Source organism: Ischnura elegans, chromosome X (genome assembly GCF_921293095.1).
Source record: "Ischnura elegans chromosome X, ioIscEleg1.1, whole genome shotgun sequence".
In the NCBI taxonomy this organism is placed as follows: domain Eukaryota; kingdom Metazoa; phylum Arthropoda; class Insecta; order Odonata; family Coenagrionidae; genus Ischnura; species Ischnura elegans.
In genome coordinates, this window is record NC_060259.1 from 120,991,712 (window position 1) to 121,063,800 (window position 72,089).

Sequence of the window (72,089 nt, forward strand, 5' to 3'; positions counted from 1 at the left end):
TAGCGCATTTCCCAATATTCGTTATCCCCTTCCATTCAGCATTCGCCTCTTCCCTTCTGAAGCTTTCCTCTTCTTCAAAGTAAAATAAGGCCCCAGCTCGCGCAGGGATTGTATTACGAAGACCTTAGCTTCGAAAAAAATATCGAGTTACACGAGAACAATAGAAACGTGTTTCGCGCTCCCCCCTCTTCTCGCCCACTGACCTTTTTCAGCCTATAGAGCGTTCCACATTTAGTTGACAGTACGGGCCTTATGGATAACAGTGTTGCCAAGCTTCCGCTCCGCCGGCAGGCATCCTAACAGCGTATGCAACCACACATAATAGAGCGCCAAAATGGTTTAGTTCAAAAAGGAGTTAGGGATCGCACGAAAGACGACGTAAATTAAGGAATTTTTTACCGTAACTAAAGTACCTTTGCTCCAATATAAAAGGAAAAGTCTTTTGTTATTTCATGTACGTACTTATTCAATGCACAAGCTGAATAATGAATAATCTGTTATGTAAAAAATAACAATAAATTGAAGGATAATTAAAATTATTGCCACTCCTGAATGAGACAAAATTTATATTCCTTCCTTATTATGCAATATTTTTTGGCTCTGGCTAGTATTACATGAAAGGCGATGTTGTATAAGACATCATCAATCTTTAATTTTTCAAAATTTTGGTTTATTGTAAATTAAATATCTCTTTTCAAGCTGACATCTTCAAAGCTAATTTCCTTAATATTCTCTTTCCTCCACCTTGTAGTAGGCAAGGATTCCAATTTCCTTGAGTAATAAGAGGCATTATCTACCACTATAATTGATCCTTCGGGTAAGTTTGCAAGAAGTGAGTGCTCAAACCATCTCTGGTAACACTCGCCACCCGCTTCTTCATACTCATCCATTGAGTTCTTTTTGTACAGAAACACATGCGATGCTCCTTTTATGAACCCATTTTCCGTTCCTGCGTGTATAATTGCAAATCATCCTCCTCGGGAAGTGGGGGCCAAGCCCAGTATTTAGTCCAGCAAGGAAAGCTTGACGCGGATTTTCTAATTGTTTGTTTCGCAAACTAATGTTCACTATTTGTCCAACATTATTCCAACTTTCGCATGTGAATACACTCGTCCTGCGTTCGCGACGATATTTTTATAGCTGCCTTAAATAATAATTAATTGTGCCACCAACGAATAATATCATCCCTTTCGATGAGGATGATTCTTTTCCCCCTGCGTTCGTACACGAAGCCGATGTCCAAAAGAAGACGAGATAGTGTTGTCCTTTTGTAATCTGGGAGAATACTATCCATATATACCGAGTTTAAGATGGATTTTAAAGTCGGAGGAATATTTTCACGAAGGATTCATGTACCTTCCTTCTAATTCCCGATCGGACAAAATCGTCGAAAATCACTGCTCTCGAATTTTTGTAAGGCTGTCTAATTTCTTTAGTTTTTGAAGGAGTTACCAATGGACCACGGGAGCTTTCCTTTCTCACTCTGTAAACAGTAGACTCCGAGCATCCAGTAGCCTTCGAAGTTTCTCGGCAGGCCTCACAAATGCTGAGAGATTTCCTGGAGTACGATAAGACTGAGCACCAACTGTCTTTCGCGGCTTATAAGCTTCTCACCTTTTCTCCTCTTCTTTGTATCTGACATATTGATTGGGTGTGTTACAGCAGAGATAAGTGTAAAACACACTTCACAATTCTTAAATTCAGCAGACCACACAACACTTGTTCACTCCAAAAAATGCAACGACAAACTGAACGCCTTCGTAAATTCTTCCCACGGCCCCTTCGGCTTGGGTCGATTCTGGTGCAGGTTTTATGGTACCCTATGAAAGGAACTCAGAAAAAACCCAAGCCCCCTTTTTTAAAAGGCGTGCACTGGATGTGGTAGTGTATCCCACAGATTATGAGATATTCTCTTTCTTGGTTTCCGCGATGGGACCGAAACACCCAAGGCGAAAGCGTCTTATTTCCAAGTCGCTTGCTTACTTTCGTGTATCAATGTATTCCGATAAAAACACTGCTGTTACGACGTATGAGTATTCTCTGTTTGGGATATCAAACGAATAGATTAATACATTTCATAGTATGCATTGACAAAAAACTCCTTTCCCGCCCGAGAATTTTCCCTCTGCGCGCAAGGAAAAGCAAGAAGCCCGGCCCAGCGGCGCCGTAATATTTTTTCTTAAGATCAAAACCTTGTAACTCGCTTCAGAATTGATTTAAGTTAATTATTTTTTCACCAAAAATAACTTTGTAATTTTCATCACATTTGGTATGCAGCATATAGGGACCTACGACGTAAGAAACGTAAGTTAGTAAGCGACTACTTTTCACCTTGCAAAAATCAAAATTTTCTTGTCCTAAAGGGTGTTACGTCGGCATAACAACATTTTAACTCAATATTTGTACAATTGGTGAAGACCTTCAAAGAGAAAATAGTGTGAAGAATTTTCTGTTGAAGATTCAATTCAATACAGACAACGGTTAGGCAGAAATTGCGAGAAGAAGATAAAGTAAAAAATACACGTTTATGACGGAAATTTAAGGAAATGTTTTTTATAGCTTTAGTCATAATTTTTATCGAAAAACTATTGGCACCAATGTATGCAGCATCTCTTTCTACATAAGAATGCAATTTTTTTATCAGTGCATTACGCAACATTAATTTTCGTGCTGTTATTGACAACACCGCGCTCCTGGCCTTATGGAAATTAACATGGGAAACGATTCCCCATAAGAGCCCATACTGTCAACTAAATGTGGAACGCTCTATAACTCCTTCAAAGTTCCTATTTCCTGGAGGTCAACTGCTGCATGAGTCACGTATTAGCCCAAAAGGTATCTAACAATGATATTCAGTAATTGCTATTATGCTTTTATTAGATTGAAATGTTAGTAATTTGCACGCAATTAAAAAAAAAGAGACCAAACGCGACGTATTTTAAGCAAGGAAATAGATGGAAAAATACGATGGTGATTTTTGGCGAAACGCGATATCGTCGTAGCTGAGCTTCTCGGCAGTTAATTTGGCATTTTGTCCCGGAAACATGATATCAGGTTGTTATCAGTTATAAATTTACGAGCTATACTATAAGTCTCACTTGTCAGAGTTACTGACGAAGGAATATCTTCTCAGGGTTTTTGTTTCTCTCTACTAACAATCCGAATACATCTGCTCATCTGGCGCTACGATAGAAAAGAATGGGTATCTTTAGGGTAAAAAATTTGATGGCGCAGTCATATGGTCACGCTTCGCCCTCTGCAGTATGCTCTGCGTACCCCCGTACGCGATAGCATCAGTTCCGAACTTCACCTCGTACGAGTGGTTCCCTACTTTCCAGGGTGGCTGGACTTCGAACCACCGAGTGTTTTCCATGTGGGTTTAATAAAGTCAGGTTTCATTTTCACTAATTTAATTTTACTCGTCTTCGGACCTCGGCCCCTCCGAAGAAACTATTGAGAACTTAAAGAGATGGACTGAAAATAATTGAACACGAAGAAAAGAATCCGGGCTAGATGCGCGTGAATATTGCAGAGCGCCTTGGGTTGTCCGCTAGCATATGACGGTAGGGGTGGGGGTAGAGTTGGAGAAAACAAGTAGAGATATGAAGGCGAAGATCCAGATGAGCGTGCCACTGACGGTTAAGGCAACATTGTTCACGCTTTACACACAACCTCAATTATATTAAAAATATATTCAATAGACAGGAACAATTCAAGTAATAGACTATTTTTGGCGTTCGTCATCCATCTCACAACCAGTCACTGTGCCGGCGAATGCGGTTGTTTTTGGCACAACATGCACATTGCTTTCGTGAATACGTGTACTGGAAATGGTGTTTGATGGATAAGAATTTTTACATCAGACTGAAATCCATAATAGCAGTGTAAATGCCGAGTGGACAGCAAACATTTTTTTAGTGAGGTGGCGTTTTCCTTCAGAATTTTGAAAGGGATATGGGTCGAATCAACAATATGACCTATATGTCTTGATAAAGTACTACTATTCCTGTTATTATCTAAAAATATTGTTTGAAACCTTTAATGAATATCTTAATTACTCGCCAAAATCCTGCGTTTCCTGGGACATAGGCAACCTAGCAAAAAATAAAGCATTGATCGTTTTTCCGCATTCATTTTATAATCGTATCGCTATTAGGAAGAAAAAAATTTCCCCTAGTGGAGTTCCAAAAAAGGAGGGTAGTCTTAGAATCGTGTTCGTCTTAGAATTGTGCTAATACGGTGTATGAAATTATTTTTCGATTTATTATGTTCTTTAGACAATTTTCTTAAAATATTTCCCGTTAAATAAGAGAGAATCAATTTATTATATTCTATAAACAATTTAAATAAAATATTTTCCGTTAAATAAGAATGATTGGGGTGGGGAAATTCGGTTACTGTACAGTAATAACAACGTGCGCAAAAAACAATCTCTCGGCGAGGAATTAAAAAAGGACCTCGGGTGTCCGGACGGAAGGAGGTCCGAAAGGTATTTGGCGTCCAGGCAGGAGCGCGGTTGGGCTGGTCCTTTAGCCGGCCCTGAATTTTGCAAACGACAGTTCACGTCATAACAGATATCACTTTTCATTGCGGCGTTAACATTCACAGCGTTTGCCGCGTACGTTAATTTTCTGTTGATATACGGCCAGTGATTTTCTTACTGTTGGCTTATTAACGGACCGTGAATTTAGCGAAATTGTGACCGTGAAAACCTAAAAAAACCATGAAAACGTGAAAAATAACCGTGAAAACCTAGAAAAAGCCGTGAATTTCATTATTCAGGTAGAGTGGGAACCCTGATAATCCTTATTTAAGCCAAGCGCTACCTGCTAGCAGCCGGCATCGCAGTAGCGCACATACCCTCGCCCCAAGCTCACCTCACACGGCGACAGCGGGAACCAGAATGACGTCACACAGGGTTTTCCCAGCATTTACACTTAGCCGTCGCATTTTCGCGCGCTTGAAAATTGTCTCTTTCCATTTAGTCGCGAAAAATAGATATCGTCATTTAGAAATCTGAAATCGTGAAATGCGAACTCCAGGAGTAATAATCTTACTATTTATGCAATAAAAAAATAATAGGAAACCACCTTATTGGCTCCAGCATAGAAAATTCACCTGCATCCCTTGCGGAATATTATTCATATGTCTTTTTGCGACGATGGAAATTTAATGCAGTCACTCGCGTGAGCGTTCAAAGATAGGCTTGTGTAGCATCGTTAACTAACTTACCAATAGTAGTGTAAGATGAATGCATCTGTTGAAGTTTATTCGGGATTGCCACCGGATAAGGTTCTCCATCTCTGCCGACGTTTCGATGGCCGAGTCGTCCATCGTCATCGTCATCAAGCCCTGATGACGATGGACGACTCGGCCATCGAAACGTCGGCAGAGATGGAGAACCTTATCCGGTGGCAATCCCGAATAAACTTCAACAGCATCATACGCCGGGAAAACCTCAGATCTTTCTTCATGAATGCATCTATTTGCCACCAAATTACTCTCATGTAAAAGCAAGTGTAAATGGAACAGTGCTACCTTTCCAATGTGAGGGAACGAGAAAATTGACCTACTTTAGAGCGCAAGCAATGCATACTGAATATAAGAACTATGCCTAACCAACAAATGGCATCGGAAGGAGTCAGAATGGATTAAAAAAAACAGTAAATTCAAAGCATTATTTTTATTTTTTCTCGGTTTTTGCGGTTAATACAACTTTTTTGAGTTTTAAAATATTTTCTTGATCAGTTTTGTTATTGTTGTGCCTTCACTTTATTATTTTTTCTTTCATTTTCAAATTTTCTCTGTTTATTGTTTCAACTTTCTTTTTTTTAAGTCATTACCAGCAGAGGATGAGGGCCTACCCACCAAGACAGTAGCTTATCACATTACACAGCATTATAAATGTAAACAGTAGAAATGATAATTTTTTTATGAAAAACTTTATTTGATCATTCTTATCAACTACAATCCGCGTGATGACTTCGCCAATTTTATCCTTCCTTACATCATCCTAAATCTTGAGGACGGGTTGCAGTGTTGACTCAAAAAACATTGTTTTTGGCGTCACCGCACACCTACATACACGTAATTATAATTGCCCACCTGATTTACATGAAGTCTGTACATCTACATGCACACAATACCCTGAAATCCGCCTCAATGGGCGAGTGGCGGGAGGTGTTAGGATATCAGACGGTAAAAAATATGAAGGAAATTCTGTAACGAATTTCCACCTAGCATTTATTGTTTCCAAGTCCTTTATTGTTAGGGGAAAAACGAATTCCCATACCTATCGGCTCGGAAAATTTAATGTATCGCTTCTAATGGAATTGAAAATATAGCGGGGTTCTGATATGACATGAATGAAACTGGTTTCCCATTTGAGGCCTTTGTTTGGTGTTTTTCCATTTAAATCATTTCAAAAGTAACATTTCGCAAATATAAAACTAGTATATGGAAATGGAAGCCATTAAGTATATAAGACTACACTTATTTTTGATGTGGAATCACTTTTCATGGCAACGTGCAGGAGAATAAAATAATGGTTCAAATCATCATTCTCCTTTGATTTCCTCGAGTGAGTCGGCATTGTGATCTCTCTTCTTCAGCGTAAAGTCTACTCCCTTTCACTTATCTAAAAATCTTTTCTTTTTCTTCTTCGTTTACCGAACATTCTTCTCCCTAAAACGTTTTTCGACATCCTTTCACCGCCAAGTATTCGCTTCAGAATTTTTTCTATCCTTATTTGTAAGTTAATAAACTCATAATCTCTTCTTTATACTTAACCTGCTCTACTTTCGTCCTCTTATCTTACACTAGCCACCATAATGTATCAAAAGGTCTATTCATTCGAGGATGAAGAATGCACCTAACACAAAGTGGCTAGCAAACGAGACTCCGCAGGAATAGAATTAAAGTCTGAGAATCGGCAGGCATGGTAGTCGTTAATAGACGATAGACGATACCGTATGAAGTTAACACACGGTGGACAGAATCCCCAGCAATGCGTCTCAACGTAAATATGGCTCCCCCATCCTCACCCTCGTTTACCCTTGTAACACTGTTTTCATCACTCCCTCCCCAATCAACACTCGTTCAATCCATCCAAGCCTACCGACTCCTGCGTATCTCATCTGCTAATTTCCTCTCCTCTCTCCCCATGTCCTGCACTTCTTCGCGCATTTTTCTCTCTCTCCACTTGTCTTTCCCAAATCTTGAGCAAACCCTCATCAATCGCCTTCAGGCAGTTCTCTTCATTAGTGCCCCGAAACTTACCATGTACTAAAAAATCAGGAAGCGTTGTGCGAGCGTAAACATGAATGAAACTACAGTTGTCGAACGAATTCGCAGAAATTGTAAATAAATTAAATTAATTTTGATGCTTTGTTATTAATAAAATTATCTGTAAAATTTTATATGATTTTTCTCCTCTCCCTTCTTATTGCTGTATGCTCCCATTTTTTAATTTTATAGTTATACTTCGATGTTATATTTTTACTTTTAATTGCCTAGAGAATTGTGCCAGAAAAGGTTTTTATTATTTGGTCATAAATTGATTTATCTATGGATTTTTATTTGATCTTTTAGAGAAAAAAAGATTAGCCTATCACGATTACTTTTCCTAAACAAGAAAAATATTAAATTATGGGGATCACAAGATATATGGTGAAATATATTCTTCATTAAGTATAGCATACACATACCATATTTTCGTTCAGATATTGCACAAAAACGTAAATAGGGCTAAGAAAACATAAAAGTAATTCTAATTATTATTAATGTATTCTACCGATTAAGGTAGGTTTGCATGGAGTACTAAAGAAGTGATCTGGGAGCCTTCCTTTCCTTCCATTACCGCCTTCTTCAATTCACTATAAGGCCTACTCCCCTTCAATCTATCCAAAAATCCTACTCTTTTCCTTCCCCTCCCTCGTTTCCCTAACATTCTACCCTCTAACACCATTTTCAACATCCCCTCCCCGCTAAGTACTCGCTCCATCCATACCTTCTGTCTCCTCCGTATCTCATCCAAAAGCTGCCTCTCCTCACCCACCATATCCAGCACTTCGTCGTTCCTTATCCTCTCCGTCCATTTCACCCTCTCCATTCTTCTCCATACCCACATCTCGAATGCCTCCAATCTTCTCTCGTCTTCTTTCCTCAGTGTCCATGTTTCGGCACCATAGAGAGCTACACTCCAAATCAAACTCTTCACTAACCTTTTCTTTAAACTCTTACATAACGATCCTCTAAGAAGCTCCTTCCTGTTCATGAAAGCCTCCTTTGCTAGTGCAATTCGCTTATATATTGAATAAAAATAATGCCTTAAATCCTTCTCATTTGCTCTATGATTAATTGTAGTGAAATAATAGGAATTTCGCGACCAAACATAATTATGTTAACTAGATGGCAATGAGAAGCAATGCAAAAATTTTGTACCTGTAGTCATTATAAAAAATTAAAAATGGAAATATGATTAAGCATTTATAAAATGTAGGATTATAAACAGCAATAAAGAGTAAAATTATCATTACACAAAACTTATATAAGTAAGCAATAAAATATAACGTGCTACGGTATGCTACGGTACTCTATGCCATACTCCTTTGTCAACTGATTTCACCGCTTTGATCAATTTATTTCCTATTGCGTAGAGTGACAACAATTTCTTTCAGAGTCTGTTCTGTGATATCGGTTCATTGTGAACTATCTTAGAGTCATCAAAATGAAGCAGCGCTTCCTACCCTATTCTAAATTATTATGAATTAACAATGGTTTATGATGCTGAAGAATGATCGCTGGCTTTCCCGGAGTGTAGAATCGAGGAAGGTTACTCGGGCATTCTACCGGGTCAGGCTCTCCATCTCAGCCGACGTTGTACGAGTTGTTCATCTTGATCAGGGCATGTCAGGGAATCTTGGGAAATGACTTCCTTGCATACAGATGACGGCGGTGTCACGTAACTCTTGCCCCGTTTGTCGCCGCCGTCATCCGTGTATATAAGGCGGACCATTTCCAAGATTCGACACGCATTGGAGAATCTGACCCGGTGGAATTCCCGAGTAATCATCCACGAATTTATAATGCTATTTGTTGCGTAATTCACGAATAACCTTTGTGTTAATGCATTATTTCTATACAAATCTGAAGAATCTGGTTCACCACTTTAGGGAGAATGAATGACGTAATTCGAAAGAAGGTTATTCAAAGATTGTCGCGGAAATTTGAAAACACACTAAATCTAATTTTTTGTTCAAAAACCTTTGAAAAGCCTGTCTTTTCCTTTTCATTGTCGAGTTATTATGTTGCTATTACGTGACCGAATAATTTCACATTTGACCATGCTTAATTTTCAACGCTATTACTAATTACCTCACCCGAATCGAGAGGAAATTCTTTGAAGAAACTTTTAGAGTAGCACTGCGTAATTGTTTCATTATCGTGGAAAGCCTTTGAAAGCACTTCTATTAGCCACACCAAGGTCTGCTCTGTCAAGTCTGGCGGCTCCGAGCACTAATTTCCCCTGGGCACATCCTCTGTTCCCGTACCTCCGATCATATCCACCACCACTCCATAGGTCACTCAAACAACGACGACTCGAGTGAGCATTCCCTCTTTGATTTTATCTCTTGTTTCTCCCTCTCTCCCCGTCTGCCCGTTCTTTCACATAGCGTCGGATCGTCGTTTCGAATTTCTTCACGAGTGGATTTCTTCCGGACATGAGAAGAGCTGTCTCTCCCTTGGGTTCCACCGCTTCCCCTCCTCCGGTCCATATTCCCACGAGAAGATGTTTTTGAGTCGGACAGTCCTTCCTCTCCTACCCGTCTCTGTCCTTTGACTCCGAAGCGAGTGGTTCTTTCTTATGATATTCGCACAATATGTTTGCTTTCATTTACCTTCAATGTATTTTTCCTTTCTCTTTCAAAGTATTTCTCCGTCTTGATTTGTTTTAAAGAATTCCTCTAGTTTCTTAAAAGAGATTTTATGGGTAATAATTGGTAACGACGTGGATAGAAGAATTAACCCTTTCTAACCCATTGTTGCTTCTGAGAGATATTAAATTTCAATGCTTTTCATTATAAAAATGTGAACATTTTCTACTCAATCACAATTATCCCTTTCGCGCCGAATCCCGCACCTGTGCGGCGAGGATTTTTTTTCCTCAACTACGAATGCCACACCAGTGCGTCCTGAATGTTCTTACCCTAACCAACGAATGCCTGTGCGGCACAGGTCGAAAAAAGTGACCGTGGCGGACACAATAGACCCACGGACGCGGTCGCCCCTCGTGATCCGACTTAGCGCGAGCCCAGTCCCTTCTTCGGCCGCTCAGGTCGACCCTTTCCTATCCTCTCCACGCGGTCAACTACTGTTATTTGCAGTGTGTTTTCCAAAACTATATTTGTTGCTTACTTTTGAAATCGAATGCTAGAAATGAATTCATCATTTTTTGCTGACCACATGGAAATTTCAAATGAAATTCTAACGTTAATATCAACAGAGTTATAGAACAACTAGTAAATATACTAGATCCGTCTATATAAACGTTAGAACTTCGTTTAAAATTTCTGCACGCTCAGAAAAAAACACGAAATTCATTTTTAATAAAAAAAATCGATACGAACAACAAGTATTTGCATATATTCTGCGTTAATATTTTAGCTAGTTGACCGCGGACTCTTCCCAGGAAGGGGCTTTTAATCCCTCTAGGGTCTGGGACAGAGGCCGAGGAAAAGGATCGGCGCCCCACCGAGTTGGGTCCAAAAATGTTTCGGGAGGGACCCACTGCCTTTAGTCGACGCGGAAAGGCTTCGTACAGAGGAGTAAAGAAAACTTTCAAGAGACTCGTATTGAGGAAGAATTTCCCTCAACGAAGGTCCGGCGCGAAAGGGTTATTGTGGCAGTTACATATTTCGCCATTGATTTTTACAGCACAAAGTAACACGCAGTTGAAATCTTTCCTGAATAGAGCTGATAATATGTATATTTTTGATGTTACTTAGAAGCAACGTTGGCTTATAATGGGTGAACAAATAAAATTCATTTTGTCACAATCCTTTTGGGAGTTTGTTGAACTAAAAGTTAGTTTCCTCTGTTTTTTTTTAATTTGTCATTTCAGTTGTGCATCAGGACTATTACAGAGCTAGCATAATACAGCTCGATAAAACTGTTTTTTCGCAAAATAGCTATTTAACTTCTATTTTTTTTAGGATTTTCGGAGCTGGAATTAGAGGCAAATGGAACACTTTTCCATCATTAACATGTGTTATGGATACGAGATCGATAAAGCTAGTAAATGTTCATCAATATTACAACGGATATTTAAGATGCAAAAAATGTTTTCAAAGACGTACAAATAATAAATTTGTACTTAATAAGAACTTTGTGTATAGTACAATAAGAGGTGTTGATAATAAAAGGAGCAAATCATCCGAAAACATGTGTCGATTTTTAGGGCGTTTGCTATATTTTAATAGTGAAGTCCATTCCACCCTCAAACTCTTAGCTGAATCTGTCTGGACTAGGTTGAAGGTAAAAAATTTTCGGAGGATTTTTCAGAGGCCCGTACTCCGAAGAATAAATTAGATTGCACTTCTTCGTCGGTCGAATTGGACTTGGAACCATGCCCCTGTGGCGTCCTTCTTTGAGGGGAAGGTATGCGGGATTCTCTGCGATTTTTCAAAATGAGAAGGGAGAGATAAAGTCACAATTCATATCCGCTTTACGCCTTCTGCCTATGAGACCAATCGAAGGATAACCCACTAACTTTAAATGCAATAAATGGTCGCCATAAGCAATAACGAGTTTTGACTTGACAAGAATACGGAAGGTTTTGCTGTTGTTAACACCTTCTAACTAAGCGTAATATCTGGGAAAAATAAGACTTAAATACTTGTTGTTTAAAAGATAACTATTTCTTATTCCTAATCATAACTAAAGTGGCAGTATTATGAAGAAAATTTCATTTTGCAGCATAAAATGGCAATTAGTTCAGATTGTCTGTATGAAAGAGGAAAATGCACATTTTTTGACGGATCATTTGGTTTGATGTTACTACCTTTAAGAATGACTGGATTATTAATTATCCATCTGAGCTGTAGCTAATGGCTAGAATTGAGAACCCTGATGACGATGAGCGAGTCGTAAATTGAAACGTTGGTAATACAAAACGAATTAAAACGGTCGAAATCTCGAGAAGAATTAACGTAATTGATTCGCCAGAGAAGAATTATTTCATATTTTACTCATCAGTCACTATCACAGTTGTCAATTCAGAAATGTTGCTGATTTTGCAAATTGGAAGGGATATGTGAGGGTAAATGCCATCTAACAATAAGCTGCACGCGTGCGAAGTTGAATTATTAAGGATAGGGGGTCAAGTTTCTTTTTCCTGAGCCATCTCGCTCTCGGAATAATTTATTTGTTGTTGTCCAAATGTTTCGTACGGAATGGGTGCCTCAGCCCATTCGGTCAGTAGCACAAAGCTTTATCCGCAGGGTCATCACGTTATTAGCCGCGGACGCTTTTGCACGCAGATCGAATCAGGCGATGGGTGAAGCCCTGGTACTAATTTCACGCATGGCAGCAAAACCTGTTGGGGCCATTAATTGCGAAAGCCCTTCCCTTTCATCCCTTCCCTTATTACATTGCAACTATGGATGCTGAAATTGGCAGGAACATTTGCTACTTTCCGTTTGTCCCAGAATTGAATTCGTAAATTTTGATAATCGCATTGAGTAAAAAGCAATGACCCTCCAATTGCATGTCAATTTATTCAGAGGATCTCGAATTTGAAGTAGTAAGCTTTTATCAATTACACGTATTCCGATAAGACGCACTGGTATACTTTGTTTCTTATTGTGATGGAATTCCTCTTCGTAACCCAGGTAATTTGAGTAATTTTGCCGGCCTCGATGGCGGCGGGGTGCGGTCTTCGCCTGCCACACTGAAGGTCGCGGGTTCGAGGCCCGCCTGGAGAGGTTACTCCTAACTAGGGCGTGGTTGTTTGTGATTGTCCTATTTTAATTGTTGAAAACCCTCCGATTTTAAGGAAAAACAGTGCTGTTTTCGGGGCGATGGAAGCAAATGAATCTATAAATAAATGCATGTGGAATCACAAAGTTACCGCATCTTCTTTTATTTCGTCAGAGGGGCAAAAATTTTAGTCTTCGACACACTGTGACGGGTCACGTGCATCCGCTGAATAGGTTTTTTTTTACGGCCTTCGATTAATTTTCCGAATACCGTGCTTATATTAGCTATGTATTTTTTCCTATTGTTCTCTTTTAAATGGAAGGTGATAAAATGATATTTTGTAACTTTTAATCAACGTACAACCGTGAAATAAAATGTGATTACTAAGCGTGGAGAACACAGCTATCGCTACTCGAATAAAATCATTTTAATCCTTTCAATGCATTATGTTTCATGAAATATGAATTATTTATGTTTACTAAGCATGTTTTATCATTTTTAAGCTTTCAAAATAAGTGTATTGTTCCTCTAAATAGTGCTAAAATTATGAAAATCCGAAGACGAGATACACTCGTCGTCGCGCGATTTGGCGTCGAAAGTTCATGACGAGCTAGTCTCGCCATTACGGCGCAAGGGGTTAATTAGCTGGGCGACAGGGGAGGTCGCCGCTGTCGCAGACTTGTGCGGGCGATGAGTCGTCCTGCCAAGGGGACGCGTCGGACGAGGGGTCGTTCCAGGCGGAGTGATCATCGTGAGAGGTCGTCTAGCAACTTGGCCGGAAGTATTTGCCTCTCCAAATCGGTGGTATGTAAGTTAGTCGTTCCGTTATTTTCGTTTCTTTTCCTCTCTTTGCACTTCCTGAAGTCATACTGGCTTCACCTCCTTCCTTCACAGCCCTTCTCAATAAATTCCTTCACTACTATATTCCGACTCTCGGTGATGAAAGGGTAACACTTACAACGAATGAATTATCGACACTAGCAACAAGTGTTCTAAGGGAATCCCTCCCCTTTTCTCATTCCCGTGTGTCTCATGTCCGTGCAAGTGGAAGGATTCCTCCCTCACCCCTCCTTTGCACTGGCGCACAATTCTCCTTTTTTATGATTTTTCTCTGCTTCCGTCTACCCGCGGCTGTGGGTAGCCTTCGAAGGCGATACCATCTCAACACACTGTAATGTAACGCTGGCCTCGCCATTTTTTCTCTTACCACCTAATGGTTTAAAATAACAATAAGAGATCCACCATAAAGTGAAATTAGAGAATAAACAATAGACCTAAGGAGTGGAGGCGTTGGCAACAAAGGGAATTGTAGATCAAACTGTCGGAGTGCAAAGAGAGAGCACGCGAGTTTTTTTTTGGTAGAGGGAAGTTCCATTGTGTGGTATCGTGCGAGACATGGCCCACGTAGAAAAGGAGAATTGATAAAGGAGCTGGAATTAAGGAGGGGAACGGGAGATTTTACAACAGGACGGGACCAAGCTGAGGGCTCGCCAAGGACGAACACCACGCAGGCTTATAGGATTTTCCAGACCACAGAGGGACAAACCAACCTGTGTCGTCGAACAACTGTGTTGTTACTATAAACTTTTATTTTCATATACGATGCGAAAAGCCATGAGGCAAGAGGTTTTAATTGGCAAAGAATTAAGTTTTTGACTGGTATCCTTTTGTATCAAGTAATGGGATTTTGTGGAAAGTTTAAGTGGTGAAGTGTGGCAAATAATTAGACGATATAGTTAAAAGAAGGAATAATCATTCATATACCAAATTGCTGTCTAAATTAGTATATACAGTTGGTCATGACCTAAGGGTATATGAATTATTTTGAATATTTTAATTGTCTGTAAATTGGAATATTTCATTTTGTCAAGTAAATTGCAATCTTTTCCGACGAGCAAGCCGGGGCGAAGGAATAAAAATATAAGTTAAGAAAAGATATCGCAATCGTAGTTTCTTCTCAGGTAAAATAATCAATAGTTTTTCGTGTTAATGTTTATCCACGACGTGGGGCATGATAATACGAAGTAGAAAAACACAACATAAAAACTCTTGTTACAGTACGTTAGAAGATAGTTGCCCTCTAATCAGAGAATTCCCCTCACTCACCTCCGACCCATACTTCTCGCGCCCACCCCCTTTCCTAACCCTCTTCCACCCCCTCCTCCTCTCAGACTCCCTTTAATTCTCGAACGAGCCTCGAGATAATCCATTGCATTTCATGATTATTGTAAGAATTTTCATTTCATCTCACGAAGCCTTGGGGTGTTTTAGGATGGGGTCAATTTTCTTTGATATTCTTTTCTTTCATCCCTCAATTTAATAATTCGTAAAAATGGCGAGCCGAGTCTCAAGAACAACCCACTTAAGTGCCTCACTCATAGGGGGTGAGGGCGGGGTGAGTTTCTCCCTCTATGTGCGACTTTATTTTACGTTTTTCGTGAATTACGCAAGCGTTTACGCTAATTCATAGATGGGATCGAAAATAAAATTGAAACATGATTCCTTATTTGTTTAACTGTGCGCCATTTCGTCGGTTAATGTCGAGTTTGTTGGTGATCTCGTTCCTGAGGCGTGATAATATAGTATTGTTCCAATAAAGGTCCGTCGCCATCTTGTGTTTGAATACAAGGAGCTCGTAATGAGGAGCGCGTGTTTGCTATTGAGGCCTATTTTTCGACGGGATATTTGTAATCGCTTCAATTTAGTCCCTTTAAGGGTGCTCGCATAGTGAAGAGGTAAGAGGTGGAGGTGGAGATAGAGGTAGAGGTGGAGATGGAGGTGGAGGTAGAGGTAGTATCGCATAGTAAAGAGGTTTGCGCACGCAGCTTTCCTACAGCCTCGAACACAAGCCAGTCTTCCACTGTGTGGCATCCAGTGTACAAGTTATTTGGTTAGTAGTAACATTTTTTAAATGTTTAGCGATAGCAGTGATGACAGCGACGAAATGTCGTCAGCATGTAAGTGGTGGCTGATTGGTACTTCTAGTAATCGCGAATTCAGTGCTCATCCAATTAATCAAGTGCGACAAGATCTGGGAGAATATCACCATCTGTTTTCCCAAATAAAAGAATACCCTGACAAATTCCAGGAGTACATGAGGATGTCACCTGAAACGTTTTCATACATTTGCGCCAATGTGTCACCAAAGCTGGATAATTGCAGAAAATACTGTAACCTCCATATTAACCCTATCTGCTCTGAAGAACAGATTGTGGTAACAATAAGGTAAGATTAGTAATTAATCATTCAGTATAAAAGTATATTATATATAATAATCAAGTCATGAATTTATTGTTGATTTCAAACAGTTAAATACTTGTTCGGTGCTAAGTAATACAATTTTTAGTTCAAGGTGAAGAAATAACCATTTAATAGTTTACACTAAGGATAGTCGGAAAGTAATAAATGAAATTACATTATACAATTAAGGATAACCTTGTTATTTGAAAATACTTTGTTACATGTTAGTAAATTTCTGGACATTGCGTTGTTCCTCAATATCTGGTGATGTTAGCGGAGTCGGTGTATGAGAGGAAGTGTGGGCAAATGAACTGGTTTCAGTGTGAGGGTAGTACTCATACCGGTGACTCATGGCAGGGTTTGAGGGACGGTTCTTGTACGATGGTTCCTGTTCCGGTGAATAAGCCATGTCGAATAATAATTCTTGAACTTTCATCCTGAACATCATTTTTTTTCTTGGGTCCAACGTTTTTACATGTGGTAGTAGAGAGTTAAAAAAACCCACATCTTCGTCATTCTTGTTAACTTCATCCACTTTGTTCAATTTTAATTTTAGTTTTTCTTTCTCGATGTTTACTAATTCCTGGCCAATTTTTGCCTGATTTGTTAATCGTTTTTTGTACCCTGTTCTGGTGTACTCCTCCGTGGTTCTCTTTGATGTAAGTGTAGGTGTAGGCGACGAATTGTTGCTTCCACTTTGATTAGGTGTGCTCGGAATGTCAATTTGTGTAAGTTCACGATCCCCTTCTTCGTTATCCATCACGGAAAGGCTATCCACCTGCTCCTCAACGAAATCGTCGTTCAGTTGCCCTTCATCAAAGTTAGTGTCGTTGGACAAATCAGTCAGGTTCCCTGTTGACTTCCTCGGAACGAATTGGTCCCGGAGGAAAAGCATAGAATCAAAAAATTTCCACGATGATGTTGAGTCTGGAGCTGCATCTCCAGATCTAGGAGTTTTGCTATATTGCTTCCGGAATTCATCTCGCAGATTTTTCCAGATTAGCTTCACATCTTTATCTGAAATACAAAATAAAAAGCATGGCAAATTGAAGAATTGAATATAGGTGACAACTTGTACACATAAGAAAAACCTGTAAGCTATTCTTCCATAAGGAATACACAGTAACAGAAATTATTAATTAATTTTTAATAAATAAATAAATCTTCTGCTGCCTCATCGTAAGCCGACATAGGGTTTATCATGAAGAAAAGTTTATTAAATTATATTTCTATCTAGTAATGTCTTAAGTTTTATTACCGCATCTTCAATGATTTCGGAGATCTTGAGGTGTTCCGCGACACAATTGACACCCTGTGAAAGTATACACATATTACCAAAACATATCAATAGTTTATTGATTAGTCTATCGACAATAGGATATTTATAATAACGGGTTTATTACGTTTTGATTGTGTTGATGTAAATATACTGTATTGAGTTGTTCTATTGCAGGTACTTGGCAACTGGAAGCAGTTATATGACTCTTGGGTTTTCATTCCGGATGGGGGATAATACAGTGGGAAAAATTGTGAGGAATGTATGCAAACTACTATGGGGCACCTTTCAACCAAAGCATATGCCCATTCCGACAATTTCAGATTTTGAAACTGTGGCTAGGAGGTTTGAAGAAGTTTGGAAATTTCCAAACTGCATTGGTGCCATCGATGGGAAACACTGCAAAATAAAATGTCCAGCGCTTTCTGGGTCCATGTACTTCAATTACAAAAAAACATTTTCGATCGTTCTGCAAGGAGTGGCAGATGACCACTACAAATTTCTATTTGTTGATGTAGGTGGTTATGGCAAGCAAAGTGATGGGGGCACTTTCAAGGCATCGGATTTGGGCAAGTTGTTGGAACGGAAGGAACTAAACGTTCCAGGTGAAAAATGTTTGCCCCGAAGTGATGTTAAGGTGCCCCATGTTTTTATTGCGGATGAGGCGTATCCTTTGCGGGAATATTTGATGAAGCCGTTCTCACAAAAAACAGTAGGTGAAGCTGAGGATGTGTACAACACCCGGCTGTCTAGTGCGAGAAAGACAATTGAATGTGCGTTTGGCATTTTATATGCTAAATGGCGGATTTTAAGTGGGTGTATTGAAACATCCCCGGAGAGTGCAGACCAACAAATAAAGGCTGCGTGCATTCTTCACAATATCATAATTGATAAAGATGGCTGGGGTCCAAGTGTGTCCGACATCCCGCCTGTCCCTGCCGAAGCCAATCTACAACCTTTGGGGAGATCCAGAAATTCCGCTTCAAACCGTGCGAAAGAAGTCAGAAATTGCTTTAAGGCATACTTTGTGAATAATGTATAAAAACTGAAGGAGATTGAAAGTAAAAATTGTTTTTTAACAAAAATAATTATCTTGGACCCTAACTTTTTGTATTGATTTGTTTATATTAACCTATTACAATAATTCTTTTTGTACATTTGTTACAGTACATTCAAGTGTTTGCATGAAAATGAAGTGCCACTGTCTAAATATTTATTATGTTATAGACTCAGGCCTTTTCCTTATACGGTACTTTAAAATAGATAATATAAGGATTATAAAATAGTTACATTACCATATATATTATAGTTTAAAATACCCTCGTCCCAGGAAATTTGCTAATATATTAGGTCTCCAGCTTCGACTGTTGAAAAGTTTAAAGGGCTTATTTTTTAAGACAAATCTCATGTTGTATTGTCTTATTTGTTTATTTTTTGCTTACAAATGACCCCGTACAGTTTCGGACAGCCAGAGCTGGACACCCTGTATAATTTAGTCTAGACATACCTGTACAGTTCAATGCGGCTGCTACAGCCTTCCATTCTTTGTCCAACACGTGACGGTTGTGGTGGTGTTTGTTTCTTTTGTCCCACAGAGCTGGACGACTTTGCACTGCGATAATTATTTCCTCCTTCATTTCACTACTACTGTCGTTCACAGTTATTAAGAAAAACTAACCAACACTATAAAACGTTTTTAAAATACAGAACCGTAGGCATACGTCGTCGCGTACTGTGTCGGAGTAGCGCCCAGTGGAATAGGGTAGCGGTTGGGGAGGGGTAGAGTGGTAGGGGGGGCATGGAACGCACCAATCACGGAGAAGCCTCCCGATGAACCTCGCGGTACACCGCTCGAAAAGACAAAGTCGTTTGTCTTGAAAGCGGTCCCGCGCTACCTCCTGGTGAACCGCGAGGTACACCTCTACCTCGACCTGCTCACTATGCGCGCGCCCATAACACACAATGTATTTGTGTTACCTCGAGGTACCGCGACCTCTACCTCTACCTCTACCCCTTAGGGTGCTCGCATAGTGAAGAGGTAAGAGGTGGAGGTGGGAAAACAGATGGTGATATTCTCCCAGATCTTGTCGCACTTGATTAATTGGATGAGCACTGAATTCGCGATTACTAGAAGTACCAATCAGCCACCACTTACATGCTGACGACATTTCGTCGCTGTCATCACTGCTATCGCTAAACATTGAAAAAATGTTACTACTAACCAAATAACTTGTACACTGGATGCCACACAGTGGAAGACTGGCTTGTGTTCGAGGCTGTAGGAAAGCTGCGTGCGCAAACCTCTTTACTATGCGATACTACCTCTACCTCCACCTCCATCTCCACCTCTACCTCTATCTCCACCTCCACCTCTTACCTCTTCACTATGCGAGCACCCTTATAGTCAGACCCTGTCCCGGACCGAAAATCACTGGATGCAAGGGTCAATACGCTCAGAAAACTGCGAGTGCGACAAGACGAAAAACTGGTGTCAATCGCCTGAGAACATTATGATGGTGAGTACTTCAATTTTGTAATCACCGTGTTCGGCATGCTAGTATGCGTCTGCCCTTAAACTTACTGATCGCTCTTTGAGGATAAATATGAAATGAACTGGTTTCCGACCTTTCAGGATTCAGAATGGGTTTAAAACGAGAAAAAATACGATGAAAAATTGTCTCCCCAATGTGCTTTCACACGGTTGATTGTTGCAATTGCATTTTCAGATGAACTTAGTTTTGACATGGAATGGACGACAGAGCCATCTATTTGTCACACTCTGCTCTACACCCGTTCCACTAATAAAAAAACATTCTCCCACTCCACTGTCCAATGCGTAACATTCGGACCACCAGCCAGTGCACGTGCGATTCCCAGCGAATAAATAGCATATACCGAAGTGAGGTAAAGAACAAACAACACGCTACTCACACCAATTTGGAACTACGAAGAAAACCCACACTTTAAATACAACAGACCCAAAAGAGCCATTACACACCCAAACCGCTGAACAAAATTGAATAATTAACCACCAAACACAAAAAAGCCATAATACAATAACAACCAACACGCCGATTACCAGCTGATGCTGAATATCGAGAAATTAACTATTAGTTGACCAAAAATGCGATGCGATGCGAGGTTTTATCCGACTTTTTGGCTGCAAATGTATTTCGCGCGGGAATCATAAACGTGAAAAAGGGTCGAGAAGGAGCGTTGAAATTGTCTCCCTGACGGGGTGACTTCGGAAAGCGAGTTATCGCGTTCGCCGGCGTGAATAAAAAATGAAACGACGTGCCCGCGATGTCCCTCCCTTCCATTACCCCTCCCTCCCCCCCTCCGCCATCCCCTCTCCTTCTCTGGAGCGTCCGTGTGGAGCACGAGGGTCAGAAAACAACGCAAAAAGCAAATGGACTCCTATGTCAATTTTATTTCACTGTTTTGTATTCCAGAATTAAATTGTTGGTTACGCTCTCCCAAAAAACAAATGTCCATCGATATTTACTCTTCAATCTCTAGTCCAAGCTGAAATTCCGTACTTATTTAATCGACCATGCTGGTACACTCCAGTTCAAGAAAATCCAATATCCTGGAGGTAATATCCCCACGGTCCTGTCGACCTCAACGTCATCATGCGTACACAAAACGCTTCCTGAACTTCTGTACCTATCTAAAACTCTTTCTCCGTCAGACGTTACATTTTAAATTAAAACTAATTAGCATGTAATCAGGAAAAATGAAAATACAGTAAAGCACTATTTTACTCAGACTACTGATTGAATATCATGAAAAAATATTAAATGAGAGCATGTCCAAAAGGTGAAACCATTTAAATATCATCCGGTCTCTAAGATGGGATAAAATTAAATGTCCATCGCGCTTGAGAGGTTGAGATCTGACAGCCTGTCAACGCCTGTCCCGTGGAAAATTCTCAAATGTAATGGCGACGAAGAGTAACACAACTCAGGATCTAATCTTTTGAATTTATCGATTAACCCTTCGCAATATACTCGGTTGCATGGACGGCCAGCTCCAAATCGCCGTACAGATACAGGGCCCGGGCCCTCGCTGGGCCCAAGATTCCACTTGGGACTCTCGCCCACTCGCCCTGATCATACTGCATAGATTGCTTCCGTAAGTCATTGTATAAACCCTAGATTTGCCTTACGCTGAAGAGAAGTGACTAGTGCTGATTAAACGTGAAGAAATGCAAGCAAGCCGTATTTTCATTTAATTTTTAACTTATACTTTCTGTATTCTTGATAATATTTATTTTTCGTACTGCGTACAGTAAACCTTATTTTGCTTCACAGTAGTGAATGAGTAACATTTATTTACTTACTCATAGTGAGTGTGAATTGACAATGGTCAGATGACACAGTAAAGTTACTCAAGTACGCTTAGTTGTTTATATTTTATGAAACGAAGAACGTAGGAAGCAAAATTATGCATCATTATACATAAACATGGGACCAAGCATGAAACAATAGCGTACAAAATGTTTAATACATCCGATATTAATTGATAAATGGTGCTCATAAATGGCCCTGAATGAATTAGTCTTGTTTTTTTAAATGAATGAGTAATGCGAGGTTATGGTTTTGGCAAATCTCCAAGTGAGTGATTCCATTCAATAATTAACCTGTTGAGGAATGGAAATTTAAAAAAAATTAATTCTAGAGCATCTGCGTTTTACTTTGAATGTACGTTCGGTAATTTTTTCCCGATGGAGGGCGGCACTTCCGGTTCTTTTCGAAGCCTCCCCATACTCTATCATTCTTAATTGTTCCTCCATAAGACCCCCCAATTATACTTCTTTTCCACCCGCTCTGTAGACTCTCCAATCCTAAAACTGCCATAATCTCCGTTATGCTTTCGTTCCTCTCTTTGTGTTTATTCAGAACGTAACTCGCCGCTTTCTTTTAACATATTTCTTAGTTATATATGATTTTACACTTTCCCGGCGAACAACTTTTGAAAAATCTTCTCGGGATACCGCGCGGGTAAGATTATTTCTTAGTTGTTTTCCTTCACGGTGAATATTTGTGTGAAAATTGTCCTTTTATCCAATTACTCCATTCCTTTGATGGATATAATGGATGAGAGTACGTTTATTTAGCATGAAATGCGTCCTTTTGTATTGCTATTGCCTGAAAGAGGCCATTTATATCAAAGAAAGTCATATGCATGATTGTTGAGAGAAGTCTACCATTCTGTATGTTAATTAATGTTTCCTTTTTTTATTTCCATATACCCCGAAAATAGCTCGTGGTGGTCTTTACTTAGAGGGTCCCAAAGTTTCAACTCTATGAGTACAAATTCGCATGCCCTGGGTAGAGGCAACTTATCTTAGGCGGGTCACGAATCCGCGACCTTCGGGTTTGCAATCGAGGACCTCATACCGCCGCCACAGGGGCCGGCAAAGTTAAATATTAAGTGCATTTCCCGTGAAGTTGTTATTTTTCCCAACTTCTCACCCATTTGAGTATTCACTCCCATGGAGGCACGGCAAACGTGCCTGTTCATGCGTTTTGTCCTTGAGTAGATTTATGCAGATGAGATTGCGTATTCGACTGGAATGTTAGTGCATGCGAGTGTTACACTCCTAGTGTTGCAAAGAGATTCCTTCCATGCTTCCTAGAATGATTACGGCACCAGTTGATTGAATGCTGCGATGCTCATCAATACAGATGCAGAGGCAATATCCTTCTCTCCTATCCTTTTATGTAAATACCGGACTCAGTTATGGCAAATAGTTTCTCTCTCTGCGCTCCAAGTATCATGCGTAAGTCTTAAAGGTTTTATTTAGGCGACCATAGAAGTGCGCCGGCCATTTTTTTGACATCCCCGCGACGATTGACGAGAGACTGCGTTCTCTTGGTTCTTTTGCTATTCGGTGCTTGGCTGAAATATTTTCATCGAAGTAATAAACCCTCACCTGGGAAGCCCCCTTCTTGTGTGGGCGTTTCCCTGCCGTGGGTTTTTTTTCTAATAAGGACGACAGTCAATATCCTCAGGTTTTTCCCACGTTCACTAACATCTTTTTACACTTGGTCAATAGTAACTTTGTTAACTTATAATTTTATTTGTTGATTGGAAATGGAACTTCTATTTATTTTTATGTTATTTCTCTGCATGTAATTTCATGAGCAACTTGACGATGTATTTAACTGCATATATTTCATGTTTGACGAGGGGTTAGGTGGATGATGGCACTTCCTAGTCCCAATCTCGCCAAAGAAAGACGTATTATTATTATTATTACTAACGATAAAAATAAATATGTAGTAGAATAGCATAGGCCAAGAGGGCTTTCTGCGAAAAGAAGAATCCTCTTACAGCTGACTGTACCCGCATATAAGTAAGGAAACAATTCATCAGGTGCTAGATATGGAGTATGTTTCTCTATGGAAGCGAGGCTTGACAGCAGCAGAGAAGTCAAAGAGTGGAAGCATTCGAAATGTGGTGCTACCGAAGAATGATGAAGATAAAATGGATTGACCGTGTAGGTAACGAAGAAGTGCTAAGAAGAGCGAGAGAAACCTCCTAAAAAACTTAAGCAGAGGACGGGACAGCTTAGTGGGCCACATTTTGAGGCATGATGGTCTGATGAAGACAATCGTTGAAGGACACAGGTGGAAGGGAAGAAGGGCAAGGGACGGCCCCGAATGAGTTACATAGGACAATGAGTTATAAAGAATGTTGAAGAGAAGAAATACGTCGCTATGATACGGCTAGCGGATAGGAGAGAGGAATGGAGAGCTGCGTCAAAGCAATCTTGGGATTGCTGACTAATTATGATGATGAATACACCATTTTGTTATGTTTTAGTTCCTTTAAATTCTCGAATATATATGCGAAGAAACTATTTATTTTTTCTTACACTGAACTTCTCGTCCTGAGCCAAAAATTTTCTTGGTTAATTTCTGAATCATTTTGTTTATCATGTGTTACCACAAGTTAACCAGTGTAGCCGGTGTAGTCACATGTGAAGCCAAACGCTGGTGCTACCGTGTTAGCCATATATAATGTTGCGCTGCGCCATGATCACATAGCAGTCATTATGTCGTTGGTGTGCTCGTCGAGGCACGCTGCAATGATATTAGAGAGTCAAGAGCGTTATCTCGCCGTTATTCTGTGAACAGAAGTGTTCTTGAGTGTCTCTTCGCTTTTTGATGGCGGGAGGAGAAAAATAAATAAATGGCTATGGCTTATGTTCATATCCATGCTGAGAAAATAAGTTAAATTTTTACTTGCCATTGATACGTAATAATTTATATGTTGAAAAATGCGAGCGGTTGCTATACTCTGTGCTTTTTTTATGAAATCAACTTGTCCCGCTCGCGATGCAGAGCCTTCGATTCTTCCAACTTCGCCAAAATCGGATCAGGATCGAGAACGTTACCTATCGATTCTTGATCTCTTCACAGTAGATGTTTACTTGTGTTTGTCTAGCGCAGCGGTTCCCAAACTGGGGGTCGCGGGCCGTTCGGAAAGGGGTCGCGAGATGTGCGAATAATAAAGTGAACTATGTACTTAAACTTAGACAACCATTTTTAGGGGGTCGCGGCTAAAATGTATGGGCTAAAATGGGTCGCAGAAAGAAAAAGTTTGGGAACCGCTGGTCTAGCGTAATAGTTGACTACAGTCAGGCAGTGACATTTTTCTGACGGAAGCAATGAGATCGGTATCACTTGTTGCTTTTGGTTATCATAGTGTGCTTGTAAAAGTTGCATGTTGCAAGTTGCAGTTTTTGCGTGATGAGTTTATTGCTTCAACACGTCCAATATTTTTTTTAACCCACGCGAATTGTGAGTACCTCTAAATTTGTGAGCAACATTACCTCCGTGAGGAACCTCTCTACCGATCTCCGTGCGCAGCCTAACATACTGGTTCTCAAGACGCGCGTGCTCCAAGGCCGTGCCTGGTCGCTCCCTGGCGTGCCTTTTGTTGTAAAATGCGGGGCGCGTGCTCTGAATGTTATGGGAAGCTCTGGTGGTGTTTACGAGCCAGGAATTGTGGGAAGGGAAGATGCTCGATTGCCCGAGAAAGAGTTCAGGGGTCGTGGAGGGAAATTGGAGCGATAAATTGCTTATCCTTTTATAGCAGGCAGGCAATCGAGGCCGGAATTTTAAAAAGATTGCTCCATTTATGAACTTGGGTCATATAATCTTATTTATATAATGTGGCCGTATGAATTCATCCCTCTTTTTACCCATCCCTCCCCTTCAACCGCTAATCTACGTTTACCACAGCCACAGGCCGCTGTTTCGTCAGGAATGTCCAAGTGATAGTGTCCTGACGGAAGCTATGAGATAGTCCCCGCTAGTATTTTTTTTTGTAACCATAGCACTCGAATGAATGTTCAAGTCGTTTTGCTTGATTTTTTTTTCCATTAACTGGTCTAATGATTTGTTCTGGTCGCGAGCCCTTCCTTCTACTAGATGTTGTAGCGAATATTAATATGGCTCACCCATTCCTGGGGCCATTCTTTCGTGGGAGCCATAAAATTATGGCAGTATTCTAGTAGAAGTGGCGGGGATGTTCACGCATGTACGCATATAGCTAGGGGAGAGGAGGGTTTTCAGCAGGGGGGCTCCCGTCTTGTTTCTCCATCCCAAAGATGACTTTAACTCCCAGAGCCCATTTTGCCATTTTAGGATGCCATTATAACAGCGTCATAAATATTAATAAAATCTACTGTAATATTCCTTTTTTCCCTTTCTCACGTACTATTTTCCCCCGCCACACGATATCCTCACCTTCAGCCATTTCTGTTACATTCGCATCTTGCAATATAGGGGGAAAATTGAATCTATCCTTTCATATTAAATTCATTTCAATTTCGTAAATGTCATAATCACAGTCTTCCTTCTCAGTGTGAATATCTAAAGCGAGATACTTCCTCAGCATAGTACGGCTATAATGTCAAAACAGAGTGTGCTTTAGTAGTATACGTGATATTTGAGAAATTAATTTTTGAAATCTGTTTGATTAAGGTGGGCTGGAATAAATATTCTCCCTCTTGTTCTATTATGGAGGTGGGCGCGCCCACGGAATATGGTGCATATTTTTATTTCTGAGCCCTCCATTCTGAGGTTTTGTACTAAATGCCTGTGTCCCTGGATATTCAATTTTCAAAAATAGTGTCAGTATTTCCGATTTCATGATCAATTACCTACCGGACGTCTTAAAAGCTGTGTTCAATCAAAGCAGGGAAAATCTTGTATTTTAGAAATTCACTTCCGTCCAGATAACTTGTTCTAGTGTAATTATGGTGGAGTTCAGTTAAAAATTTTAATTTTTTTTAGAGTTCAGCAACATTTTAAATAATATGAAATAACCTAATCTATTGTCACTCATGGCATCCCGCTGATCAATAACTCACATTAATGGAGCACAATATCACTCGTGAAATTGTTTTACGAGAGATATTTCATTTTAAAAACTTAAGGCGACGGCGGCGGACATCTTGGAAATTGGCCACTCAACAGCTTAGACTCAACTTCTCCGCTGTAGAGAAGTCGGAATGAACTTCAGGGCTCAATTGAGATCTCTTTATACTAAAGTTAGTCAAGTCGATTTTGAGTCAGGATCAAGACTTCTGAAGTTCTAAGACCCATAGACTCTTGGTGTCTACCCTGGTGACGAAGGGAGAAATTTTACAAATATAATTCTTCAGGAAAGCCTACGTATTTTGTAATAAAGTTAATTTCTTATAGTTATAGCGGCATTTTATTTTATAGTCTTTAATAAATGGTACGTTTTGAGAGGTGATTTAGTGAACTTTTTGGATGGTTGATATAAATAAAATCTTCTAATTTCACCAAATGATTTTCATTGAATCACTTGGGTCATTTTATAATTCAAACTCATTTCAAGCAGTAGAATCTATTGTAATTTTGAATATAATACTTTATTTAAATGACCAGCGATGATTTTTCTGAATGTGAACTCAAGAATTTATGATAATTAAAGCCACTAATTTTGTCCCGAATTATGGCCGATAATTTTCAGGTTTGGGTATAGAATGTAATTTCCTGTTTTCTTTATTATAAAATATTTTCTATTTCTTTGCAGGTTCGTAGTAACGCCAACTCGTGGAGTACGAAATGGTGTTGTGGCGTGTCTGTAAGGTTATCTCATTTCTTTTCCTTGTAAAATTATTTTTCGAGAGCTGAGGGGTTATAGGTAATCATGAGGAAATATATATGAAAAATTAACTGCAAAGAATTTTAGACTAGTCTTTGATTTAAGATCTATTTGGATCTTTTTTCGCCCGGTGATACTATTTTTATCCCAGATAATTTTCATGTAATCCTAATATATAAAAATTTCCCTCCATTTTAACTATACAATCGTTAATTCAACCTAAGATTTTAGGTTGAACTAACGATGTCTTGTACCAGATGATGGATCAGTGAGCCGAAACGCGTTAACCGCAGTAAAAAAGTTTCTTAACATCATTCTTCTAAATAGGGTAATACGGAAATAACATTTCTGATATTTAATGAATAAAAACGTCGTTTTTCTCTTCGATTACGTCTATATTTTGTTTAATTTACAATTATTAAACATTATTAAAGATTTGAACGCTTAAGTTTGGGGCTAGACTCCAAATTATAAGTCAAGGAGCAAGCCCCATAAACTAGTCCATGAATGTCACAGTCCACATTCTTCCCTAGTATCGATATTTAAAATATAGTGATTTCTCTGTGGTGAATAATTGAGGTACTTACTCATATAGCCTTTAATTGTAATTTCGCGCAATTGCAATTTCGCAAATTTCGCACAAGATATCTTGAGAGCATTCGTAGTTTTACGGTAATGGGGGAGTAGCAAAGAATGAGATAACACAGAGCCAACTTCATAGTAGAAAGTATGAGGATGCTGAAGCGCACTCCTTGGAAAATAGAGCAGGTCCCTTCATTTTTTCATCTTCCCGTTACCTTTCTTCTCTCGCGCAGAGATGACCTTTGCTCGACTGCATTGTGAAGGCTGTGTACCCGAAGGGACCCCAAACATAAAAACTCCTTGTCGACCGGCCTTCACCCTAATGGAGCTTTTGCTTTAAGCTTACTGTGTATTTTTTATTAGAGCTGGGCGCTGCTGCATCAAAACGGGACTCGTCTCCATAAGGTAGGATTTTTCTGAGCGAGAAACAACGTGCAGTTTTGCCCACAATTATTTTTTCACGTATTTAATAATTTACTGAATTGGAAGGGAAAAGACCTCGGGTAGCCATTTGAAGCGTAAGTTTCCTCATGATCATGTTCAAGAGTGTACTATCTTGAAGCATATCATCGTTGCTCTGCGGCGAAAACAACTTATTATGTACTTCGTTACGGTATCACAAAACGCACGATTTAGGACGCATTCCGAAATTCACTGGCAGTACTGACAGTGCTGCCAAACCGTTCCAAAATCAACTGGCAGTACGGTACAGTAACCGATGACGTCAGTCATTTGATGACGTTCCCTACTGTGAACTCTACTGTGGCTGCTGCAAGCCGAGAGCAGCAGTTGCGGCAGTAAGCAGACGAAAGGCGATGTTCACCTGTATTTGGAACACAGCAACCGCTTTGCTTAATAACATATGGTACGCAAGTAAATGAAGTATGGCGTACATAATTCATAATATATTCACGTAAACTGAGAATAAGAACTCCAATTTTAAATTATAAATATATATTGTTGATATTGATAATGGCAAGTTGTGCGCGAATGAGTGATTTGATTACTTACCTATATGAAATATTTGTTTTGCTAACTTCGTGTGATTTACCGATAGTGTCTCGTAAATTCCAGTGGTACAAGAAATTCCTGAAAACTTCAATGCAAGAAAGTATCATTATTAAAATTACGTTCTCAATGTATGTATCGGTATCGTGTGTTACATAAATGCATGCATAAACTTTGTTGATTTCTTTTATCAATGCAATGCAATATCTACGTATACTTTCTTGTTCCACCGTACCGTTTAATGTGTGAGCGTAATAATAACATAAGTAATGGCAAAAGCAATTTTAATTACACGTTGGAAATTCGTCTCTCTATACTACATTATTCTACCATATTAACTGTACGTATGTTATCGTCTGCTTAAGCTTCAGGATACTGACCTAATTGTTTTGTGCCATTGCTTGAAGTACGAATATGTGAAGTGTATAGCGTGTATTACGTTTAAATTTTCTTCAAACATGAATATAGAGGTACACCTAATTAATTCCTGTATTGGTGCCTTGTAAATTGTTCTTGATTATGTTTACGCACTGTTTGAAGGCATTTGTCAACCTGAGATTGAAGTACTTTTAATTTTGAAAGTTTTACATGTCTATCCTCAATTGCAATGGATGTTTTTAAAAATATTTATTTAGGCTGCAATCGATCAATTTCGAACTTTCATGCTTACTACGTATATATATTCAATTTATTTTGAAAATGGTATTTGCACGATTCATTCCCTACAAACACAGAAAGTATTAAATCTGTATTAAACCCGTATTTTGAAATCCATAAAATCCCAATTATATCTAGAATTAATCTCTTTCAAAGGGGTTGCTATGTCCACTATTTCCCGCGAAATTATCAACAGCAGCTACTGTTGACCGTTCCAAAATCACTAATTTGCTTACAGTGGCAATACTGTTTTCCGTTCCGTTTTGCAGCAGCAGTAGCAGTACTGCCAGTGAATTACGAAACGCGCCCTTAATAAAGTGGTTTTCCGCTATCAATGTCTACCGTTATAATTCCTCTCATTACTTAGAACGTCATACACCACGGAAAGTAAAAGCAATACAAAATTATATTGAAGCGCACATGTAAACAAAGCATTCCGTCGTCTGCAACTTCCAAAACAAATTTGGTCGTTGTCAGAAACGGTCGGAATTATCATTAGAATCGAGATACACTATCGATAGTCGCACCAGTGCGCATCATTTCTGCGCAGAAAATTCGCTGAAATCATTCACCGTGTATAGCGGTACCGGCGTATGAATTTCTTGCGAATGATCATTCGAATGATCATTCACCGTGTAGGGATGATCTTTCGAATCATCATTTGCGTCAGCCCTCGCTTGCTTTTCAAGTTTTTTTTATTCTTTGGAGGAACCTCGGCCGTCCATCATCCCTCCCTGCCTTCTCTCCGCTGATACCGTCTCCCCCTCCCCTCCTCCGCCTTCCCCCCCTCCCCTCTACTCACTCTCCTCCCTCGCTCACTTTCCCTGTTGTGGCGACGCACCGCGACGCACCGCGACCGACCCAAAAGCCCAAATCCATTGCTCCCCACAATCTCAAAGCAAGGAGTCTAGTCGGCTCTTCCCAAAGCCTCCATTTCCGTAGCGAAACCAGATATCCCCGCAGGTGTTCCTGAGTAGTCGAGAACCCAATTCGTTCGTCGGGAAAAAATATCATATTACAATGTCGGAGTATAATTACGCACCTCTCTTGTTTGTTTTTTTCACATAGGGTACCGTGGGAATCAGTGCCAAGTAGTTCTCTCAGGACTGGAAGTTGGGAAGGAAGCGTTGTTGGAGGGGGAAGCTGCGCGCGCACACAAATTTTCTCTATTTTCGTCATATAGATTGTGTTATCCGTTGTGCACCTTAGACAGCCTTTAGGAAGGCTGGGGCAAGAGGTGCCAACTGTGTAATATATTTATGGCCTGGCCGATCTAGTACCTACTCCAAGGATAGATGGCGTTAGTTGTCACCGGGAAATTCAAACCGGGCTTCTTCCCAATTCTGTTTAAGTTTTCGATTTAATTTTTTTGCATGGATATTTCAGCCTATAACAATTCAAATTACCAACAATTATATAAACTGGAGGCAATTTGAATTCTTATAGGCCAAAATATCCATAGCAAAACCACTTCATCGTTATTAAGCAGCTAAAGCAGCTTGTTGAGAATTATTTGTCACTTTACTGAGAACTTGAGAATTTAATGAGCATTCATTCATCAATCATTACAAAAGATGATGATAAATCATATTATCGATAAAAATACCCCTAAAGCAATGGAATAACTCTAAAGGCAATTGTAGGCAAAGTTGAAAATAGCATGCGCTGCTTTAAAAAATTCAAATAATACAATATTGTCAACTCAAAAATTTAATTAACTCAATAATGTGCAGCTACACAGTAACACAATTCATGATAAATAATGAAAAAAGTACAAAAATATGAAAAATATCAATTTTCCTCTAGTCTTGCCAGAAATTATAGCTGTTCTTCACTTTTTCCACAATGATGATCCCTGATTGCTAATTCAACCAAATAACCTGAAAGAAATGAAGGACACGAATGAGACATGGCAATCACCACCATTCTCTCTAAGGTAAAAGTAATATTAAAATCCTAGGAGAAGGGAGAACCAAACTTTTTCTAAAATAACACATTGGTCACCAACTTAGTAATGCCTTTACACTATCATGTTTTTGGTTTAGGAACAATTGGAACAATTTAATTGGGCCTCACTTCATCATTAGGACCTAACATGATGTCTTGGGAGCCCTACTCCCACCTTTTTGGAATGATTTTGTAGGAATACAGAAAAATCAATTTAAGGTTGTCATGAAATTTATAGGTTGTTCCTAATACATTTGTAGTAAAAATTTAAAAAGCAGGTGATTTGTTAAAAATTAAAAAAACATCAGGAGATACTGTAAATATGAATATTTGCTAACACACACTCAGGAGTTAATACAAAGGAGCTGAAGATAACTCATCTGTCACCTTAAAGACTAGGCCGAATGCGACTAACTCTTAGAATGAAAAATTCAATCGCTGTCATTCAAAGGAAAACTGAGTGTATAAATATTTTTGGTTGAGATAAATTATGTCACCATATGCATAACAGATCCCTGATAAAAATAAACTTCTCCATTGTGGTGAGGTGTACCCCCCAATGAGGGTAAGGGAAGGATAGGTGTACCCTTCCTATACCCTTCAGCAAGGGTAGACGAAGGGTATTTTAGAACATTGGTGGGTAGGCCCTCTCCTTCCTGGAGTGTACGGGAAGGGTTGGACCAGCCTCAATAAAGGGTACAGGAAGGGTAGGACTAATATAAAAACTAAATTAAACGAATGGGGATGAGTTGTAACAGTGATTTCTAAAGTTATAAGACAGAAAAAAAATTAGCCTTTACATGGTCTTGAATCCAGAACCTACATATTGGAGGATAATGAACAAGTGCCTTAACAACCTCAGCTATCGAGGTACTTGTCAGATATTGCTTCTCAACGGAACTTATACTACAAAATCTTAAGATGAGATTCGCACCCAGGCCTATGTGGAAGAAAGCTGTGACTTTTTTCTACCTATTTCGTTTCAGAAAATAAGATCGGCATTCAAGTACCGAACATCACTCTAGCGATGTCCCATTGTCAGCCACACAAATATGTTACATCCTAAAAATGTTAATGAAAGAACTTCTAAATGAGCTTTTTTTCACACAATTATAGAAACTATTGTGTACAGTGGCATAGCCAGGAATTTCGTTTGGGGGGAGGGGGGGTCCAAAACCAGGTGGGGAAAGTTTTGAAAAACAGGATACTAAATAAAGGGTTTTCAACTAATTCAAACACTTTTCATAATCGAAAAACTTCGATAGTTAAAGAAGTACATATTTTTTAAATTCATTATTTTTCAATATTTTGTTTTCTTTTATGAAGGAAAATGATTGTTTTTATATTTCGGGCGGCGGAGGGTCCAAATCCCCCGGGACCCCACCCCTCCCCTATGAAAAAATTGTATAAACCTCTTTCAAATTTTTATACATTCTTATACATTGCCATGGTAATGTATAAAATTGTCAAACAGGTTTATACAATTTTTTCATAGGGGCTGACTATGCCACTGAATATGTATATTATTGTTTTCCTTAAGGGAGTTTTAAAGATTAGTTGTGTAGCCCGTCTATCTTTGCTTTCAAAGACTGCTTACGTTCTTGTGCAGAACTCAATACTCTTTAGCAGGTGAAAGTAGCTGAGGAGACACTTTCAGGATATGTTTTCCTCAGTTATAAATGCTAAGTCCCAAGGAAGGGTAAACAAAGGATTTTTCTACCCTTAATGGTGGCTACCTTACCCTTAATGATGGCTAGAGGAAGGTTACACAGATGGTAAGGGAAGGAGTTCCAAGGAAGGGTAGACGAAGGATTTTTCTATCCCTCCCTTACCCTTAATGGTAGGTAGGGCGTGGGTTGTGCAAGGGTAACTACCCACCATGAAGGCTACTACCCTTCCTTTACCCACCATGGTGGAGTTAATTTTTTTCAGGGATATTAGTCATTAGTGTATCATAACCTAAAAGGCGTTAGTGTAAAGGCATTACTCATTTGGTGTCCACTTAATGAAAATGAAACAGGAAGAACTGAATGATAGAATGGTTCATCAAATTGTTGGCACACTCTTTGAGGAAATATCCTTATGAAATACTTCTGACTTCATGAAATTGTAATACTAAACTGAATCAAAAATTTAAACATATGAAACAGTTTGATCAGAAGATCTGAAGGCAGAGTGTCAGAATTAAAAATAACAGAGGACATAACAGAGGTCATACTAAACTGAATCAAAAATTTAAACATATGAAATAGTTTGATCAGAAGATCTGAAGGCAGAGTGTCAGAATTAAAAATAACAGAGGACCAAATGTAGTTGTGAATTGATTTCTCAGCTGCTTACAACAATGAATATGTTACTGTATTCATGAAGTAACAAGTAATGGCAGAATACTTGTATTCATAGAATAGCTGAAGTCATCAATAAGTTTGGTTTAATGCATCAAACTTGTCAAAAATTTATGAAAATTGCATGCAATATTACAAGAGAATGACAAAGAGTTTGAGAATCCACATTCATATAATAGTTGATAATCATTCTGGACAAAATTTTGTATGAAGTGGAATATACATGCAAAAATACATGGTGACTTCATTTCAGGCCTTGGTCAATATACTTCCAAGACTTGATGCTAAAAATCCATCAATGAATTCTCTAACTAATCGATAGATACTTTTTAAAATGTGAGCCTCAACATTCGATCAGAAAAGTGTGGAAGGAATGGAGGGATTTAGAAAATTATTACATTTCCTCTTGACTTACTTACCTTTAGCAAAACAGTAGATTCCTAGACCATAGATACGGCATGCCATCAGAGGTAACTGGAATACATCAACCGGCTTGCTGCAAGTAATACAATGGATATATTTTAATTGGTGGCAATGATGACAATTGTTTCAGATCTAAAAGTTAATGTACATATATGGTTCAGTCCCTTTGTAGTAACATACCTTTGTTTCAACAGCAACAGATTGATCATCCTCATATCTCTTTCATGCCATCTAGAGGTAGCCAGAATGCATCAAAGAGCTTGCTGAAAATGAAAATGATTGATGGCAATAATGAAAATATTTAAATGCCCAGCTATTGAGTAGTCATTTATGAGCAATATAATTTCAATTCATACCATCATATATCTTCATAAATGATGGTATGAATTGAAATTTATATATTTCATTCATACCATCCTAATGTGTCATAAGAACCAATTAACTGCAACTACATTTGTCAAACAGCAACTACTCATTTGTAAAATTTTCAGTGGAAAACACTCTAATCCTATATCTAAGGATTATTTCACATCTGTTCAGTTATTTCTAAGCTAAAATTCTATTTACACTCCCAAAATTTACTATACGAAGAATGACTGATGGAAAATAAGAATCACTTTATAAATGGACACTAATTAAGTAACAACAGAAACCCTCCTCCTTTTCCCGGGCTTGGGACCGGAAACACAGGCCCTGAGATATGAATACCTCCACTGCAAAAATAGGTCAACAATCACCCAGCGAATCAAATCTTCATATAATACAGGAGGTCCACAAATCACATGAACAAGTTCTTATACTACAGCGTATATTAATGGAAATACTTCCATGCATCTCCACCGATGGCTCAACAAGTTATCACTCTGCCTCTCCTCCTTTTATAGATAAAATAATTGTGTTCAGTTGCTACATGCAATTAAAACGGTACGTGGAAATTGCTGATGCAATGATCATGTTAACAAGTTACACTCTGAAACATTTCACCAATCTTGCAGAACGAATGTCGGACACATATGAATGACAATTGGTGAAAAATAACGAGGGTATCTTGAAAACGTTGCATCAACAACGTTCACCACCAGCATTTCCAACAACCCCATCAAGTTAATAGACACATTGGAATGATTATTGAATGAAAATCAAAATTCCTTGAAGAAAGAATTACATTATTAGCTAATATGGCTTGAAAACTTAACAGATTATATCAAATAATTATATATATGACTGAATGAAGAAAACACTCACCTGGAAACAGTTCGCGGAAATCGAAAAAACTTGCAATCTTTCGATTGACAACCCCTAACTGCACATTTATCTTGCATTTTGAGGCGTTAAATGTCACTACACTTCCAGAAAATTGTCAATTAACAAACCTTTTCTGCGTTAAAAGCAAAAAAGAACACGGCCCACAACGAATATGACGACAACAACAACACAGCTGATGGACGGAATGGAACGGTGCGCAATGTCCGTTGAAACGATTCAAAACATAAACACATGTTCGAATGAAAATATTACTTTGCGTTATGTAATAATGTCAAAAATATCAATAAAAATAAAAATACGAATATCTGAAAGCACTTCATCATTAAAATTGAAAAAATATATTTGAGTTATAGCGTACTCCAACTATAGGCGGAGTGGCGGTCGGTGGTACCTCTTCCCCCGGGCCTGATAAACGGCCTTGGCTGGGGCTTCCGGGTAGCTTGGACACTCACGCCATCTGGGAGTATTACTACAAGCGGTAGGGGAGGTGACGGCGAGGGAGGAGGAAGTAGGCGAGGGTTTTCGTGGAACTCATGTGGTCCTACCTGCCCACGCCGGTGACTGCACACATTTCGACTGTTATAGCAGCAAGTCAGACGTCATTGTAATCCGCGTGTGTGTGATTTTGAACATGAGGTACTAATGCTGTGTTTCCGGGTGTGATACCCATATTTCGGATTGGAGGTTGTTTCGCTTTCCGAAAGCTGTGGAAAGGTAAGGAAAATACTTGTTTTATGTGAATATTTACGGAATTTTCATGCCCATTTTTGCAAACGATATCCTCGCATGAACTTAGTGTTTGTTTGTGCTTCCTCAAGCGTTTGTCTTATGATTGATATTTTATTCTGCATATATTATCGTTCTTTCGATACATTGTTATGAATCATTTATCTTCCTATGCGTGTTCAATGTCTCTGTTCTGTGGCTCACAGTAATATACGATCCTTGATCGATAAATAAAAATTATTATTGTTCCCATTACATGCTGATATTTCACCCTTTCATATCACTAATTTGCATTTTCTTACTTTCATCCAGAGATTAGGGAGTTTAGTTTCAATCGCTTATTTTATTCCGTCCTCTTAAAAAAATATGCTTAAATATAAAGTAGCAACCGTTGATGAACGCGAATGTAATGCAGTCGTAGCAACACGTGATATTTTCAGAATGTTTAACCTGCTGAAATGCTGCGTATTGTCCGCGACCCCTCTGAATACTTATTGCTGTTAGTTTCATTCAGGGACGCCGACTTGCAAAAAATATTGGGGGGCCCAAACCGGGGATCTTCCCCGGCAAATATTATAAGTAGTGACTTAAGTTTATTAAGCATTTTAGAAGGGCCATAGGATCAACATTAGAACCCTGACAACTCGAATCTTGATATTTAGACACTCCGGGGAAAATCGACAAGCCTGACACATTTTTTCTTCACAAGCAATACGAATTTTTGAGGGAGTTCGGCCCCCCTCAAGCCCCGTGGAATTGGCGCCACACGTTTCATTCTCCAATCGGTTCAAATTCCATTGAAGTGCACCGAAATTCTGATGCTCGTTATGAAATTGTGAATTTGTGAATATTTTGTGTTAGCAATCAAAGTTATCAGCTTGTGTTCAATTAAAGGATAGTGGTGGTAGCTGCTCATAATGGGTATGTTGTTTAATACCTTTTAAATTCCTTATTGAAAGGTTTTATCATAAATTTTAGAATGCATATCTAGCTTGTGATTTTGAAACTAGCGAAATACGTAGGTCATCTCTCCTAAAAACCTTACTAGTTCAGGGAATGCTGGTTTGGTTAGTGAGTGAGTTTCATCCTCCATGAAGTGTTAATAGTAAACGTGTATGCAGAAGCGGTGCGCAGAAAATAAATGAGAAGAAGAAAAAACTCTTTTATCTTAATAATGTCTCAAAAACTTCAGTGCTTGGCTGAACAAGAACAGTGGTTCCTGTATCGGTTTACTACACAATGAGAGTATATAGATTCAGGTACGTTTGAATATTCGTCCTCTCAGATTTTTAGGGGTCTCTGATTTTCTTTTTGTGTATAGAAGCTTGTTTAGAGTGTTATGATTTTTGTGTGCAATTTAATAATTTTTTATATTGAATGACTTCGTAATTTGTTTAGATAGAATGAAAAAATAATGTTTATGAAAATAGTTGTAAAAACACACGAACGTCCTCAACTAGCATATTCTCCCCTTCCGTCTGTCTAATTTATTTGAGAACGCCCCAAAATAGAATAACAACAACGAACCTCCGGAGGTCTGTGCTCAAGGCCGAGGGTTTGTGAAGTGGCGACCATCTCGCTTTCAGAGTTCATCGCGTTGCAAACTTATTTTGGAAGGGTTTTAGGCATCGAATTTTCGTGGCGAATATCTCGAAAACTAATCGAAGAATAGGGAAACAAAAAATCCAGGTTCACTTTTTTTCGAACTCTATAATTCTAATTGGCAATGAAATGAAATAGCCGATGGAGCCCATATTGAAAGAAGCGCGCTGCGGTGTGAAAAACTAAAATAAAGCATGACACCCCGTTCACATAAGCTCACTCGCGACCTTGGTCCGTACCGCGCGTCGTCCGTCTGAACACGTGCGTTGGTTATCTTAAGTTCTTACCTGCGTTCGCGTTGCTCGCCAAAACTGGAAATGAAGTATGCGGATGAGAACAATGTGATCATTTTGAGACGTTGAGAGCGATTATGAATCGGGAATAAGCTTCAGCGTAGTGAAGATGATTTTCAAAACGGGTGAGTGGAGTTATTGGTAATAGAATAATTTTTCCAGTGGACATTTATATTCAGACGAGTTTTAAAATTTGGGCGCTCGAGGGCAGCACTGAGTCACCGCGGTGGTGTGAATGCTGGTTGGTCGTTACCGACCGAGATCATGCGAACGGGGCAGGGGGTGATTGGGAAACTTCTGCCGTGCACCTTATCTCTTCTCCCGAATTGAGCAAGTAATGACAATATGGCGAGGTGTGGGAGAGAAAAAAAGGAAGCGCTTTAAAAAGCAATTTCATCCTTATCGCTCATGTTTTATTCACCTCTCGCGGCATTTATTAACAAGCGTGTCAGGGAAGAGGGCCGCGTCGTCGTCATCCACGCTCGTCGCTTCGCGCACATAACACCCCCTCCCTTCACCCCCCCTCACCTTACTCGCACAGCTTCCCGTCGTGGAAACTTTTTTCTTCTCCTGATTAATTAACCCAAGAAAACAAATCTCTTTTATGTATAGAGTTGTCAACAGCAAAATTATGCCCTCGTCCATTGTTTATTTTTCTGAGGTTTTAGAAAACGTTCATTTTGTCCGAGATCGAGTTACTTCCTCTTAATTTTTTATGGAGGTAGCGACGCACAAACATCTGATAATTTATAATGAAACACTGACTTGCAATTTTCCACAAAAATAAAATTTAATTTTCGTGGAAAATTGCAAGTCGGTGTTTCATTATGAATCAATTTCACTCCATGTCGCTGGATTCCTCGAATTTTATCTGATAATTTGTATGCATTAAGCATATTTGATGTTCTATTTGTATACTGAGATGTCGCACAGAGGTTTTTAGCTAATTAGTTGATGGTAATGTAATTTTGCTGTAACGTCTTCGGTTCAAACCAAGGAAAGTAATTATAATATCTATAGATATTAACTTTAATGGAAAAAGCCCAAGTGTGAGACAGCGCTGAAGCATCGCGGAGTCATTCGCAAGCGCAGAAACTTCATGGAGCAAAAATCATCTCCTCTGTCCTCATGTCACTACGATGCTCCACAATTTGCTCTGAGTACTCTTCTCCAGGAAAGAAATTTAATCCTGTGAAATGTTTGAAAAAACTTGCAAGTTTAATTAGACGGAACTATAATGTCACGGAGGATAACAGAAGTAGAGTGTGCTGAAGCAAACCAGCATGCGAAAAATCCCAAGGGTTACTAACGGATTTTTAATCCCATTTGAGTTTAGGATAAGATTGGCTAAATTTTGTGCAGAATGAGGTAAACATTGGGGCCAATCCATTAAGTATGAGGAGGAACAAAAAAATGCTACGGATAACAATGGGAAAGAGAAACTTGAATGGCCCAGTCGAAAAGTGGGATATTTATAAATATTGGGAAAATTTAGAAAATAGAATGGCCATTGTAGTGATGGAATTGTTTGGTGCAAATGACAAGTAGTTCTTATCGATCCTCAAGAAACAGAAGTAAGTAAGTTAAGTCCAATTTTACAAAAATGATCGTAATTGGGGGAACCTATGATCATTATAGAACTATTACTTACTATTATTATATTATCATTGTCATTATTATTATTATTATTCATTGATTTCATTCACAGACCCTACGACGCATCATGCAAAATGAGGGCCTCACGTATACCGAGCCTCCGAGTCGGAAGACATTTTCATAAGAATGTTTCTCATCTGTGTAGATGGTTCTCTCTCCTTCAGCCCATGTTTTCCTCCTTACCAGGCAGTATTTAAGTCGCGATTATGTTCAAACAAAAAACTGGAATCTTAGTGTCCTTTCTGTTGATGAGGTCGATGAATATTGTACAACGCTGTTTTAGCCAAACTCAACTTTTACTGTAACACCACCAAAAAAAGGTCTGACTTATTAACCCCTGAATTGATTCCATTCAAAGGGAAATCTCCAGAAGTTCCGGGAGAGTCAAAATTGTATCTCTTTTTCGCTTGAAAATAAAGCGAATCTGTGATAACTAGGAAATGGAACGGTTCCTTGCTGTGGAAAATTTCAATGACGGAGCGACGAGAACTCGTTGAGAGCATGGTCATTGGGATAGTAAAAGTAGTGTAAAGTGTCTTTCTTTCTAGTTTAACTGTGGGCTCATAAAGTAAAAATGCACTTCCTACCTTCAATTGCTAATTCAAGTCGTGGATTTATTCCCTCAGGGAGTCTGAATAATTTCACGGTGACCCGAAACTGCCCCGCAAAAGAGGGAGAGGGAAACACGATGATAATTTGGTGCGTTGCGAATTCCTCTCTCCTCTCCCCTTCGCCTTCTTTCCTTCCTTCCCTCCCTCTATCCCTCTCTCCCTCCTCCCACTCTTTTCTCTCCATCCATTATTGATTGGGCGGATGGCGTCATTGGGCTTCTACACGCAATTGGCGGCGGGACAGGAGGTGGGGAGGGTGGGAGGAGACTCAAAAGGACCCCGTGCTTGCCTGGATGTGTAAATGCACGCATGTATGCATGGATTGATGGTTGGTGGGATAAAGAGGCGAGTGCAGTCAGTCTGTCCCGAGTGATGTGATGCCCCCCCCCCCCTAACGCCACTCCGATGAACTGCTAAGCCAACCCTGTGAGTCCAACGCTATGCCTCCCCTCCCCCTGTCCCCCTCCCCCTTCCTCCCCCCTCTGAACGGTGAGCTCCACCGCACGCGCTACTCTCCGCTGTATCAAGACTGCCGTATCATCGCCCCCCGCCCCCCCCCCCCTCTCGCCTCTCGGATGCTCTCCGCGTCCTCACAATTACTCACTCACTCCCCTTCTCATCGTCAACTGCTCTCCGTCGAGCGCGTCTCAATATGCACGCCTCCCGTGCTCGCCGTCTTCGCTTCAGTGGCTGGCTGAACATCGCGGCAGACAGCCATGATAGAGATAAGTTACAAGGTATCGTGGTGATCCACTCTTCCCCCACACTATAGGTACCTTGATCCAGCATTATGCGTTTAATTCATCTAATTTTCGTTTTCTTTTGAGTGTTATGCTTCGAGAAAGGAAGTGTAGTCATTATCGTCTAAATTTACAAATATGGTATTTCTAAATGTGGCTTTTAGCGTACCCAACCGAGCGTGGATAGAAATTTTACTTTATTTTCTGGAAGTAATATGAAAATATAATAAAATTCTGTAGGTCTTTATGGTGATACGTATATATGTACTGGTTATGTGGGGCTAGATGAAATAAGTATAGATACCGCTGAAGAGTAAAGTGATCTATGCTACCACCCGCCTTTTAGGCTGCTTGCGGGGTAGAATGTACAGTCACTTTCAAAAGTCGGTCCACATACCTGGCGCAGCCGTCTCTGTTATTCTCCGAAGTCGACCTTCGCGTATTGCTTACGCGTTCCTTGTCCCCTTGGGACCGATTTGATTTGATCGGGTTGTGCAAATGGTGCAAGTTCACTACTTTAACCCTCGCCAAGCACGATTTCAAAGGTAGGAAGGTCCCGGTGGACCCTACCCCCTACATACCCTCCCCCCCACAGTCAAACAATTCCACCATCGAAGAAAGTGGAGAAGAATTTAAGGATTTTTCTGGCGATTAACACATCGTGAGAGGAAGTGAGAAGGACATCCGTATCGTTTGGTGAATTTATGCAGCACATATAGTAGAAATAAAATTTTCACAACATTTCGAGCATAATAGTCCAATATATTTTTCTCAACATGGTCTTGATAAAATACGAAAATATGTTACGCCAATTTACTATTGTCGTTTGCGTCACGGCTACTAACATGCTCGCGTTCACCCGTGTCGAAGGCGAAGGATTTTCAGACATTTTTCAATGTTTACTAGTGAAATATCAGTTACTCCCCAAGTTTAAGTTTATTCGGAGTACAAGTGGTGCCTACATTTTAAATACCGTAACTTATTCCCATCCTGTTAATATAAAAGAAGAAGTATTGTAATTTTTTACCTAGAAAAACCACCGGCAAAAGAATTGTTTTATGAAAGAAGATAATTATTGAATTATATTTTTTTCAGATGAGCAATCGGATTGCCTTAAAATCGCTTTGAAGATAAATATAATTTTTCAGTGAAAGAAGTAGCGAGATATTTATGGACATTGAGAAAAATGGCAAGCTTTCTGGCCGCAATGCGTCGCAGGAAATGTTGTCCTTTTCTTTCTGTGGAATACTCGTGCATTAGTATTGTTCGGTGTTTTTTAAGAAAATAGTGCGAGCAATATCAGCGTGGCATTATGATTGTGAGTCAACCATTTACGGTGGTCATGAAAAAACAAAATTTACCTGCCCTTCTGAAATGAAAAAGGGAGTATATTTGATTATTATGAAAGGTATCTTGATAATGCTGGAATACATGAAAGAATTCACGAATCACTCCGCCTGCGCTTGAACTTGAACTTACCACTTAAATTAACAGTAACGCCCATTCGCATTAGAGCCCTTTCATTCTATCCATATCCTTACCTTTATCCTTCTCCTCCCCCCGTTCCTCAAATCTCTCCTCTATGGATAGCACTTCTTCATTTCTTTTCCTCTCCGTGGATCTCACCTTTTCCGTTGTTTTTTATACTCACATCTCGGATGCCTTCATTCTTTCCTTATCCATCTTTCGTCTTCGTCTAAGTTTCCGCACCGTAAATCGCTAAATCACAAGCTTTATATTTGGTAGCTAATACATATTGTTTTTATTAATTACGCAGAAATAGTCATCAGGTACCCGACACGGTATATTTTTATCGGATGAAAACTATGCATGCGTAGTTTTTTGTTTGTAGGATAATGATCAGTATTTGTTCACCCGTAAGACTGCCACAAGGTATTCATTATGTGAATGTAAGTTCTATTATTGTTGCGAAAACACTTATACATGATAATGTAGAGGACATTGACATGCATGATAGCACCAGGCGCCAATTACGACTGATTCTAGCTGAAAAAAGAAACAAAAAGTGGGAAAGACTTAGTTTGACCTCTCAGTGAAAGGGTAAAAGATAAAACATGTACTAAATGTGCCTTAAAATGGTAAGAAAGAGGCAAACAAGTTATGTAATAATTGTTTCCGAAGGTTTTTTATCTATCCAAAATATATTTATGACAACTATTTAGACATTCCAACTTTCGATGAACACGAAGAAATGTGTTAATTACTTACTGATACCTCGAATACACGAAGCATTATTTAAATATTTTCTTAGGGAAATGTTAGTAACGACTGGAATAAATATCATAACGAATTAAACGTAATAATTTGGCGCACATAAGTATTTTTATTTCTCGTATGATGAGACGTGTATAAATCTGTAGGATAATATATATCCCAAGAAAATGTTTAGGAATAATGAATGCGCCTATCAGTGTGTCTAAAATACTAATATGTAGAACAATATGCATTGATCGTGTTTGGTAATAATGTGTTAAAGGTGAAATGTTATTTTGAAAGAATGTTATTTTTGAGGCAACTGTTAGAATACTCTTTCAGACGTAAATTCCGATTTTCGTTTCTTCCTTGCTTCGACTGTGTTCTGGCACCGGGAGTTGGGGAGGGCGGATAGGTAGAATCTAGGAACAAAGAAGAATGTCTCGGTAAGATTTTGCGGATGGTGAGAGTAAGTCAAACTGGCCCATTCAAGGCACTGAAGGCATAAGCAACACCCGAAGTTCGAGCGTCCCGAGGGGTCGTCTATCCGTCTTCCGCCCGCACGGTCACGACAATCGAGGGGCAAGCAGCCCTGTCCCTCCCGGGGGCAGCGGCGACAGCGTCGGCGGAATTCCGGTCGCAGCCACCGATGATGGGCTCTGTGCAGAAGGCGTGTCTCCTAGGAGAAGAGGGTGGAAGGGAAGGGAGGGAATGGGAGATCCGTAGAGGAGGACAGTTTTTAGGCTCAAAAGATAAGGCTGCCGGACTGACCGGTATGTTGAATTTGCCCCACCTGGAGAACTTCCATTATTCATACGAACGAATTATATTGATTGTAAGAGTTTTAGGGTTATTGAAATGCTGTACACTTGGTAAAATAGGACCTGATAACACAGGAATATAGCATTCGGGGGTTACTCAATGTAAAATTGAGTTGTAATGATGCTTCATTTTACTCACTGATGAAACTGCTCAAATCATGGTTCTTATTCGAATCTTTGCGAAGTCTTCATACTGTAAATGTTCTGTACCGCGGGGTGGAATATGGTTTCTGGCCTTTAGCATTACCCTTGTATGAGTTGTACATATGAAGGAAGGGTGGCAGTTGAGATGGCAAGAAGAACGCCTATGGGTATGTGGATGTGGAGTACGGAGAAATCATCGAAAAATGAAGGTGGAAATTCCGTTCGGCAGCTCTCCAATTGAGGATGTTGCGTGGAGGCGGCGGTGAGACTCTTGTCAGATGTGCCCACGATCAATTGTTCTCTCTGTCTTCCTTTATTTTTTTCTCTTCTTATCGCGTCTTATCGATATGCATGTCAAAAATGTTCCTGGACATCAGAAAAAGTTTACATGGCATCTGCTGTCGGTACCTATTCAATTTCTTGGATATAGCAAATGCTTACTACATATTTTTAAACTATCTTAAGCATAACCAAGTATTCTTTTAACCAATGATTAATTTTGGCTGTTTCAAATAATTATATCCAACCAATTTCTGCGCAGAGAGAAGACTCCGAGATTGAACGAAAGCAATTGACTCCGCACTAATTTGGGTCAAAGTTCAGCTGGGCTGTCGTTTGAGCTGCAAACATTGCATTGCAACAGAGTATTCACGGAGAAACTCGTATGCTTTGTTCGAGTCTTCTCCCAATTTAAAGTGCTAAAAGTGCAAGAGTACGATTTTGACGGCGCACCGTGACCGTGCTCCATAAAAATGTTCACTCCCTCACGAGAGAGAAATGAAGCCGTGCATTGTATGCATTCTCCTGCGGGACGCGGCGAACGTGTTTTCAAGGGTGGGCAAGCGTAATGAGTGTGAGGGGCGGGGGTGGAAATCGAGAGGTGGAAACGACGTAGGGTGGAGAGGGAGGGGGAGCCCCGGAAACTCATGCGTGAGGTCGGAAGAGGATTTGGGTCGTTCCTATATATATAGCGAGCGAGCGGTTGTATTATTCGAGCCGCGAGAGATTCCTGGTCCCAAGCCGTCCGTCGTCCCATTGAGCGCGCAAATATGGAGATGAAAAGAGGTGGGTGGGTGTGGAGGGCGGAGCGTGAAGGGGAGCGGGAGCCGCACCCGGCCAGGGAGTGGACGAGGTGCAGAGGGAAGGAGCGTGGTCCGGAGTGGCCGGGACGTGGCTCGAATTCGTTGACCGACTCTCCGCTCTCTTCAATACTTTCATAACTTTCTGGGTTTTCTAAGCCAAAATGAACCCATTCCGGGTGGTCATTCACTCAATGACATGCTTAGTACATCAAAATGAAGGTTGTTTGAATAGGTGAAGGTAGAGTTTGCCTCGGATTTAGCCACTAGGGTGAGTGTGAATAACACAGATTTTGGGTAGGGAAGGATTGCAGAGATCGCATGTATCTAAGCGCATCGGCTAGAAGTTTAAGTATTTAAACCGATATATAAGAGCCAACTGAATAGACCCAGTCATGCAGGCAATCACAATCACACGAGGACACTCGTTCTAATCACGCGCCGTTGTGGGCTAGATACCACCATTTCGGCGGCCACAAAGCGCACATTGTGCTTCCCGGAACTGCAGTGGCAAAGGCAGTGGTGAGCCTCCCTCCCCAACCATTCCTCCGTCTTTCCACTCGGCCCTCCTGCCGGAGCCCTGCCTTTTCATCCCTTTAGACCCTTGGCCCGCCCCCGGGGCATTCAGCGGGGCGAAATCGGGTTCGAAATGCAATTTGAGAGAGCAGCAGCTCAGAGGCGCGCACTTCCGAGGCCTCAGGGGCGCGAACCTGCTCCTCACGCCCCCGTGGGCACTTTGTCTCACTCACTTCTCGCGAGGGAGACGCCGCGACCACAGGCTCGCTCTCTCTCTCGCTTCCACCGCTCGATGCACCGCCATGCACGCGCGCGCCGTCCTTCTCTTTATTTCCTCTTCGACCGCCAAAGCGGCCTCGCACCCCGACTCCCCTTGTGTGCACTGTCGAGTTAAGGCGGTCAAAGAGCGAACAAGGGATTCCTCCATCCGATGGGGTTCCATGATTTCTTTGGTGTGATTCCCGAGGGAAATGAAAATATTTACCTACGTGGTGGGGTCGGATCGTGGAAGAGGGATTAATTTCATTGTTTCAGCGGGCCATTCGGGGAAATGCCACATCTGGAGCCGCGGCAAGAAGATTTCCACGTTTTTTTGGCATCAAAATTCGAATGCTAGCTGCAAATACTGAAATTGGTACAATTTTTCCCATCATTTTAATTCTTTCATTATTCTTGTTTTTCGAAGGATCATATTATCCGTTGACCTATCACTACTAATATGGACCCTTTGGGGCACCTTTACCCAGATGACGTAACCCCACCCCCTAGCCATGGGTGTGACCCAACCCAACCCTCGTGGGACTCTTTGGGGCACCCACCCCCACCCCTACCGCCCCCACCCCTCCATATCACCCCCTCCCGCCCTAAACCATCCCCCTCCCATCTTAAACCATCCCCACCCGCCTTAAACCACCCTCACCCGTTGGTATGTCATCAACCCAACCTCTTGGGACGGTTCAGGGCAGCAGTATGTAGTTTTTAACGCACTGATTACCACGGCTATCAGAACTATCACGGCTATTATCTCGTTGCGGCCGGACCTATGTGCTTTTCGTGGAAAATTTCCTTTTCTTAAAATAGAAGAGGAGGAGGAGTTGTTATTTTTATAAAAGATTCATTAGGTTTTTCTCAAATGAATCATAACTTAGTATTTTTGAGTTTGTAATGGGTGTATTACATGTGTCTAACATTGATATGTAGTATTCCATGGAGTACGCAAGAAGTGATCTGGGAGCCTCCCTTACCTTCCAGCACTGCCTTCTTTAACTCACAGTAAGGCCTACTCTCTTTCAATATATCTAAAAATCCTATTCTTTTCCTTCCCCTCCCTCGTTTACCTAACATTCTACCCTCTAACACCATTTTCAACATCCCCTCCCCGCTAAGCACTAACTCCATCCATACCATCTGTCTCCTGCGTATCTCATCTAAAAGCTGCCTCTCCTCGCCAACCATATCCAGCACTTCGTCGTTCCTTTTCCTCTCCGTCCATTTCACCCTCTCCATTCTTCTCCATACCCACATCTCGAATGCCTCCAATCTTCTCTCGTCTTCTTTCCTCAGTGTCCACGTTTCCGCACCGTAGAGAGCTACACTCCAGATCAAACTCTTCAGTAACCTTTTCTTTAAACTCTTACATAACGATCCTCTTAGAAGCTCCTTCCTGCTCATGAACGCCTCCTTCGCTAATGCTATTCTCTTCCTGATGTCCTTACTACTGTATCCGTTTTCCTCTAACGTACTGCCTAAATAGTTGAATTGCTCAACCTGCTCAAGTTTTTCACCCCCCACCTTCATATTAAGTCTCACATTCCTCGCTCGTGGTGCTTTACAAAACCGCATAACCTTAGTTTTCTTGTGATTAATCCTCATCCCATAATCCTCGCAACGCTCGTATAACGCATCTACTAGAGCCTGAAGCCCCCTTGCTGACTGGCTAATCAGCGCCTGATCATCCGCGAATCTCACTGATTGGAACATCATTCCTCCCACTTTTATCCCAGCTTCTAACTCATCCCACGCTTCCCTTACCATCTCTTCAGCGTACACGTTAAAGAGCAGCGGCGATAGAGGACAGCCTTGCCTCACACCTCGGCCAATGTCATGGGCATTTACCAACCTCCGAATTTAAAGGCAACAGACTTTATACATGAATTAGAAGAAGCCCTTAATTTCTCTTTTATGACCGCTCATAACAAAGTTGTTATATTAGGTGACATAAATATTGATTATGAAGGGAAAAGTAATATCGTCTCTGAACATAAAGATACTCTGAGTTATCTGGGTTTCATTAATGTGATTTAAGGAAAAATCAGAGAAGAGCTTGAGGGAGAATTACTAACAAAATCTTCAATAGACCATATACTTTTCAGAGGTAACACAAAGTTAGTGAATGGTTTCATTGTCCAATCAAGGTTGGCTGACCATTATGTCACAGGTGTGTCTATAAACCTTAAACATGACAATTATCCTGACCCCCTCTTAAATCTTCAGTTTGGGTATCCCCATAGAACAATTATTGATGGTAATATAAAAAATTCTTTGTTATTATAGAAAAATATTGACACTATTCTAGCTGAGAGGGAGCCTATTAAGCAAGCAGCTTGTTTTGATAAATGGTTATTTTAATAATTCTTATTTATAGGCTACTTCTGTTTCAGCTAAACCGAATGTTAGATTTAAAAAATTGTGGATGTCAAACAGGCTTTATAATATGATTAGAGTTAGAGGTAAATTATATGACGCTTTCAAAAGCTGCCCTCAAATATTTCGCATAGGAAAAAAGTATACCCAATATAGAAATCTCACTTATAATGAAATTAGAAAAGCCAAGTCATCATACTACTTTAAGAAATTCAGAGACATCATAAATAACCCCAAAAAGTTATGGGAGGAAATATAATATTTAACAGGAGGAAAACAGCCGGTCAAAAATCCTTGATAAAACATTTTATTAACACGCATACTTCTGAATATACACTTGAAAATTCTTTTTTGGAACACTTTACTTTAAAAATTGATAAAATGAGATATAATGATAATGATACATTTCCATTATATGTTATGGGGGCATAAAATCGTTTGGTCAACCCAATGGATGAATCAAAAGCCATGAAATTTCGTTCATCAAAACTATAAAGCCCCAAAAATAATGAGTTACAGGTGAAATTTCTGTTTCATGATTATTTTGAAAGTACCGCTTATTTTATTTTACGAAAGTACCATTTATTTTACGAATCTGTAAATGCAAACCATTAAAAACGTATTTTATTTCAATTTTCAAATCTGTTGTGCTGAATTTTGTGTAACCCATAAAATATTTCATGATTCTTCGATTTCACCGAAGCAGCATATTTTCTTGACCAAACACATTGCCAGTTTCTTCCATTTTTTTGCGGTAGATATTTTCAGTAGGTTCTTTGAGTTGGTATGTGAGAGGAGTTTTAACTTTTACTGTGGAATTTTAGGGTTTAAGGATTTAGAACACCATAAAAGAGGTTAAGGGGATGACAAAAACTTTGGGATATATATGTTTCAAAATCAAATTTTGGTATATGAAATCATGTGTAATTTCACCCTATGGTATCGACACTCACGAATAATCGATGTTTACACATTAAAGAACGAAATATATTATGACTGAGGAATGTATTAATCTATGTATCATAAAGAAATAAAAAAATTCACTCGTTATTGATGAGTTTTGGGGCTCTCATTTTACAGTTGTGGTGTACTAGAATTCGTGGCTTCTGATTTATCTATTTTCATTGTATGTTACGTGAGCACAAAATAGTTTTAAGTTCTGTATCATAATTATTTTTTTAAGTACCGCTCTTCGGCGTATATCATTGCCTATTTTTTACGAATATGTCAAGATAAACCATTGAAAATATAATTTCTTTCAAATTTCATATCCATTGTGGTCGATTGTGTATAACCCGTAAAAAAAGTTCACGTTTAGTCGATTTCACTGAAGCAGCCATTTTCGTTTGACCTGCTCTCTTTCGGTCGGTCGCTTCCCTTTTGCGAACTGCCGAACTCTGCAGCCGCTACTTCTAATGGAGTGTGCTAGTGCATGCAGGGGGCGGGGGGAGGAATGGAAGGGGGTCTACGCTAGAGGGTCTACGTTAGTCGGGCTGGGGTATGTGTGGGTCGGATTGTCGAGCATATTTCAGTCCTATCCAAAATAAGATCCAAGGGGAGCGATAAAGATTTTCCACGGCCAGATAAAGCTACCACGTTCGCGTTTTGGAACGATTGGCGCCAGGTTGATGACGTTTCCTCTGCCCCCACCCCTTCCCAAACCAACCCTATCGCCTCTTTCCTGTCCCCCAATTTCGCCACTCTCGATCTAGCCGGGCAGAGGATAAGAAAGAGCGATCATTGGCCTCTGCGCTTGTGGACAAGACTGGGAACCCCGTAGTCACGTGACATAACCCCACCATGACTGAGGAGACGGTGGGTTCATTGTCTCCGTCTGTGGCTTATGATAATTTTTGTGAGCGAGTTTGGCGATGTGGAGTGAAAATTTTTTTTCCAGAAAATTTGTCTGAAGTAGAGGTTCGTATTTTATTTCATGTGTACATAAACAGACAATCATTATGAATCAATTTTCTCAATAGGAGTGTGCTAAAGCAAAACTGTCGCAGTAGCTTGTGATTTCAGAAAAGGATATCCGTCAGCAAAAGAGGTGTTTACTGGCAGGAAGGAGTTGATGAGATAATATTTTTGTTTGTGTAGCGAAAATACTGACTCGGATTCTGAAGCTAAGCCGAAAACCTGAGCAATAAGGGTTGGACATAGAAATAGGTTGGTGGCCTTTGCAATATGAGTGTACAGGAGAATGGTGACGCTGAGATGAATGAACAGTGACGTCATGGAAAAATTAGCAGTGCCGGAACGCACTTCTCTTAATTTTTTTTGAGAGAAATTTTACTCTTGTGTGTTCTTTTATTACAAGTAATTATTTACATTTTATTACAAACATTTTCGTTTTGGCTGCAAATGTGAACATGAGAAATTATAGGGTAAAGAAATTAATGATAAAGTGTTCATCATCCGCTTTAGTCAACAATCCTGAGATTGGTTTAACGCAGCTCTCCATTTATTTGACTAATATGTCTTTTGTTAAGCTGTGCCGGAACGGCGCATAGTGGTCTGAAATCGGAAAAAGCCGGACTTGAGTCCAAAATGGCTTGTTGTGAGACAGAGACTTAAAACGTAGCATAAATACTCATAAATGATGGCTAACTATGGATTTGTATGCTATTTTACATACATTTAATCCGTTGCTGAGATGCAGCAGCTCAAACATGACCAATTTTTGAAAAACGCGCGAGGTCTCATTTGTCTCCGAAAATCTTTGAACATAAGCAGGTGGTGTTGCAGTTGTAAGATTTTTATGGCATAAAAAACACAATATTCCTTTGACCAGATGCTTTGCCAGACGCCGCGGCGGTCCGGCTCCATGACACCCCTGGCAGTGAATGATACGGAAAATGAATTAGCACAGCAATAGAGGATAAGCAAGTTCATGATAGTAGAAGGAGTATGGATAGAATGGGTGGTGGGGGAATGATAATACTTTATATAATGTATTATGAACATGTCCATCGATAGATCGATCAACAACAATCAATAGCCCTTTGCAATCTTCCCCTGGTCTCCGCCAGATCCCATCCATTTTAAAATCTCTAGTGGTAATGTATAGGCTGTCCACCGATTGAAGTGTTTTTTGTTTGCACTTTAGCTGTCCGTAGTTTTTAACGACGTAAAATTTAACCCTCCAGCAGGCGCGCCATATTCTCTGACACTAGCGGGCACGCGTGGCACTCAGTGCAACACTTGGTTTTCCGCTGATATTAATAAGAAAAACTCGAATTAAGAAGCGTACATTCATGACCGTGTTGGAATAATAGGTGCGTAATACATTTTATCGGACGTGAGGTATAAGCGGAGATCTTTCATTTATTTAATGCCTTTGTTTTGGGTAAAAGAGGTTTGATATCTGCAAAGAAAATAATTTTTTCATCACTCAATCGTCATTAATAATGGGTATTTTCAGGAGCACGATGTTGGCAAGATGTATGTGCATGAAGTTGGATTTATTGGCAAGATGTATGTGGGTTGATTTCAGGAGCTTTCTCCAGGCTCCGTGTGACTTGTTTGGCGATAAAAAATGGAAATCAAAGGGTAGGGTGAACTGTCCGTGGGGAAAGGGACAGAAGAGGAAAAAAGTACCATCGGAGAGGAACGAGAAAAGAGGACAGCTGTGGCAGGAAAAGTTATAGAGGGCAAAGGGGATTAAAGGGGGGGAAAAAAGGGGTTGGGTGATGAAAAAATTATTTTCTTTGCAGATATCAATCCTCTTTTCCCCAAAACAAAGGCATTAAATAAATGAAAGATCTCCGCTTATACCTCACGTCCGATAAAATGTATTACGCACCTACAGTTAAAGAGGGCTTTCCCACTTCGAAAGTGTATACGCTACTGACGATTCTCAATTTCATTTAGACATCCCATGCACTGAGGAATCGATGGAAGAAATATCTATCCAACGTGATGGGATAACTAAACAACTGCAATCGATTTAGAATAGTAAATCCCCGGGTCCGGAGGGAATACCCGCGCGTGACCTCAAGGAGTTAGCTCCACAGATCGCACCTTACTTAGAGGTCATATTCAAGAAGTCACTATCCGAAGGGAAGTTACCGCTAGACTGGAAAATTGCAAGCGTTACACCCATATTCAAAAAGGGAAACAGACATGACCCAGGCAACTACCGTCCGATTTCATTAACTTCGATTATTGGCAAGATACTTGAGCATATCATCGTTAGCAATATCATGACTTTCTTGGACAGACGTAACTTCCTCCATGACTGTCAGCACGGATTCCGAAAAGGTAGATCATGCGAAACTCAGCTCGCGCTCTTTCTTCACGACGTTTTAAAATCTGGTGAATCAAAAAGACAAGTTGACGCACTATTTCCAGATTTTAAGAAAGCGTTCGACACACTACCTCACAAAAAACTTTTATACAAATTACAGTCATGCGGATTAAACGAGACAGTTGTAAACTGGATCCGCGACTTTCTCAGAGATCGTAAACAAAAAGTAGTTCTCGACGGTATTAGCTCTGATGTTGTAAAAGTTACATCAGGTGTTCCACAAGGAAGCGTAATCGGCCCCCTGTTGTTCATTATATACATTAATGATCTCTGCTCCCGCAATAGCAGTAAAATACGTTTATTTGCTGACGACGGTGTCATCTATCGCGAAATTAGTGATCATTCTGACTATGAAATTCTATCATCTGACTTAAACAACGTTCATTTGTGGAGCCAAGAGTGGGGACTCAAACTTTATCTGAGCAAATGCATGGCGGTACATTTCTTGCGGAATTCGTCCATCTCTAACCACGTTTATGCAGTGGATGGCATTAATGTAAAGGCAACAGACGAAGTGAAGTACCTGGGAGTAACGATAACCTCGAACCTCACGTGGGGAACACATATAAAGAATATTTGCGGTATAGCCCTGAAGAAATTAGGGTTCGTCAAGCGTATTGTGGGAAGATTTTCGGATGAGAAAGTTAAAGAAAGGTGCTATTTCACTCTCGTCCGACCGCACCTTGAATACGCAGCGAGCGTATGGGATCCCGTGCAGAAAGACTTAATCCGCGAACTAAATAAAATACAAAGGAAGGCTGCGTGTTTCGTCAAAAACTGCTACGGGCGTACAGACAGTGTTACCCAGATGTTAAGCGAATTAGGTTGGGAGCCATTGGAGACTCGGAGGCTGCGCGCTAGGCTTAGATTGCTTGAACAATTGAGAATGGATATCTTTGAAAGCGACACAGCGAACATAATATTAGAGCCACACTATATTTCCAGGTCCGATAGAAGCGATAAATTAAGAGAGATTTTTTGCCGAACGGATAGATATGCGAATTCGTTTTTCCCCCGGACCATAAAGGACTTTAATAAACGCTTGTTCCAACCTCGTTAGAGCACTTCGTTTATTTATTTTCTTTAAGCTGTAAACGGCTGGTGTCCTAACTCCCCCTGCCACACGCCTTTTAGGCGGTTTGCGGGGTATTATGTAGATGTAGATGAAGGGGAACATACGAAGGCAGCTAGAACTTCAGTAGAGATATCCTTTCTACGTTGGTTCTTGGAAATCTGTTACACGTTTGTTGATGACAATGTTACGTTGTTGCTCGCGTAGTGTAAAAATAAATCTATTCAAGTTTTAATGATTTATTCTTTTATCGTAGTATGATACGGTCTATTCAGTAAAATAAGCGCGAAATCTTGTAAAGTTTTGTATTCATGATGAGGCATGAACAACCGTATTTAGTTCCTGATACACATATAATTACCACCAGGAATTGAGAAAATATACTAAATGGGTCATAGCTTTGGAGATTAATGATAGGAACATTTACTCCTTTAAACCGTGAGGAAAGGGAGATGGAAGGCTAGTTGTTTCTTTTAGCGTATTTTAAAAATTTGTGTAAATTTAGCTCGATCACATTATGCCCACTGCAGGACTGGGGGTCAGTGATTTGATCATGTTCTAAGTAACGCCCATATACCAGCCTGTCAATTGTGAAAGGCTTAAATGTACAGGCTGGAATTTTAGGCCCTGCATTGCATGCCCTTGTACAGGTGGTCCTGACTATTTATCAGTCAACATTTTAACGAACTTCCAAATGTAATGAATTAGGAATCATTTATAATTCTTTATGTTTCATTAATTTCTGGATTTCTTATAATAATTATTTTATTACAATGAGTGTCTACATGCATGCATGAATTCTTCGGTTTTGGGAGGATTGTTTTGGAGATAATAGGTCTCCTCTTCTTTTCTTGAGGCGTCTAACCATTTTAAGACCAAATGCACACTCTGAATTTTTTAATTATTCTATAATTTATAGACTTTCATTCAGTTCTTACCGCGGTTTCAATATGTTGGTGGAAGTTCTTAATACGCGTCTGATATTGAATAAGCATCTGCCGAATACTCATCGTATTATCCAATTCAATTAGAATTTTTTTTCCATTAAGCGACGCCTGAGGGATTGTCTTTCATCAAATTTTCTCTTTCTTAAATTTTGCATTCATGGCATTTGAAGCTTTCATATCTGGATTTGTTGATTTATTATGGATTCGTTTGAGGGATGAAAATGCCAAATTGGGCTGTGAATCCAATTGACGATCCTCATCGATATCGGTTCCTAATGCAATAGGTCATCTCTGCCTTCTCAGCATTCAAGGGAAGGGGGGACCCTTGTTCCATGCAGGATCGGGTGTTTGGAAGAGAGAGAAGGAAAACATATCAATGACAGGGTTCGCGTAGAGAGGGGGAGAGAGCGGCCCATGTCGGCTCGCAGGAAGAGGAGAGATGCATAAGGAAGGAATGAGGGAAGGTTCGGGCGAATGAAGGACGTTGGGTTTTTATCCGAACGTTCGGGATTTCTTTGCCGTTCGGTCGTTTTTTACGCGTCCTTTTCTTATCCCCTCCCTCCTTCCAACGGAACAATAACGGCCCGCTTCGGCGTCCCTTGTCCGACACCACGATTGAAATGCGCCTCTGAAATATGTACGTACCTACCTACCCTCTTCTTGCGTGTGTGTGCCCCCTGCGCGAAAAAAAACAAACGACGGTAGCACGGCCGCAGCAGCAGTGGTGGTGGGGATGGGGTTTTGGTCTTCTTTTCCATTTTTCGTTCCTTTGTTTTTATTTTCGCCTTTCGCCGCTCTCATTTGCTTCGGCCAATTTTTTTTCCTTTCCTTGTCCCAACTTTTCCGTTTATCCCGCGAGGTTGGCTTGATCAAAGTTCCTATATCTGCCGTGGCATTACGGAAGGCGCTCCATGGATCGAAAGAAATAGCATCTGTGCAACACCGTGTTGCTCGTTTTCTTTCCTCAATTCATCCACGAGGACTTTTGAGATTGATTCCTTTGAAGGTCCATACTGCAGTGTAGATCACGAGAGAGGACTTAGCTAATCATCTGCTGCGACAGAGCGTAGTGTACGGGCTCAAAAGGGTTTTAATGAGCACTTTTAGGAGAAAAAATATGCTGCAGTAGATATTCTGATGTTGGGGCATGTAATATTATTCCGATTGGTAATCTTCAGGTTATACGTTACGGTTTGAAATAATGTTTTGGAAACCTTTTATTCTCACGTGCCGAATAATAAAATCGGCGCTGCTACGTCAGGCTGTACCACCCGTATTTTCTGGTCTTTATGATATTACATTATGAAAACTTAGTTAATTTGTACTTTTCATTAATATCTATTGTTACATCTTATGTCTGTTTGTGGTTTGATGACTTATAATTGATTATTTTGATATAAAACGTTTGCACTCAAAATTATTTATAGCAATAAGCATAAGGTGGAATTTATATAAGCAATATTCCTCATGCAATCATGAATGCATTCTTGCTAAATAATTCTTCAACGTATGCATTATTCATTCATAACTACTCAAAGTTTTCATTTGCTAATATTGAGTAACACTTTTGTAAATGCTGCATTAGATTGGAATGAATAGTATTTGGAAGTGGTATATTTCAATTTTATGTAGCAATAATTATACGTTTATTCTTTTTCCAGGTAAGTGAGCCATTGCCAGTGTGAGCCTTCCTCCGTGGTTGAGAATTCTCTCAGCTATGAAGTGCGTAAAATCTGTGAGTAAAAACTGACATTCAGCAATAGAGATTCAATAGTTAAAATCATAGAGTAAGTATATATAGAGAGCTCACCACACGTACAAAAATCGTATACGTTTTTGGTGTAGTTCTAGAGCGATTAACCAGATGTCACTAGAAGAGTTTTGGCAATTTTTTAAATTTGCTCGTTCCTTAAGTCTAAAAATATATTCTGAAGCAGAAAGGGTTGCTACATTATGTGGAGACATTAATTATTCGATTTTGTTTATAACAATTGTTATAAAAAATATTTTATCGAATTTCGGCTAGTTACTTGACTTTTCCGAGTTTATATTCCTAATCCATTTTCCGGCAGACTGTTCTTAGTATAAAGTTGAAACTTGCAGGAAATGTTTATAGTACATTTTTTTCCATACTGGTAAACTTTAATTTGTTCATAACTCAGTTTCAACGTTGTTATGTGTGTTTATATATCTTTCGGACGAAAAATATGGAATTTTGCAGGGTAAAAATCAATCGCCTGCTAACTTTCGTATCTTACGATATAGGTCCATATATGCTGCGTATGAAATTTTAACAAAACTATAAATTTATTTTTGGTGAAAGAATTGTAACTTTATCTCGATTACAAGGGGAGTTATGAATTTTTAATGAACGCACCTCGTCAGGCTTTCCTTTCTGGCCGGGGTCCACGCTGAAAGCTTCCGCCTCCCAAGGATATCGTTTTGCCATCAGATAGGTTGGCGAGGTGAGCTGTTGTTTTGACGAGGAAGAGATTTTCGTGAGGGAAGATTTTTTCCCTTCAAGAGACTTATAAATCTTATTGATGTTCATCGCTTCATTGAACAACCAACATATAGAATGAAATACATTTCGAGTGGTGTGCTTCAGAACTTCAGTTATGAAATACCTCACTTTGGTGAAGTGTAAATGTTATTTACAACACCAAGTGCCGGAATATTACAATAAAATAGGAATGCGAGATAGGATCCCTACACTGAAAAACAATGCACTGTTTGCCTTTCGCTAACGGTCATAGCCTCTTCACCACAGTTGGTAGCTAAAGCTTAAAAGTATTTGGTAATGAATTCTTAAGCGCGCAGCTTCAAACGAACACAAAGAGGTATGGATCAGCAGTACCATTTTTGGGAATAGGGGTGGTCGGTGACCTTGATTTGTTTGCTCGATAGCGGGATGAGTAATGGCCCATTCTGTTACCACGTCGAAAATGGAAAGGTTTCTTTCGGCTCTACCATTTTTCTACTTCGGGTCTTACGTATGAGGCAGAGGATCATCTAATGCATGTTTTTGTCTTTCCTTGAGACCTTATTCTGATCATAGTTGTGATAATCGTCGTCTCGTCAATAACAAGACGCATTGTCGTTTGAGGAAAGTTTTATTTTAAGCGTTAGCATTTAGTTGAGGTTCTTAAAAGTAAAACAAATAGCGGCTGCAATTGAGCCCGGGTTCACTCATTGCTTAAATTCTTGCCTCATTATATGAATGAATCCCTTCTCCCAGGGGCCGAAAAACTAAATATCCAAAGATACATTTTACGCGGTGAGCATTTATACAGGAATATCGAATGGAGTATTTTTGGCATATTCCGATTGTAAGTTGTTGCGGCACTAGAAAAATATGGCGATTCAAAATTATACGCCCTCCCCTTTTTCGGAATTAAACCTCTTATTATGCAGTTTTGTGAATCGAAACTGCAAGCAAAATTTGCTTCGTAGGCCTCATGGGGAATCCTAATCCGTAGGCTAAAATATGTTATCGCGTTAGAATCTTGAGTTGTCCATTCATTAATTGTTATAAAACATTTGATTCTATGTATATTAGATATTGATTGCTTTTCGTACACAATTTAACAAACCAAAACCTATTTTTTTGTCTTTGATGACGAGTTATTCATTTAAATACAGATTTTCAACACTAATACAGGATTTATTATAATCTTGCAACATAAAGTAGGTTCGAAGATTTTCGCGGCGTTGATCAGATTATCTCTGCATTCTCTTCGGGTTTCCACCGCGTCCGTTGGCTTTTGTCGAAACTGTTCTCGCCAAAAGACAACGGACGCGGTGGAAACCCGAAGAGAAGGCAGAGATCATGCAACATAAAGTTTTAAGTCCAAACTTCGAACTGTAACAGACCTATTGACGAGCCTTTCCGGAGATACTTCCTCTGAGTGGCTTAAAATGTCACCTAGCAATGATTTTCCCGAGGTGTAATCCTCATTTTCCTCCATTGTTGGGGACTCATGTCCTGACGAGTAAAAACTAGTGATGTGTTTTTAAAAGGTTAAAAGACTTCCATCTGATGTAAAAAAAATTTCGACGGAGTCGACGTGAAAGTAGCCCTCCGGCGCGAGAATGTAGGAAAACAAAATTGTGCGATATATATAATTATATTACTTTTGCTAATCCAAGTAAATCTCACCGTATGAAAATTAATCACAAACAAGTTGATTTTGATCAATCAATTAGAAGATAAACGAAGGAGATTTGATTATTTCCAAAGCAGAAAAAAAGAACAGTGTGCTAATCCGTAATAAGATCTCATGCATCGCAAAATGTTACATTCAATTTAATGTTACATAGATAGGTCAATCTACCTTTAAATGCAGTCAATTTCAATTGTGAACTTTCCACAATGAAATCAATTGCAATTTCAAATGGCTACAGCTTAAATACTTAAACTAAAATCCTTCAGAGAAAGATGAAAACGCGAGCTATTTCTCAGCTTAGCTCCCTTCCGCCATCACAGAGAATTCTAAAAATTGGTGCCGGTCATTTTTTGTGGGAGACCTTTCCAACAGGCTTGCAAACAAATTCCCCAAAAATAAATTCTATGTTTCTTTCTACAACCCTTGCACTCTCGGTGAAGTTCTGTGTCGTGACAAAGACAAAATAGAACCCATCCATCAATCCGGCATTTACAAAGTTAATTGTGAATCATGCAACTTGAGTTTCATTGGTCAAACAGGCAGAAGTTTTATTATCAGAATGAAAGAACATAGAAAGTGCAGGAAATTGGGATGAAACATCACTTCTCGCCAAACATTTGGTACAGACTTTTCATTCTTGTCATTTTCAACCATAATTTTCTTCACCCCTTCAGTAATGGCACAAGGCTTGATGTTTTAGAGAAATTTGAAATAGTACAAATTTATACAAATATTCTTATTAGATGTTCCCGTCGACATACCCCGTTAAGATTGTCTTAGGCACAGCTCTGCGGTGTCATAAAACGTCCGTTTTCGCAGTAAAACCCTGGGGGTGAGGGATCGGAGAGTACAGAAGGTATAACAGTCTCAGCTGGTATCTTTCTGGTGGGTCTTTTGTATGATTCCCGGGAAAACAAGTCACTTTTTCGAAGTTTGAACGCTTTTAAAAGAAGCATAGTCTTCGATCGTATCCAGTGAAAACGAAATGAACTGCAATGAAACGTGCACTCACCTCGGCTAAAATACTTCCACTGTCTTCACCACAGACCATTTGAGAATCGGTGTCTTGAATAAAAACATAAAAACGGTGAATGCTGTGCGTTAAAACCCATACAGTTTCAATAACATTACCACGTCGCGGCTAATCCAACTCCCGACGTGCGCAGATTAAAGAAAGAACACCATGCCAATAGATTATGTGGTTTTTTATTCCGCAAGAATCCACCTAAACTTCACCCTCTACATACTTTGGAAGATTTTCAGAGAAAATTGAAGACGGGCGTTTTCATGGAACGTTGCTCACGTTTAAGCCTGTGTATCTCAGAATCGGGTAGGATCTTTGTCAAATGAATTGCATATCCTTAAATTTCAATCAGTTTTGAGTATACCTGCGAAGTTTTAAGTTTATAACTCAAAAAAAGTCATTTTGTAATTTTGTCCGGCTTTTTCCGATTTCCGCCCACTGTGCGATATCCCACGGTCAAATTTGCATCAAAATTTAATGCAACTAACGCGCACCCTGTCCCACCATCAAAATTTCATCCAACTGGCTTTTGGTACTATCATTTGTACAAAACACCGTTTTGTCCAAATGGATAGGGCAGGTTCTAAATTTTCATCCAATAGGATGAAACCAACAATTCACAGGGCCCTTGACAAAAAGCATCGCCTAGCGCTGAAACAGAGGCCACATAGGTTAAGCCGGTGTCCCACGGTCAAACGGTGCAAATATTTTGATGCAACTGGACGGGGGTGTCCCACGATGCATATCATTTGGACGAAAAGGAAAAAGACGATATTTATGTAAACAAATTTGGAAGCTTATAGAAGTTAAGGATTCTGTCTTTTTTAGCAAGCGAAATTGTCTGAACAGGCCTCTTGAATATTGAAGAGGCGAAAAAAAGAAAACAGAAGAAATGCTGAGCTTGGCCTTGGCTGGAAAAGGGGGTATGAATGGTTGGAATAAGCATGCTAAACATGATGGAGAAGGAGTTGGTCGCCGATGTTCCCGTATATTATCGATAATAATTGACGATAAGTGAGGATATTTGCATGTCCTTTATCAGCAAGTTTGGGGGCATAATGAAACGGCAGGATACAAACGTGACGCAGTTTATTCCCGTGGTGAATATATTATTAATAATTAGATGGATATTGTGGTTGAGAAGATGTTATGATTAGTGCCGTAAACGTGCATTTAAATCACATTTTTCCTCTCCTAATCTAGCAGTTGCTAAAATAAGGCCCTTATCCTAAAATAATAGTGATAGAAACGGGCAGCTGTAGTGTTTCACAGGTATAATCGTCATTTCATATTGGTCATTTCTCCAGCTGCTCGCTCGCTCGGATTGCATGCCCGCCACAAAGATAACCTGTAGAATTCGGTCTCGATACCTTAAGTAAATCTTTTATTATTTCCAAAACTCCCCTCCTAGTATTGCGATTCTAAAGATAGCTTCCTTCTTATTAAAGATCAACTCATTATTACGGATTTCCTGGCTGAGAGTTTCCATCGCCTATCGAGACCAATTTTTGCTCATTTTTACTTTTAGGACCACACCAGTCGATGAAATAGACGATCACGAACGTATATATACATTTGAAATAATGTTTTGTGAACTCACTTCGCGGTATGGTGACATTATAAATTCAAAACTAAGCCATTTAGTATTCAATACAGTATTAATGAAAAAACTCAACCGGTTTCGATATTTTCAGGTATTTATCTAGAGGTTTACGATAACGCTAATGACCTGAAAAGAAGGAAACCGGTTGGGTTTTTAATGCATACTGTGTGGAATACAACAAAGTTTGCAAATGAGCATTTTAATTAATAAAATATATATTATGGACACAAAAATAAACTTTGTTGTATTCCACACAGTATGCATTAAAAATCCAACCGGTTTCCTCCTTTTCAGGTCTTTAGCGTTAATTGTATTGTATTCGATCGCTTCTCAGAACGACTTCAATTGCGTTTTGGTGATATATTGAAGTAAATACGATAGGCTACATGCACTGCTAATGGGAAAATCTACTACCGGCTTCCCTTTCTTTCAATCCGAAGTGGCAAGAGACCCGTCACCCGAACACATGCCGGACCTTAGGGACGTGGGAAGTGGTTCTTAGTCGGGACCTTATGTTATCTTAACTTGGAGCACCACCCAACTTGAGTTAATTTCCTAGAGGTGGTCTGACTTGCAATTGAAGCTACACTTGTTAATAGATGAGGTCTTCACCCTCCACCCGCCTCCTTTTGGACGGGTTGTATTGTAGGTCCGCCGCTATTTCATGGCATTGCATTTTCGCACAAAATCTAAACATTTCACATTCTCTTTACGGGTCCAACCCTACCCCTACAAGTTATCTGGGGGAATAGCCACATTTTCATGGCTCTTCTTTTTAACCCCGTCCAAATAGCGGTCAAAACATTTTGTTACCCTTCAGTTTCTCCTTTTCTGTCGATGTGAACACATACCCATTACTAATGGAGAAGTCCTATTTTGGCCACAGTTTTTGTGTTTAACAGTGATCTCACACAGAAGTTATAGTGTTGTGATAACTAAAGAAATGTGATTCAGTGATTTATTAGTTCCTGACAACCACATACGAGTAGGCATACTATGTTTCATTTATTTCCGTTTCTAGTTTCCGTTTTTTTTTAAAATTGGTCTGAGACGAGGCACAGCACTATTTTTCATATTTTCCCTTCTATTTTATATTTAAACTTTGTAGGAAGAAGACTGTTGTGTAGCTTTTAACAAATCTGTTTAATTATTGTTGACTGTCAAAAATTTCATGGACGCGGCGAGAACTGCACGGAAAAATGCTGGAGAAAAAAGAGAAAACCATAGTTGCTCGAAAAAGGAATTTGAATGCATATCTAGGGGGTTGTTTCAGATTACACGGAGATGAAAGGCAAAACTTGAGCTTATTAATTTTTTGAACATGAAATTGCTTTATTCCGACGAGAGAAGATGGTGAGCTAGTTCACGATCAATCTCTTTTGTTTTTTAGAGGAATGGCAAATGGTTGGACAAAATTGTTGATTTCCCTGATGTATTTCGCAACCTTCCAAGCACCTCGGGTTCGTATTTTCCTAGTATTTTAATGGTGACATGGGGTCCCCTGGGATATTGTTCTAGTAGTCTTATTTTTTAACAGGTACTTCCGATATACAAGGGGGTAGGCCAAGTAACCAATTCACTGATGTTACTACGCGCTCCAAAATTAGGAAAACGAAGCTGCTTGAAGTCAATTAATTTGCAGGAGTAGAAGAAGAGTTAATCTTTCAATTCTCAACTAGTTTGAGATCTCTGTCTTGCGGATTTTTGATTGATCCGGTAAAATTTAAGAAGTTCTGCTTAGATACAGCGGATAATTTTGTGAGACATTATGGATGGTTTTACATGCCACCCTTGGAGCACGAAGTATTTCTACATGGTGCAGATGTTATCGAGTTGGCTCTTCTTCACGGAAAGAAATTTATTTGTTCTTCGTACAAATGCGTGATTGCTGCCTCAATATTTGTTGTGGAGACAAATCCATCATTAAATATAGAAGAAACTTTAGTTTCACAGAAAAAACTCGTCTGCAACGGTTGCAAATGCTATTTGTAACCTTGAATTTGTAACTCTTAGAAATGCATTTGTAAGGCAAGCAAATAGATTTGCGGTAATCGACAAGGGGAAGTGCATTTCTACCCTTTTCCATAAATGTAGCCTTTTTTCATTACTGCGAATTTATCTCTCAGTGAGATGCGTATTTTTATGTGTAAGTGGTCCGTCTGCAAAATCATCGTAGTCATCTATTAGCAAACCATGATGCCTTGCGCCCGCGATTCCGGTGATTAACGGAAGTGCTCTGGAGTGCTCTTTCCCATTGCAGAAGCCTTCGCCTCACGTGTTCGCCGAGTAGAGCTGCAAGAATCTTCAAAAATCATTGCCTACGGTAAGTATTTGTTCTATATTTTTATATTTCCTTAAATATTATCTTCCGTTTGGTGAGCCAGTAAAAAAAGAAGGAAGCACCTAAATCAGTTTTCGTAGATTCACCATAGATTTCAACTTCCACCATAAATGCTTTTGGCTATACTTTTCATTACTTCGAAATATCGTGGTGTATTTAAGATTAGAACATTTTTTTGCATTTTATTTTCATCTGCAGTACACCGTAGGATAGAACAATAAGAATACTTTATTTAATAACAATTTTTGGATCGCTAAAGCCAACGTGTTCGTACAAAAGTGTTTAGTGTGACGATATACAATTAATAGCATCATTGAAATTGTGTTTATTTCAAGCATCCGGAGTTTTAATTATGAGTCTTGAGGAGAAGCTAAGGAGATGGGGGCTTAGCGAGGAAGCCGTAAAGACTTTTCAAGGTAACAAAGTAATTAAATTTGTTGTATTATTAGGTTTCCTCAGTGCGTGCTTTAATATTAGTATTCAATTGTACTTTTCGAGGCTTGTTTGGAATTGTAATATTGGCAGTAAACGTCATTCTCTTAATCAGAAGTTATCTTCAGCCTTGTTTTAGTTCACTTAAAAACTCATGAAAAAATACCAGTGTGTGAAGATGAGTGCGGGCCGCCATTTATATCGTGTAATAGCTAATGGAATTTTGTCATGGGTTTATTTAGAGCAGTGCATTACCGAGGACTTACTCGAGTTCATAGACGAACGGACTTTGGAGCTCTTGATGCCTTTAGTTGGGGATAGGTTCAGGTTCCGAATGAAAATGAGGAGCGAGGGAAAGAAAGAAACGGTTTGTATTTTGGTACTCTTCAAACTTGGAATTTGATTCTGTTTTATAGTAAATCAGCCTAAATTTGCCAATTTCAACGCTTATATGCTTGCTTTCAGGAGAGTACTGCGCTAATATCAGAGATAATCGACCCTTTTCCTGAGAGTACCCCACAGATATCAGACCCTATAAGTACAAACATTGTAGAAGGCACCTCAAACGATGTGTCAAACCAAATTCCTGACAACGGCCAAATTTCATGTAGTGGTAAAGTTATCAAATGAATAATTTTTTTTTAGCTTGTAGTGAATTTCAATATTCCTTTAATGACTATGACTTTCAGTTAAATTATTTTAACGCATTTTGCCAGTGATTGCAACCAATACGCTAAAATTATATATCTACAAACATCATTGTAATATTATTATTCAGTAAATGGCAACTTCTGTACATGAATGCTCATCTGCTAAGTATAGATATCAAATTCCATCTTATAAACATTTGCAAAATAGATCCCATTGTGTTTCAGATGTCCTGTAGATATGATTTAATCCATTTGTGTCGCCCATTTGAATGTTTACAATTACATTTTGAAGTTCATGGTATGTTTCAAAACCGTTTTGTCATGAATTGCTAGAAATGACTTCGAATTTTTCTCTACAGAACCTAGGGCAGAGATTATTGTGATTGGCAGAGATTTTTCTAAACCTGTTGAGGTGTCTGTGCACAACAAATTATATTTTGAGGAAGAATTGGTGAGTTTCACAAACCATTGTGCAGTGGCTAGATTTTTGATAGTTATTACATTATTTAATGCAAATCGTATTTACTATAATTGGCAAGGTAATAGTTTTATTTGGTTATACAAGTTTGTATCACTTTCCATAGGACCTTGAAAAAGTTCTGCTTTCTACCAGTGAGGGCAAAATTGTCCTAGGGACATACAAGAGTCTGGGACACCTAGACAAAAGGGCAAGAGATCTGTTGGCTGGGCGTATCATTGCTCATGAGCTCAGAGATGATCTTGATAGAAGGTACTCCCCAATTTAGGTTTTATTTTTATGCACCCTAAACCCTTCACAGGTTTTTAAAGTCTTCAATGTTAATGGTGTGTACGGTTTGAAGCTGATTAACTTCTATGAATAGTATTGCCTTAAAATCATGCCAATTCTTGACTGTTAGTAAGTTGGGGATTTGCGCTTGTGTGTTATTAGTGTACCTTTGCTTACTTTACAGACTCTCGGCTGATAGACTGACCTATTTGGCAAATAGGATAGGGGAACTGTTCCCCACTGAAAGCAAGGTGAGTACAAGCTGGTGATCTGCAGAGCTAACTGGACAAGACATGTAACCTAATTAATTAATTTGAAGTTATTGCAGTCAAGCCTCTTCAATATGGATGGCAAGGATTTCAGAGTTACAAGTCTACTTGGTTACATTCCTTAAATGTTGTGCTTTACTTTAAAAAGAGAGTTAATGTCTATCTTGTGATTTTGCACTCAAACCATTCAACAGATTAATTATTTTAAATGTTTCATTTCCTTGTAGCTTTATGAAACTAAACAATATATATGTACATTTTCATTAGTTTTTTGTAAACATATATGTACATATATAGAAAATTATGGTGGTTATACAATCAATTACAGTCAACCCCTATAACTGATAAGCCATTATAAAGTGAAAATATATAAGTCTATGTTGTTACCCCATTGAATTCTTCAGATTGTCTATCTCCCCTCCCCTCTTGGTATTCAATATTTGTCTCATGACTCTCCTCCATTTCCTACCAAATATTTTCACTCTCAAGAATATAATTATTTTATATTAATATAATTATTATTATAACTTTGCCATCTTCAGCCCTTGCTTATGCAAAGATTTTCTTTAATATTTCCCATTTTCCTTCTATTAGTGCTCTTTAACATCTCCATTCTCTTTGTAAGGGGTAATTTCCTTGAAGCTGTTCCTCTCAGCATGGTGTTGTCATTTCAGTGAGATAGTAATTCGAAGAATTTTTTAATGCTACTGTAAAATTACTTAAGGAATGAAAAACATTTTCAGGGTTGCTGGATATCGATCGACTCAAGAGGAGTGTGCGAGACTGGTAAAGGGAAATTATACTCTAAATGGTATAATACCCGCCGCTGCCATTCTAAGCTTGGCCTTATACCAGGGCGGAAAAGGGGTGAAAAAAGAGCACATGAAAGTTTCAGTCAAGGTAATGAAGGTAATGTTTTATATCTTAGTGTTAGGAATAACTTGTCATTTTGAAGGGTAATTTAAGAAATCTAAATGTTAGTAATAGCTGTTAGAGTTATTTTAAATTTCCTTTACTTAGTAACTTAGATAAAATAGCCATTATACATACATATATATATATTATTAGCATTTACAAATCTCAGTTCAGGGCAAGGAGCACATCATTTAAACTGACGGATGAATGAGGGTGTGGAGAGGTATATTAATAAATTATGCCAGTTGGAGAGTTATGCAGTGATTGATTGCTTTTAATTCAAGTACTCCAATTTTTAATAATTGTCAACCAATACTTGGACCCACACCAAGGCTCCATTATTGTTACTTTAATTTTTAAATAATATTTTGAGGCAGTCATCGTACAGTGTACAGAAATATATTTTCCATGTACTAATAGTTTCATTCCTTTACAGAATCTGAGGTGGATGATAGCCAAGATGATGATGACTCCCTCCAATGGCTGAAAAATAATGCTGAGCCCTGGGTTAAAGTTCAGGAATATTGGGAAAAAACCCATCAAATTAGACGTCGCTGCCTCCAAAGAGATGGGAAATCAGTCCATGAGTATATGAAAGGGTATCCTGCGTTACGCTTAGATAGAGGCTATATGCTGGTAAGTAATCCATATATTTCATCAAATTTTTGAGCTAAACTTGTATTTTATGAATAGTGTAGTTGGTGAGTTATTGATTTGCTATCAAAACTATTGCAGTTGGAGATTGACTTCACCTCCTAATTCCCCAATAGCTCCATGAGCTTATATGCTCTATGGCCAAGGCTTAGTAATTTTGTCCTGGAAAGGGTCTGCCTTAAAGGAGAGTTGAGGAAGGCACTTGATGAAGCAATTTCACCTGGTGAGTAGCAGAAAAGTATTAATTGTAAATTAGCACCTGACTTGCATAACACTAGGACAGATTATGTTTTATTCTATTTTCATGTAGAAGAATCTTCTTCATTTTCAGATGAAAGAACAGCTCTAGCTCTCTTGCATATGAGCAAGATTTTTCCCACTGTAAATGCCCGGAAGCAAACTAAATCAGTGCGAGAGTGGAGGCCATCAAAGCTCGAGGCTCAGGAAGCTTTTGTTTTACACGTAAAAGTAAGGAATCAATATTCACACTATATTCACCGAATAAATCTTATATTTCAATTTTTTATCTAATTGGTTGATGACATTTATTATGATAATACAGTTCAGATAGTAACTTTTAACAGAAATCTTACAAATTTTCTCAACCCTCAGGTTATTGGGGACCTGGAAACACAGCTTGAGCTGAGAAAGGATCGCCTACTGAATTTTGGCTGCCAGCTTCAACCTCTAGCAGCTGTGGTGGGACCTTCGTGGAGAGAGATACACCAGGCATTCGCCATCATTGGCCCCAAATACTTCGAGGTGGAAACTCCACTAAAGGCAGTGGATATCACATTCAAGGCATTTCATGCCTTGAATGCTCAGTACCCTCCTGAAGCCAGCCAAATTTGGCAGTTCATTCAAAGGGCAGTGTACGATATACCTCGTGATCGAAAATTTGAGCCTCACTTCAGCTTTGTAGAGACTCTGCTGCAAGATTTTAGTGCAGCAAGGGATTAAATTCCCTTATTATATTTATTTGTGTACATATTTTTCATTAAGATTTTATTTTCTGCTAGTGACTAGGTCTTTTTCTCTAATTCATAATGCCTGTATGTGATAAGTGTGGGGCAGAAATATCCACTATTCGTGGTCTGTTTGCTCACTACACGTTTGCTCATCCCATTGCTGACCATTATAGATGTGCAGAGAATGGCTGTTTTAGAGTATTCCACTCCCGAAACTCCTTTCGGAAACATCTACAAAAGGTACATAAATTTCTTCTTGAGCCAACAGAAATAGGTGACCAAATTCATAATGGACTTGTTGTAGACCAGGATGATGGTGATTATGAAGACATGCCAAATCTCAGCAATAATGCCTCTCATGATACTGCTCCTCAAACTAAAACCTTTTCTCAGGATTTCATAAATTCTCTCTTTTTTTGTGCTGATGCATTTGTATCCAAACTGTACAGTAATCCTTGCTTACCAAGGAATCACATCCAAACTATAATCGAGGATGTGGAAACCTTTCTTGGTGGGGGTTTCTTGGAGCTTTTAAGAACTAAAGTGACTAATTCATTAAGGCTATCTAACTGCGATGAGGGAGAAACAGAAGAAGTGCTGAAAATGTTTCAAGCTTTGGAATCTCCATTTAAACATTTGAGTACAGAACATCACCGCCTGAAGCACTTTAAAAACACTGGTAATTATATTCCACCAGAATCATATTTAATAGGCCACACTTTCTGCAGTAAAGCCTCAAAGACTGGAGGTAGAGGTGAAAATGTGGAGGTTACTGGTCAGTTTGTTCCCCTGAGAAAGACTCTAAAAAAGTTTTTTGAATTGCCAAATGCACTCAATGATACCCTCAAGTATATGAAATCCTTAAAATCAGATTCCTCATCACTGCAGAATTTTATTCAGGGCAAACTTTGGGCTAAAAAAATAGTGCAGTATGCTGAAAATGATATTGTTATTCCCCTGTTTATATACTTTGATGATTTTGAGGTTAACAACCCATTAGGACCTCATTCAGGCAAGTTGGGTGCTGTATATGCTACTATTCCATGTTTGCCACAAGAATGCCAGTCCCTATTAAGAAATCACTTTTTGGTTCTACTCTTTGACAGTTGGAGTAGGTCTCATTATGGTAACAAGCAGGCATTTCAACCTCTACTTGATGAGTTACTTTATTTAGAGACTAATGGAATTGAAATAAGTAATGTTGATGAGTTTAAGCATGTGTACTTTGTTCTGGGATTAGTATTGGGTGATAATTTAGGGCTAAATTCAGTTCTTGGGATGGTTGAATCGTTCAATGCTAATTATTTTTGTCGTCTTTGTAAGTTGAGTAAGTCTCAAAGTGAAAAGCAGACTACTGACCTTCCGCATATGCTCAGAAGCCAAAAAGAGTATGATGATGATGTTAAGCTGAATGATTGTAGTAAGACTGGAGTGAAAGAGGATTGTGTTTGGCATTATGTGCAATCATTTCACATCACATCAAATTTCTTTGTTGATGAAATGCATGATATGCGTGAGGGAATTTGCTCTTATGATATGATTCATATATTGCGTGGAATAGTTGATGGACCAAGTAAAGATCTTGATTTAGAAACTCTCAATATACGGCTGAAACTATTTGATTATGGACCGATAGACAGCTCAAATAAACCACCCCTCATTTCTCGTCACTCTTTGAAAAAGGGAAACAAGTTAGCAATGACATCCTCAGAAATGCTTTGTTTTGTGAGATTGCTTGGGGTTATTATTGGGGATTTAGTGTCGGAAAATAACCCTTATTGGGAGTTATATGTAGTCCTCAGGCAAATCATTGAAATTTTGGTTGCTAAGAGAGTTCCAAAAGATATTGTTGGTTTGCTAAGGGTTTTAATTGAGGAACATCATGCTCTGTATTTAAGGTTGACAGGAGACACACTCAAACCGAAGCACCACCTTCTTACGCATTACCCTCTCATTTTCGAAGAAAGTGGACCTGTTGGCAATTTATCATGCATTCGTTTTGAAGCTAAACACCGGGACTCAACTAGAGCTGCTTCTGTTAATATGTCCCGGAGGAATATTAGCCATACCTTGGCTGTCAAGCACCAGTTGAGTATGTGCTATAGACTTGCAGCCAATGAAGGCATATTACCAAAACCGCTTCATGGTCCCTGCGATATGCTAGAAGTAAACGGTCTTGTTGAATGGTATCATACACTCCCAGCAAGTCTAAGGGACAGAAAGGTGCTAAGTCCAAGTTGGATTGAGTATAAGGGTACTAAATATAAACCAGGTATGGTTCTTGTCACTGGTGCTAAAGATTTGTGTCCAACATTTGCAGAGATTAGGTTCATCTTAATAGATGACATGCCAAATTTCATTTGTGTAGAGCTAAAGAACTTAGGCTTGAATGAGCATGTTCTAGGGTATGAGGTGATTCACTCTAGTGAGTGGGTTTGCATTGGCATGAATCAGCTATTGGACCCTCTACCACTCTATGCATTCACTATGGCAAATGGGGAAAAATATGTAGTGCTGAGATATGCCATATAAATGTAAATATATGTATCCTTTTCAATGCAATTTAACTGTAAATATGATGCATTTGTGACTAGCATGGAGATACCACTCTTAAGGATTGTATCTACTATTGTAATGTACTTGTTTTGCTTGTCAATTATGCTTTTCTCAGTTACGGATGTAACTAGTTACTATTTCGCACATCTTGATATGTATTTCCTTATGTTTGATGCCATTAAATGTTTGATTCTCAGACCAAATGACCTTGTTGTTATTTTGATCTTAAACCCCATTACGTGTTCAGTCTACATTTTGTCATCAGCACCGATAATTTGCTAAAATAAGGCATGCCAACGCTACAATTACTTCCGCCGGCCCAGCAAACCGCTAGGTTGGACTAACAACTGAACGCCGAAATAGCAGATGCCTCGGCTACCTCAGCTAGTCTGACGTCTGGCGGAGCAAATCGCATTTGTACACGGAGAAAATGCAGTCGAGCGGTCAGCAAATGACTTTTGCTTGCTTGGCGGAGCAGAGGCAACAAACGCCATTTGCTCAGGCTGCCGTGAGTTTTGC

The 72,089-nt window shown here is 39.4% G+C and overlaps 3 protein-coding genes and 2 long non-coding RNA genes across 6 annotated transcripts; 3 read left to right on the forward strand and 2 right to left on the reverse strand.

Moving 5' to 3' along the window:
• Positions 1-16,435: 16,435 nt before the first annotated feature.
• On the reverse strand, positions 16,436-19,131 carry LOC124171298. The gene is made up of 2 exons (XM_046550445.1): positions 19,002-19,131; positions 16,436-17,235 (listed from the first exon to the last, which is right to left on the reverse strand). The coding sequence occupies exons 1-2, from the start codon at positions 19,129-19,131 to the stop codon at positions 16,436-16,438; spliced, it is 930 nt and encodes a 309-aa protein (XP_046406401.1).
• A 12,568-nt stretch (positions 19,132-31,699) lies between these two features.
• Positions 31,700-36,063, reverse strand: LOC124171065. The gene is made up of 4 exons (XR_006867641.1): positions 35,854-36,063; positions 34,789-34,871; positions 34,605-34,681; positions 31,700-31,773 (listed from the first exon to the last, which is right to left on the reverse strand). It is a non-coding gene; the product is annotated as an uncharacterized LOC124171065 (long non-coding RNA).
• A 28,229-nt stretch (positions 36,064-64,292) lies between these two features.
• On the forward strand, positions 64,293-65,132 carry LOC124171499. Its single transcript, XR_006867762.1, has 3 exons — positions 64,293-64,360; positions 64,714-64,794; positions 65,053-65,132. It is a non-coding gene; the product is annotated as an uncharacterized LOC124171499 (long non-coding RNA).
• An 8-nt stretch (positions 65,133-65,140) lies between these two features.
• On the forward strand, positions 65,141-68,151 carry LOC124171299. Its single transcript, XM_046550446.1, has 8 exons — positions 65,141-65,177; positions 65,276-65,423; positions 65,820-65,911; positions 66,045-66,190; positions 66,393-66,459; positions 67,221-67,377; positions 67,829-68,028; positions 68,128-68,151. The coding sequence occupies exons 1-8, from the start codon at positions 65,145-65,147 to the stop codon at positions 68,149-68,151; spliced, it is 867 nt and encodes a 288-aa protein (XP_046406402.1). The 5' UTR covers positions 65,141-65,144.
• LOC124170865 lies at positions 68,139-71,767 on the forward strand. 2 transcript variants are annotated; one of them, XM_046549876.1, is made up of 3 exons: positions 68,139-68,269; positions 68,378-68,514; positions 68,659-71,767. In XM_046549876.1, exon 3 carries the CDS (start codon positions 69,093-69,095, stop codon positions 71,544-71,546), a length of 2,454 nt encoding a protein of 817 aa, XP_046405832.1. In that variant the 5' UTR covers positions 68,139-68,269; positions 68,378-68,514; positions 68,659-69,092; the 3' UTR covers positions 71,547-71,767. The 2 variants fall into 2 exon arrangements, with proteins under 2 accessions (XP_046405832.1, XP_046405834.1); XM_046549878.1 differs by having other exon boundaries at positions 68,659-69,095.
• Positions 71,768-72,089: the final 322 nt, after the last annotated feature.

Coding starts and splice junctions, on each gene's coding strand:
- LOC124170865 (XM_046549876.1), top strand. CDS start 69,093: ATGCCTGTATGTGATAAGTGTGGGGCAGAAATATCCACTATTCGTGGT.
- LOC124171298 (XM_046550445.1), bottom strand. CDS start 19,131: ATGAAGGAGGAAATAATTATCGCAGTGCAAAGTCGTCCAGCTCTGTGG. Junction 17,236..19,001: donor AGCCGCATTGAACTGTACAG/GTATGTCTAGAC, acceptor TTTGTATTTCAG/ATAAAGATGTGAAGCTAATC.
- LOC124171299 (XM_046550446.1), top strand. CDS start 65,145: ATGAAAATGAGGAGCGAGGGAAAGAAAGAAACG. Junction 65,178..65,275: donor GCGAGGGAAAGAAAGAAACG/GTTTGTATTTTG, acceptor GCTTGCTTTCAG/GAGAGTACTGCGCTAATATC. Junction 68,029..68,127: donor TAGATAGAGGCTATATGCTG/GTAAGTAATCCA, acceptor AAACTATTGCAG/TTGGAGATTGACTTCACCTC.